This window comes from Hemitrygon akajei, unplaced genomic scaffold (assembly GCF_048418815.1).
Source record: "Hemitrygon akajei unplaced genomic scaffold, sHemAka1.3 Scf000060, whole genome shotgun sequence".
Classification (NCBI taxonomy): domain Eukaryota; kingdom Metazoa; phylum Chordata; class Chondrichthyes; order Myliobatiformes; family Dasyatidae; genus Hemitrygon; species Hemitrygon akajei.
Window position 1 is genome coordinate 3870459 of NW_027331946.1, and position 72089 is coordinate 3942547.

The window sequence follows — 72089 nt, forward strand, 5'->3', positions numbered from 1 at the left end:
GTGTAGCGCTTAGGCTTATGCAGGGATAAGTATCTGGAAGAAGATTAATGAGGAGGGATGAATGAACAAGGGAATTGTGGAGGGAGTGATCGCTGTTGAACCCTGTGTGTGACATCCTAAACAGATTTGCATGAATGCAATCCGTACATTCATTAGTTATCTCTTTACTGCGATAGAAACGTTATATATTCCATACAGTGAATGCTCAAGGCATCCGGGCCTCCACACCGGCTCCTGAGGCCACTGAGGGGCGGTGACCAGAGAGTGATAAATATGTTCAGCACTCTGTCGCTTTGGTGGGCTGTTACCCTGGTGATGAAGGAACTGGCTGAGCAGAACTAACTGAAAATAGGAAATAAAGAATTCAACTTCACATGCTCTGTTTCATGAATTTATGAACATTTGGAGAGGCATAAAATTATTACGAATAGACAGCTTGGCTTTGACAAAGGCAGGTCGTCCCTTACCGGCCTGATTGAATTTTCTGACGATGTGACTATACACATTTATGGAGGTAGAGCAGTAGATGTAGATGTAGTGGATTTCAGCAAGGCACTTGATGAGGTACCCATGCAAGGCTTATTGAGAAAGTAAGGATGCATGGGATCCAAGCAGACATTGCTTTGTGGATCCAGAAATGGCTTGCCCACAGAACGCAAAATTGTTTGTAGATGGGTCATGTTCTGCCTGGACGTCGTTGACTAGTGCTGTTCCTCAGGGATCTGTTCTGGCACCATTTCTCTTCGTCAGTTTTATAAAGGACCTGGATGTGGAAGTGGAGGGATAGGTCAGTACATTTACTGATGACACAAAGGTTAGAGGTATTGTGGATAGTGTGGAGGGCTGTCGAGGTTATAGCGGGACCCCGACTGGAAGCAAAACTGGGCTGAGAAGTGGAAGATGGAGTTCGCCCCAGATAAGTGTGTGGTGGTTCACTTTAGAATATGATGGCAGAATATAGTATGAATGGTAAGAGTCTTGGCAGTGTGGAGGATCAGAGGGATCTTGGGGTCTGAGTCCATAGGACGCTCAAAAATGCTGCGCAGCCTGACTATGTGGTTCAGAAGGCATACGGTGATGAAGGCCTTCATCAACCTTGTGATTGAGTTCAAGTGCCAAGAGGTAATGATACTGTTATATAGGACCCTGGTTAGACCCCACTTGGAGTACTGTGCTTGGAGTGCAGTTCTGGTCGCCTCACTACAGGAAGGGTGTGGAAGCGATAGAAAGGGTGCAGACGAGATTTACAAGGATTTCTCTGGATTGGGGAGCATGCCTTATGAGAATAGGGTGAGTGAACTTGGCCTTTTCTTCTTGGACAGATGGAGGATGAGAGGTGACCTAATAGAGGTGTACAAGATGATCAGGGGCATAGATCGTGTGGATAGTCAGAGGCTTTTTCTCAGGGCTGAAATGGCTAACACGAGAGCGCACAGTTTTAAGATGCTTGGGAGAAGGTACAGAGGTGATGTCAGGGGTAAGTTCTTTTACGCAGAGAGTGGTGAGTGCGTGGAATGGGCTGCCGGCGACGGTGGTGGAGGCGGATACAACAGGGCCTATTGAGAGACTTTTGGATAGGTACATGGAGATAAAAAGAAGAGGCCTGATGGTTAACCCTAGGAAATCTCTAACGTATGATCATGTTTGGGAGAGCACTGTTGGACGAAGGGCCAGTGTATTATGCTGTAGGTTCTCTATGTTTCTCTACTTCTATGTTCTCAGTTCATTCTATACAGTCAATGCTCACAGCATCCTCTCCTCCCACTATCATGCTGTTGCATTTGCTCCTGAGGCCACTGTCTCTACCCTGAGAGGCGGTGAACACAGAGCGATAAAAAAATGTGCAATTCTTCTTGCAGCTCTAGTGGGCCGTTACCCTGGAAACAGAGGAAGTGGTTCACCAAAAATAACCGAAAAGGGAAATAACAAACTCAACATCGTATGCTGTGAGTTTAATTATGATAAAGTTTAACACTGCAGCCACTTTGAATCGAAGAATCTAAAATTGTAAAGTCTGCTTTTAACGTGCTGTTTTCAATAATACTCTGATAGTTCTGGTTAACAAAAAATGATAATAGTTAGCAATCAATAATATATTAACCTCTGCCGGAAATATACCCAGTGACAGCCCCAATCACCATCTGTTGCAACAAACTCCACAGATCGACCACTCTTTGGCTGAAGAAGTTTCTCTCAGTTTTAAAGGGAAGCTTGATTATTCCGAGACTGTGCTCTCAGACCCCAGACTCTCCGTCTGATGGAAACATCCTCCACGTGTCCACTGTCTCCAGGCTGTTCAGTATTCCGTAGGTTTAAATAAGATCCCGTCCACCTCTATACTTCTGAACTCAATAGGTTACAAGCACAGAGTCATCAAATGCTTGTCATACAAGCGGTGGTTGATAAGTTCGTGGCCCAAGGTAGAAGGAGTCAAGTTTAGAAAACCCAGCACATTTATTTTTCAACATAGTCCCCGCCTACATTTACATGCTTAGTTCAGCGGTCGTGGAGCAAACGGATCCCTTCTTTGCAGAATTCGACATCTTGGACCTCCAGAGTTGGTCGACAGTAAGAGTGATTGATAAGTTCATGGCCTATGGCAGAAGGAGACGAGTTATACAGCTCTCGTTACATGCACATTCAGATCAACTCTTTGAGTGATTATCCATAAAGTTTGAAGTTAATAACTCATCTCCCACCTCAGGCCACAGACTTATCAATCACCCCTCGTACAGAAACCCTCTCATTCCTGAGATTACTCTTGTGAACCACGTGCGCTGTTCAGTATTCAGTTGTACTGAACACATGTGCTTCATGTCCAACGATTGACAGACAGAAGACAATGAAGGGCGATTTCCAAACACAGTTTGAAAACCAAACTCACGGGTCTATTTCTACTGTTGCAAACACGGTACAGCCCAGTTACTCACAACCTCTCACTGTGAGGGATGGGATGGTAACTCATCCTCTCCTCGGTATGGCAGTCATTTCTTCCAAAGAAACTCCCGAAACAAACATCTGAGCCCAGAACAGAAATACGGGTTCAACATCTCATAAACCTGGGCAGCTTGAACCCTGGGTCCATTGTACTTGGATCTAAAACTGTGATATCCCAGGACCCAACCTCACAGTGTCACACTGCTGAATCTGCCACTCACCGACCCCCGAATCCTCACACAAATTCCACACACCTCACAGCGAGTGGTATAATCAGAAATTTCCCCAGAGCCAATGCCCAGCACCCCAAGGCTTTTGATTCACTGTGAAAGGAGGAACATCCAGCCCCCATCTGTGGTAGTACTGACCTGTGCCAAATCCCCGATACCGACAGCTCCATAGGACCAGTATTACCCAGGATTGCAGCTCAATCAGTAACTCGCCCAGGAGTCCTTGTCGCCAGTAATGTGCTGCAGTGTCTCGGCCATTCAGAGTTCAAAATCTAACACTCCGATATCAACCTGTGGCAGAACGGGAACCTGACTGGGTCAGAGAGCGGGCTGGAAAACCTGTGTGCGGGGCACCAGCAGGCAGGGATACGTTTCACATTGTCTCCACCAGCTAAACTGAACATATTTTATCATTATCCTACTGTTAAATGAGATCTTGCCCAGCACAATTGGACATCACATTTCCTGCAGGCTAACAGGAATAAAACACGTTTAATTTAAAATTGAAAGTAAAGTGCTGGAAACTCGGTACATCAGATTGGATGTGTGTAAAGAGAAACTGTTGAAAACCCAGCATCAGACCCGATCTGCTGAACGGTTCCAGCATTTTCTATTTTTTACTTTAAATGATGCACAACTGTTGACTGATGACAAGATGTTTGTGACGGCCTGAACAAAGTTGCACAAATGAATGTCCCACATTCATTAGTTCTCTTTTCATTCCAACACAGGGTTAGTACAGTCGACACAGTCAATGCTCACAACATCCTCCCCACCTCACTATCAATCTGTTACATCGGATCCCGAGGCCACTGACTCTCCCTGAGGGATATTGACCAGAGCGATAAAGATGTACGCCAATTCCTGCAGGTCATAAGGGCTGTTACCCTGACAACGGAGAATGTGACTCTTCAAAAATGACTGACAATGATGCAGCAAGTTTCCTCATGACAAATGTTGAATGTTGAAAATAAAATTGTAATGGCTGTCTTTTCTCCCGCTCATGCTACATTCAATAAATCCTCTGGTAGTTCAGATAACAAAAAAGCGATTTCAGAAATAACCCAGTGAGGCAAAATACTTCACAATGAAAACAATGTAGGAGAAAGATTGTTGATATATCATCATTGGTGAGATACAGACAGGACAGAGATTGAACAAGATGGTTGATATATATCTTTGAGGCGGCGGGGTACAGACTGGACAGAGGTTGAATAAGATGGCTGATATATATCATTGAGGTGGTGGGATACAGACTGGACAGAGGTTGAGCATGATGGTTGATATATAATAGTGAGGTCGTGGGATACAGACTGGACAGAGGTTGAACAAGATGGTTGATATCTATCATTGAGGTGGTAGGATACAGACTGGACAGAGGTTGAACAAGATGGTTGATATATATCATTGAGGTGTTGGGATACAGACTGGACAGAGGTTGAACCAGATGGTTGATATATATCAATGGGGTGGTGGGATACAGACTGGACAGAGGTTGAACAAGATGGTTGATATATATCATTTGGTGGGTAACAGGTTGGACAGAGGTTGAACAAGATGGTTGATATATATCTTTGAGGCGGCGGGTTACAGACTAAACAGAGGTTGAATAAGATGGTTGATATATATCATTGAGGTGGTGGGATACAGACTGGACAGAGGTTGAGCAAGATGGTTGATATATAATAGTGAGGTGGTGGGATACAGACTGGACAGAGGTTGAACAAGATGGTTGATATATATCATTGAGGTGGTGGGATACAGTCTGGTCAGAGGTTGAACCAGATGGTTGATATATATCATTGGGGTGGTGGGATACAGACTGGACAGATGTTGAACAAGATGGTTGATATATATCATTGAGGTGGTGGGATACAGGTTGGACAGAGGTTGAACAAGATGGTTGATATTTATCATTGAGGTGGCGGGATACACTGTGGACTAAGATTGAACTAGATGGTTGATATAAATCTTTCAGGTGGTGAGATACAGGCTGGGCAGAAGTTGACCTAGATGGGCAGGAAATTGGATTGAATTAAATTGACTTTGTACATGAGGAGTAAAAATATTTACGTTTCGTCTCCGTCTAAATGTGCAATGTGCAATTTATAGTAATTTATAATAAATTGTTTATACTATTTACTATAACTAATTTATACTATTTACAACCGGACAGTCAATATAAAATAGAAATATAATTTTATCAGCTTGAATTAATCGTTCTGATGGCCTGGTGGAAGAAACTATCCCGGAGCCTGTTGGTTCTAGCTTTTATGCTGTGATACCATTTCCCAGATGGCAGCAGCTGGAACAGTTTGTGGTTGGTGTGACTCGGCCCTTTTTACACATCAGTCTCCGCAAAAGTCCAAATAGTGGGAGGTTTATATGTACTGATGCGCTGGGCTGTCCGCACCACTTTCTGCAGAGTACTGGGGTAGAGGGAATTACAGTTCTCATACCAGTGATGCAGCCAGTCAGGATGTTGTCAATTGTGCAACTGTAGAAATTTCTGAGAATTTGAGGTGCCCTACCAATTTCTTCAGCCATCTGAGGTGAAAGAGGGGCTGCTGTGCTCTTTTTACAACACAGCCGGTACGTACAGACAATGTGAGATCATCGGTGATATTTATGCCTTGGAACTTAAAGCTGTTCACCCTCTCAACCCCAGATCCATTGATGTCAATACGGGTAAGCCTGTCTCCATTCCTTCTGTAGTACAGAACCAGTTCCCTTGTTTTTGTGACAATGAGGGGGAGGTTGTTTTCTTGACACCACTGAGTCATGGTGATGACTTCTTGTCAATATGCTTCTTCTTCTTATTTGAGATTGGGCCAATCAGTGTAGTATCATCGGCAAATTTAATTAGCAGATTGGAGCTGCGGGTGGTGACACAAGTTATGGGTGCACAGAGAGTAAAGGAGGGGGCTAAAAAGGCAACACTGAGAGACACCTGTGTTGAGTGTCAGAGGGGCAGAGGTGCGGAAACCCACACGTACTACTTGTCGGCGATCAACAGGAAGTCCAGGATCCAGCTACACAAGGCAGGGTGAAGGCCGAGTTTCTTGTCGATACTTCACGCCTTCATATGCCTACTGCTCTCCCCATGACTGCAAGGAACTGCAGAGAACTTTGGTCTACGCTGAGAAAATCAGAGAAACAAGCGTTCCCTGCATGGATTCCTGCTACTCATCTCCCAGCGTCGGAAAAGCACGCCGTGTACACAAAGATTCTCACAAGCTGGACATTCTTGCTGCAAATCCAGCGACCATTAGGGAAGAGATACAAAAGCCTTAAAGTGCGCACAACCGGGCTCCTGGACGGCTTCCTGTCTGCGATAATAAGCCCAATGAATGGTCTCCAGTACGATAAAATGTGCTCTACCTCACAATGTAACTCGACGTGACCCTGCGTCATATGTCTATCTGCACTGCACCTATACTGCGGCCATAATCCTTTGTTACACTTATTGTTTTGTCATAAATCAGCTCAATGTACTGTTGTAATGTATTGACCTGTGGTATGTTAGAAAAGTTTTAACTACAGCTCAGTTCGTGATGACTACAGTGGCATGCAAACGGGTGGGTACCCCTGGTCAAAATTTATTTTACTGTGTATAGCTAAGAGATTAAAAGATTACCTGATTCCCAAAAGGCATGAAGTTAAAGGTGACACATTTCTTTAATATTTTAAGCAAGATTACTGTTTTATTTCAATCTTTTACAGTTTCAGAATAATAAAAAAGGTAAAGGGCCCGAAGCAACAGTTTGGGCACCCTGCATGGCAGTACATAGTAACACCCCCTTATCAAGTATCATAGCCTGTAAATGCTTTTTGTAGCCAGTTAAGTGTCTTTCAATTCTTGTTGGGGGATTTTCGCCCATTCTTCCATGCAAAAAGCTTCTAGTTCTGTGAGATTCTTGAGCCGTCTGTCATGTACTGTTCTATTGAGCTCTCTACACAGATTTCCGATGATGTTTAGGTCGGGGGATTTTGAGGGTCATGGCAAAACCTTCAGCTTATGCCTCTTAAGTCCTCTATTGACTGTTGGGGTTCAGGTGAATAGTAGCTCAGCCGTTAAACCGACCAAACGAGCACAGTAGTGCGTGGGTGACGTAAGGCACCGCGTACGTGAGGGCAGATCCGCATGTGGGGAACCCATTTGTGACGTCAGGCGCGTGGGGGCGCCAGTGTTACGTCACATGTGGGGTGCGCTCGCATTTAAAAACAACTCTATTGATGTTTCTTAAGATTTCAGTGGGACAACAGCATTAAGCCTGGGTTTCATCACTGAATCCACTGGCAAGTGTGTTTACAGACATTTTTCAACTCTACTGCTCCCAGTGTAGAGTGGCATCCTGCTTCAAAACATTCTCCAAGGTAACATGTCTGAACGACTGGCGTCCTGTCGCACTCACCTCAATGATAAGCAAATGCTTTGAGAGGTTGGTCATGACTACATCCGCAGCATGCTACCACCCACACAAGACTCCTCAACCATTTCCCTACCGACACAACCGACTGTTCTTGCACTGCAGCATTTAACACCATAATTCCCTCCAGGCTCGACAGGAAGCTCAGAGACCTCGGCCTTGACCTGCCTTGCGTAGCTGGATCCTGGACTTACTGTCAGATCGCCGGCAGGTGGTAACAGTGGGCTCCCCTCAACACCGGTGCTCCTCAGGGCTGTGTTCTAATCCTCCTCCATTACCCCCTGTATACCCATGACTGTGTTGCCACCCATAGTTCTAATCTGCTAATTAAATTTGCTGACGACACTACATTGATTGGCCTAATCTCAAACAATAACGAAGTGGCCTACAGGGAAGAAGTTATCACCCTGAAACAGTGGTGCAAGAAAACAAGCTCTCCCTCAGTGTCACAAAAACAAAGGAGCTGGTTGTGGATTACAGGAGAAATGGATACAGGCTAACTCCTATTGATATCATTGGATCTGGGGTTGAGAGGGTAAGAGCCTCATGTACCTCGGTATAAACATCACTGAGGATCTCAAATGGTCTGTACATACTGGCTGTGTGGTGACAAAAGCACAACAGTGGCTCTTCCAGTTCAGACCATTGAAAAGTTTGAAATGGGGACATATATTCTAAGGATTTTCTACAGGGCTACAACTGAGAGCATCCTGACTGGCTGCCTCACTGCCTGGTATGGGAACTGTACCTCCCTCAATTCGCAGGAGTCTGCAGACAGTGGTGCGGACAGCCAAGTGAATCTGTAGTTGTGAACTTCCCACTGTTTAGGACATTTACAAAAACAGGTGTGTTAAAAAGGGCCCCAAGGATCATTGGGGACCCGGTTCACCATGACCACAAACCTTTCCATCTGCTACCATCTTGAAATGGTACTGCAGCATAAAATCCGGGACCAAAATGCTCCGGAACAGCTTCTTCCACGAGGCCATCAGACTGCTTAATTTATGCTGACTCAAATGTATTTTTATGTTGTGTTGTATATACCATTTATTATAAATTACTTTAAATTGCAGATTGCTCATTTTGACGGAAACGTAACGTAAAGATTTTTAGTCCTCATATCCATGTAAGTAATATGTAAGTAATAAAGCCAATTCATTTCAATTCTCCCGGATACGCTGAAAATCATCTAGGTGCTGCTCCAGATCCCTCACACAGTCTTCAAGGAGCTGCAGCTGCATCCCAGGACTCCAACAACCGGCATGAAGAACACACAATCAGCATTTACTACACTAGGTACAGTGAGAGAGAAAACGTACCAGAGCCAATGACTTGTTTGAGCTGAAGGCTCTTTAGAGCCATTAATACCCCTCATAATTTTGTTTACCTCTATCAATCTCCCCTCATTCTTCTATGTTCTGAAGAATATAGTCCTCACTTGTTCATCCAGCCCCTGCAACATCCTTGTCCATTTTCCCTATCCTCTTTAAACCTTATTTGCATCTATCTTGAAGGTAGATGAAAAAAAAACTGCAGATAATATTATTACCAAGGCCTTACCAATGTCTTACAACTTCAGCATAACATCCGTCTACTGTACTTAGTAAATTGATTTATGAAGGCCAATATGACTAAAGCTTTCTGTACGACCCTATCTGCTTCTGCCGCCACTTTCCATGAATTAACCATATAAAACCATATAACAATTACAGCACGGAAATATGCCATCTCAGCACTTCTAGTCCGTGCCGAACGCTTACTCTCACCTAGTCACCCATAACCACCACCAACCCCCCCCCCCCCCCCATTCATTTCCTGTCCATATACCTGTCCAATTTTACTTTAAATGACAATACCGAACCTGCCTGTACCACGTCTACTGGAAGCTCATTCCACACAGGTACCACTCTCTGAGTAAAGAAATCCCTCTCCTGTTACCCTTAAACTTTTGCCCCCTAACTGTCCAATCATGTCCTCTTGTTTGAATGTCGCCTACTCTAAATGGAAAAAGCCTATCAACGTCAACTCGATCTATCACCTCATAATTTTAAATACCTCTATCAAGTCCCCCCTCAACCTTCTACGCTCCAAAGAATAAAGACCTAACTTGTTCAACATTTCCCTGTAACTTAGGTGCTGAAACCCAAGTAACATTCTAGTAAATCTGTAAAGTAGTAATTATGGAGCATTGCTGCTCCCATATCCCATTATAGTGCTATATTCCTCAGTGCCCTGCCATTCACTGTGGAAGAACTACAATGCGCATTTTCTGCATTAAATTCCATTGGCCATTTTGTTAGCTTTTTTTGCAGCAGAAGCAGATCCGTCTGCAAGCCATGATAGCCTTCTTCACAGTCCACTGCACCACAAACTCGGTTACATTCACGGATTTGCTGATCCAGTTAACCACATTATCATCCAAACCACCGAGATACATGGAAAACAACAAAAGACCCAGCATCGATCTCTGTGGCCGACTACTAGTTACAGGCCAACACGTACAAACAAGCAGGATGAACTCAGCAGGTCGGGCAGCGTCCGTTGTAATGTAGTCAACGTTTTGGGCCGAGACCCTTCGTCAGGATTGAAGAAGGAGGGGGCAGGCGCCCCATAAAGAAGGTGGGGACAGGCTGGAAAACCAATCAGAGGAAAGATCAAGGGGTGGGGGAGGGGAAGCAGGAGGGGATAGGCAGGAGAGGTGAAGCAGGAATGTAAGGGGAAAGCACTATGGGTAGTAGCAGAAGGCAGAATCATGAGAGAGGTGATAGGCAGCTAGAAGAGGAGACAGAGTGAAAGTGGGATGGTGGAAGGGAGAGGGAGGGAATTACCGGAAGTTGGAGAATTCGATGTTCATACCAATGGGAGAGGTTCCTCCCTCCTCCGATCACCTCTCTCCCCCAACTTTCTTTATGGGGCCCCTGCCCCCTCCTTCTTCAGTCCCGACGAAGTGTCTTGGCCCAAAACGTTGACTGCTCATTTCAACGGATGCTGCCCGACCTGTTGAGTTCATCCAGCTTGTTTGTACGTGTTGATTTGACCACAGCATCTGAAGTGTACTTTCTGTTTACTAGTTACAGACCTCCAGTCAGTGAGGCAACCCTCTACTACCACTCTCTGGCTTCTCCCACAAAGCCAATGTCTAATCCAATTTAATACCTCAACCTGAATGCGAGTTATTCACCCTACTTGATCAGTCTCCCATGCGCGACCTTTCCAAATCCCTTAGTAAAACCCATGTAAACAATATTCATTGCCTTGCCTTCATCCACTTTCCTGTTGTTTTGGATAGCAGTAACAGGATCAGTCCGAGTCAGCATGGATGTACGAAGGGGAAATCATGCTTGACTAATCTTCTGTAATTTTTTGAGGATGTAACTATGAAAATGAACAAGCGAGAGCCAGTGGATGTACTGTACCTGGACATTCAGAAAACCATTGATAAGGTCCCACATTTGAGATTAGTGGGCAAAATTAGAGCACATGGTATTGGGGGTAGGGTACTAACATGGATAGAAAATTGGTTGGCAGACAGGAAACAAAGAGTAGGGATTAAAGGGTCCTTTTCAGAATGGCAGGCAGTGACTAGTGGGGTCCTGCAAGGCTCAGTGCTGGGACTGCAGCTATTTACAATATACATTAATGATTTAGATGAAGGAATTAAAAGTAACATTAGCAAATTTGCAGATGACACAAAATTGGGTTACAATGTGAAATATGAGCAGGATGTTGGGAGAATGCAGGGTGACTTGGACAGGTTTGGTGAGTGGGCAGATGTATGGCAGATGCAGGTTAATGTGGATAAATGTGAGGCTACCCATTTTGGTGGCAAGAACAGGAAGGCAGATTGCTATCTGAATGGTGTCAAGTTAGGAAAAGGGGAAGTACAACAAGATCTAGGCGTCCTTCTTCATCAGAATGCCAATGAAAGTAAGCATGCAGGTACAGCAGGCAGTCAAGAAAGCTAATGGCATGTTAGCCTTCATAACAAGGAGAGTTGAGTACAGGAGCAAAGAGGTCATTATGCAGTTGTATAGGGCCCTGGTGAGACCACACCTGGAGTATTCTGTTAATTTTTGGTCTCCAAATTTGAGGAAGGGCATTCTTGCTATTGAGGTAGTGCAGCGTAGGTTCACGAGGTTGATTCCCGGGATGGCGGGACTGTCATATGTTTGAAGATTGGAGCAACTGGACTTGAAAACACTGGAATTTAGAAGGATGAGAGGGGATCTGATTGAAACATATAAGATTATTAAGGGATTGGACATGCTAGAGGCAGGAAACATGTTTCCGATGTTGGGGGAGTCCAGAACCAGAGGCCACAGTTTAAGAATAAGGGGTAGGCCCTTAAGAACAGAGTTGAGGAAAAACTTTTTCGCCCAGAGAGTTGTGGATCTATGGAATGCTCTGCCTCAGAAGGCAGAGGAGGCCAATTCTCTGGATGCTTTCAAGAAAGAGTTAGATAGAGCTCTTAAAGTTAGCGGAGTCAAGGGATATGGGGAGAAGGCAGGAACGGGGTACTGATTATGGATGATCAGCCATGATCACATTGAATGGAGGTGCCCGCTCGAAGGGTCAAATAGCCTACTCCTGCACTTATTTTCGATTGTCTATAGCTTCAGCAAAATCTCTGTAGTTAGACATGACCTACCACTCACAAAGCCATAATCAGTGCATGTCTATCAAAATAATTATATATTCAGTCCTTTAGAATACCTTCCAATAACTTTCTGAATACTAATGACAGGCTCATCAGGTTATAATTTCGTGGTTTATGTTTAAACAGAAGACCAAGTTTGCCTATCCTTCAATCCTCTGGTAATACTCCTGTCTCTATCGATGTTTTAAATATGTGCCGGGGCGCTGGCAATATATCCACTTGCCTCCTGAAGGGTTCAATAGAGCGCGTTGTCAGGCTGTGGGGATTGATCCACCCTGATTTTCCACAGGGTGGCAAGCATCTCCTCCTTTGTAATCTGCCCTGTTGATGGCTCTGGAGACGGTGCATGAGAGGTTCACTAAGATATTGCTTGGGTTAGATCTATAACTAGTGGCTGGACAAACTTTGCTTGTTTTCAATGGAGCGGTGCAGGCTGGGCTGACGGTTGCAGGAGGTTTATAAGATTATGTGAGGCACATGGGTCGCTGGACTGTGCTACCTGGGCCATTGTTAGAGGCAGATACATCGGGGTCTTTTAAGAGACGTTTCGGTCTGAGGAAAAAGGAAGGATATGGACATTGTTCAGGCAGAAGGGATTAGTTTGGCTATTTGATTGGTAACTTAATGGTGGAGCAAAACATTGTGGGCTGAAAGGCCTGTTCCTGTGCTGTACAATTCTATTTACTGTGTCTCTTGTCACGAAGTTTCGGGGTAACGGAGGCAAATGGGGTGCGTGCGAACAACACACCAGCTGGAGCCCAATATGCGAAATGTGAGATCATCCGCTTCTGTAGAGGAAACAGAAATACTAGGTGTGTCTACTTGGTGGAGGACTGGGGTGCGGTGGGTAGAGAGGAAAGTCAAATGTACATTGTCTTTATTGTAAGAGTTATTGGCTATACGACTGAAATTACTGTAAGAATTATTTTTGCTTCAGTGGAGTCATAAAAAAGTGCAGCTCAGAACAAGGCGTTCGACCCATCTAGTCTGTGCCCAAACGTTTGACCTGCCTACTTCCATCAACCTGCGCCAGGTCCATAGCCCTACTTACCCCTACCGTCCATTTACTAACCCAAACTTCTCGTGAAAGTGGAAATTGCGCTCGCGTGCGTAAGTTGCACTGGCAGCTCTTTGCACACTCTCGCGACGCTGGGAGTGAAGGAGATTCCCTCATGTTCCCCTTAAACTTTTCAATCTTATCACATAACCTCTAGTTGTTGTCCCACCAAACCTCAATGGAAAAAGCTTGCTTGCATTTACCCAAGTAATACCCCGCATCATTTTGAATACCTCTATCAAATCTCCTCTCAATCTTCCACGTTCCAAGGAATAAAGTCGTAACGAATTCAGTCTTTCCTTATAACTCAGGTCGTCTAGTCCCGGCAGCATTCTTGTGAATCGTCTCTGTACTCTTTTATAGAAGAGATGTCAATGAAAGCTGCATATTTACTGATGGGCTGTGAATTGTCTGTTCGACTGGGATGGGGATCGAATCCGTAACTCTGTGACCCGAGAGCGGGGAATGGGGAGAATTGTAGGCAATAAAAGTATGAAAGAATGGGAAAATACGGAAAGAAGGGTCGGAGGCCTGTGAGCGGCGAGGAGCAGAGTCACCGGTTTACGTGGGAGACCCTCCACCTGTCACGTGATTCAGTTACGAACTCCCAATTTACCGCAGATCTGCAGCATCTGCGGGACAATGCTCCACGTACAAGTGCTAGTTCATCATTCGTCCGCTCAGACAAGACTGTGAGATCCAGATCTCACGTTCTCTCGATATGGGTGGGAGTTTCTTTTTACCCAATTCACCTGTTATGACCTGCCAAAGTGTAGCCAATGTGTCCCGATATGTAACCGCAATTAATGGAGAATTAAGCCTTTTCCATTTATCTGGTCTTCTCAAAAACGATTGCACTTCGGTTAAGCCTGCCTAGTTTGTTTTTTATTGTTTAGTTTTATTTTGCACTACAGTGAATGAACCTACATAATGTATATAGTTATTGTAATTCATTGTGTTTTTTTCTGTTTATTATTGTACCGCAGCCGTGAAGGCAACAAATTTTATTACTCCTGTCGGTGATGTTAAACCTGACTGAAATTGACCAACCCATCGATCACGTGATCATATTTTACCGCAGATCTGCAGCATCCGCCGGTTTATTCCCGCGGCCCCGCCCCCGCTGTATCGACGAGGCAATTGTACTGCGCATGCTCAGCCTCCGGATGGGCGGTATTTTCTTTCCGTTCTGTGCAGAAGCGGATCGTCGGCGGGAGCCGGGAGACGGATATCTGCCTGCGCGCAAAGATATCAAGTTCCCTCCGGTGAGTATTGAATCCGGTCCCGAATGCGGGGTTCTGATGTCGGGCAGAGAGTCTCGCTGACTTACCCGAACAGGCTGCCTCGCCTCGCTGCCTTCGCACCGAACCGCCTGAGATAGCCGCCTCTCAGCTCCTGGTGTTCTGGTCCGAGGAGCGGGAGGAGCTGCTGATGCCGCGAATACACCCACCCGTTCAGTTGTACCCAGGGGATTTTTACTCCATCACCTGGTCCTTAAGATTTGAAATTATTGGCTTAAAATCTTCATTTGGATCGATGCCTGGGGTCGATAATTGTTTTACATAATTCCAGTACACCGGAAGCGGCAATTCGGCCTGTTGTTTTCTTGCAGACTCGAGGGTTAAACAGAGTAATCGCACCCTCGGGAGACTCCTCCACGTGTATAGGTAGTTTCACCATTCCTCCGTTCAGACAGGACAGTGAGATCCAGATCTCTCACGTCCTCACGGTGTGGATGGACAATTGTTCTCTTGACTCCATTACACTGTTACGACTTGTCGAAGTGCAGGCAATGTTTCCGAGTTAATGCGAGAATTAAGCCTTTTCCATTTATCACGAATCCTCGCTTATTTGTGCAACTCAGCGACGTCTCCCTCCAGAAGTTTCAAAGCAGAAGTTCAGTCTGCCTAATAATTCCAACACAATTAAAGAGGGGTATCGTTTATTATCGCCATAAACCGAGGTTTAGTGAAAATCCTGTCTTCAGTACCATCCATGAATATCAGTACATTACAACAGTACGTTGAGGTGAAAATGTGGTGCAGGTAGACATATGATGCAATGTACATTGTGAGGTCAGAGGTCCATCTCAGCACACTGGAGAGCATGCAAGTTGGTTCATTCTGCTCATTCCGTGTTATTTTCATCAACCTCTGTCCAGTCTGTATCCCATCTCCTCAATGCTATCTATCAGCAATGCTTCTTCTAACATTTCTCTTTTTTGTGTGATATTGTCTTGCACCTTTCAGCTCATTGAGTTATCGAGGAATCGTTTTAGTGAGCTGGAACTACCAGAGATTTAATTGAATACAACACAAGGCAGATTAAATCCAGCCATTACAATTTTAGTTTCACTGTTACAAAATGGTTGCAGTGTTAATCTTTGTTCTGATGAAACTCATAGCATGTGATGTTGAACCTGTTATTTCCGTTGTTCGGTTATGTTCAGTGAGCCACTTCCTCCGTTTCCAGGGTAACTGGAAGTTAGCTCTGGAAGTCAGAGCTGCAGCAAGTGTTGCACATTGTATCGCTCTGTGGTCACCGCCTCTCGGAGTAGAGACAGTGGCCTCGGGAACAAATGTAACAGAATGATAGTGGGAGGAAAGGATGCTGTGAGCATTGACTGTGTGGGATGTTCCACCAGGGTCAGAATGAACTCTGAACTAACAAATTGATGGAGGTGGGAATGGCATTTACAAATTTTCGGATGTTCCAGACATTCTGCAATCATTTACTGTCTGTGCATTAACATGAAAAAGGGGAAAACTGCTGTTGCAGGATATTTAAAGTAAAAAGAGAAAATTCTGGAATCATCAGCAGATCGGTAACATCTTGGACAGTCTCAGTTCTGGAACTGGGTCTTCCACCATTTCTCCTTTCAGAGATGTAGTCTGATGTACTGAGATCCCAGCATTTTCTACTTTATAATTTTACACTGTGGGAAACATGGCAGCCAGTGATCCCACAACAGTGATCAAATATGATCAGTTTAGCTGCTGAAGACTAGCTGAACTGTATCCGCATCCTCTCACAATATACAGACTGATGAGTCCCGGCCAAGGCAGAGGGTCATTAGGTTTGCCTTAGTTTGTGAATCGGAAATGGCAGGAATTCCACAACCCACGACTAATACGTCCCAGGGGACTCAGTGTGTGTGTGTTATAATATTGCGATGGAGTCTCTGAGAATATAGAACTGGCAGGAAACGGGCTACAGTGCAGATTGGTAATCCTACAAACACCAAAGCGTCCCAGGGGAGTCTGTGTGTGAGTTATAATATTAGGAAGACGTCTCTAAGAATATGGAACTGGTAGTATATGAGCTTCAGTCCAGGTTGGTAATTCTGCAGTGAGGCGTCGGGTTGTGGAGAAACACTGTCCACACCGCGTAATTCTACTTGCAGTATTTCACGGTTATTGAGATTGTACCTCAAAGTAGAACAGAACTGCACACAATTCTAAAAATTTGGATTCTCTGTGTCTTTTACAACTGTAGCATTCACTCCCAAATCCGCTTCTCAATACCTTAATTTATTAAGGCCAATAGGCCCAAACCGCACGTTACAACCCTTTCTAACTCTGGTGCCACCTTCACGGGAATATGGATCTGTGTTCCTATGTCAGTTTGTTTTGACACACATCGCAGACCCTTACCAATCATTACCAATATTTTTTTTTACTGCGAAATTGCTTCACGTCACTCTGGTCTGCATTAAATTCGCTCTTCAAGTTGTCAAGACAATTTCTCAGCTATTTGTAATTTTCGTAGATTTTCACACGTTCTACTGCACCCGCAAATTTTCAAATTTAGTATAATATGCAAAGATGGTGTTCCAGTTTCACCACCTTTTCATGTATAATCTAAATTGTTAATATCATAAACAATAAAACACTAAACCCTTTTCTCCGCAGCGCACCGCGAGTCACAAACACCCAGTCAGAGAGACAAACATCTACAACCACTCACTGCCTTCGCCCATTGATTCATCCTGAAAGTTAAGCACCAGCTGAAGATAAACAAAAATCCAACATGTGTGTAACGAATAAAATACTCCTGCACTGAGCTTGCACTGCTTCATTTTCAATTCTATATTAAAACATTTTTTTTTTGCTTTCGCACTACGGGAAATATGGCAGCTAATTGCGCTGCTCCAGATCCCACTCAATAGTAAGATAATGATCACGTGTTCTCAATTTAACTGCTGGAGACGCGTTGAAATATATTCCCACCCTCTGGTGACCCACAGCCCGGCATCCCACCCAGTCAAATAATTATCAGTTTCCAGGTCTGTCCTGGGTATACGGGATTCTCAGATTTAGAACTGGGAATAGCCGAGACACTGCGGCACATTACCGATTGTAAGGAGTCCTGGGAGATTTGGAGCTCGGTTTATAGTTCTGAAAAGTTCCCGCATGGGAGGCTCATCTAGAAAATTGGGCACAAGGATTCCGAGTTGGCTTGTCCTTAGAAGACAGGGAGTACTGGTCCAAGGTGTATATTTTAGCTGGAGGTCTGTAATTAGTCGGGCTCCGTAGGCTGCAAGCCCCAGAAGAGTCCATTGGTCACGAATGACGGGAAAGCAGTAGATTATGTTTTCATTTTGTTCAATTGCAAGATGCAAAAGCGTTTTCATTGCGATACATTCATCTTTTCTATTACCATCTCTGCCACACAAAAAATAGGTTATTTTTGGAATTCACAAGTTGAAAGTGAGGCTACACCTGATTCAGAACTTGCCTGTGTCAGAGATCAGGTGTAGGGATGATATTGGGCAGAGTGTAAGTGCATTTTATCGCAAATTGAACTAATCTATACCAGCAAACACGAGGAAATCTGCAGATGCTGGAAATTCAAACAACACATACAAAATGTAAAATGCTGGAAATTCAAACAACACACATCAGATCCTGACGAAGGGTCCCGGCCCGAAACGTCGACAGTGCTTCTCCCTCTAGATGCTACCTGGCCTGCTGTGTTCCACCAGCATTTTGTGTGTGCTGTTTGATCTATACCAGGGTGTGTTTTCTCACGGTCAAAATCGATACTGACCGACTTGATCTGTTGGGACAGGAATTGTCTCCGCAGCCCAAATAAAGGATACAAACAAGGGAGAATTTGCGGATGTTGGAAATACAAGCTACACACGTAAAATGCTGGAGGAATTCAGCAGGCGAGGATTCATCTATGAGAAAAAATACAGTCGACTTTTCGGGCCGCGAACATTCGGCAGGATGAGAGAGAAAAAGGGGATGAGAATTAGATTTAAAAGATGTCGGAGGGAAGAGAGAACCACAGCGTGACAGGTGACAGGCGATGGGGTGGTGAGTAAATAGTTCGGAAGCTTATTGTCCGGTTTTATGGTGTTTCCTTCAGTCAAGTTATTCACTTTGTACTTTCGATTGCAAGCACATAAATTCTAATTTTACCAGCATTAGCATTTGGAATTCCTGACAATACCCTATAAAATCTGATTAGTATGATGCCATAAACAAAAATTCAGTATTAGGAGTCACCGTGGCATTGTCTAAAATTGTAAATGAAGTTAGGACAGTGGATGTTGAACTTCGAGCTTTAGCAAAGCCTTTGGCGAGGTGCCAGGCGGCAGCTTGGTGTGAAAGAGTGGGTCCGATTCAGTCCAGGGAGACAGACTTACTTGGATTCAAAATTAACTTGAAGGTGGGAAGCAAAGAGTGGTAAGTTTTTGGAACTTCGACATTCGCTGCTTTATAACATTGATTTTGATACGACTGCACAACGAATGGCCAGTAGGCTTGCAGTTTACAATTAATTCAGAGTTACTGCGCGGAATGAAGATAATCGTACATTATAACGGATCTTGAACAGTTCGGGAAATGGGCAGTGGAGCAGTATATAGATTGCAATACAAATACCTACTGGATGTTTTGGAAATAAAGCTATCATCGGAGATGATATGTGTGGTGGGGCATTAGGTAATGGAACAGAGGTCGCAGCAGTACAGGGTGGGGAGTTCACTGGCCTTCATCGGTCAGGATATTGAGTACAGAGGGCAGGACATCCTTTGCCGTTGCATTTGGTGAGGCGGTGCTTGGAGTACCTCCTGTAGATGACATCGTTCTGTTATAGAAAAGGAGTGGCTGAACTGGGAAGAGTGTAGAAAAAAAATTATATTGATGTTGCCAAAACTAAATGCCTGAGTTACAATGAAAGGATGTTCAGGCTACATTCTTTACTCTTTGGAATGAAGGAGAATGAGCAGCGTCTTTATAGAAATATTTAAAATTATGAGAGTCTGAGATAAGGTCACTGTTTATTATTTATTGTAATGTTGTTCTGTGCACTTTATGCAGTCCAGTGCAGGTCTGTAATCTAGTATAGCTTTCTCTGTGTTTTTTGTTTTGATTACGTAGTTCAATCTAGTTTTTTGGACTGTGTCATGTAAACCACGGTCCTGTAAAACGTTATCTCATTTTTACTATGCACTGTACCAGCAGTTATGGTCGAAATGACAATAAAAGTTGACTTGACTTCACCTGACTTGTTAACAGTCTTTTCCCGACGTCACTGGTGATGGAAACTAGGGAAGCAGTTTGGATGTGAGGGAAAAATTTCAAACGGAGATCAGCAGCGTTTTCATGCAGAGGTTGGTGATTATGTGGACTGAACTGCCAGAGTGGATGAGGCAGGTACAATAGTATCATGAAAAGAGAAGATGGGATGGATAGATGATGTGAAGGAGTCTGGAGAGATATGGGCCCATCGCAGGATATTGGACCATCTTGGTGTTCACAGTAGTTTGCATGATCTCGTTGCACTGAACGGTCTCTATCCCTGGTCTATTACTGTGTGACTCCATCAGGAGGATCGCCGGATATCATGTGCAAACATACAGATATGATGTGAAAGTTAATGTTAACTGGGGATGCTTGGTCGTTTGGTCCACTGCTGCTCTGATATAAGAGATGGAGATACTGTCATATTTGCAAATGAATCATACTCTGTCGAACTCACTGTTTGTATCTTTGTAATACAGATCATCTCCAGCAGGTGGAAGTTCCGTGCACCGGGGCCTAAGTGTTCAAGAAGACGACAATCAACAACCATCAGTCACAGTCAGAATGGACAGAGGTATGGTCACTGGGATATTTATTATTAAAATCCTTCTATGTTGGTGCCTAATAGTTCAGATGGAGAAAAACACATTGGGCAGAGAAAAAAATGCCACCAAACAGGATAACTGACCCCACGGGTAAAGAGGCCTTGATTAACGGATCGATCCAACAATTACAGCGCAGGGACCTGACGCCGGTAATGGTGGAATCACTCCGCTCACCATGCAAAGCTTCACTTGAATGAAAGGAACAGGAGGTTCAAATTCACGTGGTTGTGAAACACAGACATGAATGTGACGGCGGTCTTATGAGTGATGTAACAGTTCAGGGAAAAGTCAGGGTCTGTTTCACCTCTGTACAGTTCCTGAGGTGGAAGTGACCTCAAGCGTTCATTGATAAAAGTTGCTGAACATTATTATATTTCGTAGATTGCGTGATTTTCATGTTTTGGAAGGGCAACTTCGTAAAAGTAAACCAGGACAGGACATGCATATAATTAGTAGAGCCCGGAAAAGTGTTGTCGAACAGGGGGAACCAGGGTTACAGACGCACGGTGCCCTGAAACTGTTTGCACACGGTACATATGACACGGGAGGGGGTCCATTAAGTTGGGAAGCGTACAGAAAACATTCATGAGGATATCGCCAAAAGTGGAGAGCTTGATCTCTAAGGAGAGGACGGGAAGGCTGGGATTTTTCTCCCAGCAGCAGAGTCAAACGACCACCTTCCCTGTGCTGAAGCCTCGATCTGTCTGTTACTATCTTGGGAAAGGAACAGTAAAGTTTAGTTCACCTGCGAAATTCCCATCACCGGCGATAGCGGGAATTGGTAGTGTTTGCTGTCTTGGTGGTTGAAACAAGCGTATGAGCAAGTGAAGGCATAATGTGTGCCCGTGGTGACAAACTTCTAAAGCGGCACAGCAGAGAGTATCCTGACAGGTGACATCAGGTCTGGTATGGGAACACCAGTGCCCATGAATTGAAAAGCAGACAAGAAGTGTTGGATACAGCTCTGTCCATGAAAGGAAAAGCTTTCTCCACCATTCGGTCCATAAGTTCTCCTCAATGCTGCCATCTGAAAGGAGGTATAGGAACCTTTGGTCTCACACTGTCAGGATCAGGAACAGCTCTAACCATTTATCCAACTGGATCCTGAAACAGTGTGGATAACTTCACTCACCTCAACACTAAACTGAACATTGAACACAACTGACCAGGCATCAACGACCGTTGTTCTCACTTCCGTTATTTATTGATTTATCTGCCTATTCTTCTGTTTGATTAGTTGCTCTATTTGCAAAGTTGTCATTTGAGTACTGATTGCCTGTCAGTCTTTTCCCATAATCTTTCATGGATTTGATTGTGTATCTTTGTTCTATTGTGAATAAGCACATATTGCACGACCATTCGTAATAAGTCTACTTTTAACCCTGACGATGGTAGTGGAGAAATGATTGCAGCTGTCTGCCCTCAATAGTAATGCACGGTGGACTTTAAAACAGAAACGCAGTGGAGGAAAGCAGAGTAAATTTTACAAATCCCTATTATGTTGCAGTGTGAGTGTTTGCACCTGACGATGTAAAAATGAGTAGGATTTGTAATTTGTTGACAAGATGAGAGTGCCTCCTTGAGGAGGATGAAGTAGGTTTTGAGAGTATGGTGCCATAATTCTGGACACTGCAGGTATCAAAATTTTCCCAAGATTTCGCTATTGAGCTGATCTGCTACATGACTTTAAATTCCAAGGAGCTCTGATGAGAAACCTGGTATAATCAGTGACCATCTGTCTCTGCCTCTTGTCGGCATTGTGATTGTGTTCAGCTCCGTGTTTCCCGCTGGAATAAAACAGAAATGATAGCATGGAAACGGGCGCTTCGGCCCACCAAATTCATACTGACCTGCTTATCTTTGAGCTTGCTCCATTTCTCTGTTGCTTTGTCCAACTTCCCCTTGTAGCCTACTGCCATCTTCTTCCCAGCACACAGCTTCTCAACATTGAAACTTTATTTGTGTTGCACGGAAATTATACCCATCACCTTCCACGTGAAGAAATGTACTGTCTGTCGCTCGAGTTTTTAGACTCCCTCACCCTGCAAAGTATCTAACCTATATACCTTCCTGTTTATTTTATGTACATGTGTACGGTCACACATCAAGCTGCAATGGTCTATGGCAAACGATCCAAGCCTATCTATATAACACAAAACCCAACATGCCCCGTCCAGTGACAGTCATCATTATCCACTGGACTCTTTCGACCTAAATACATCCTTCGAATAGTTTAGTAACTGGAACTTCACGAAGTTCTCGAAAGTTCTCTAAAACTCTCTAAGCACGATTTGCCAATGACTCTTATAGCAGTTACATGACGATCATCATTCAGGGGACGGAACGGGACCCAGGTGACTGGGCACCATCGATCTCAAGGTAATGGACTGATTGTGACCCAGGGGACTCGACAGTGTGCGCCTCAACGCAGTGGTCAGTGTGTGACCGAGAGATAGTTTATGCCACAGCTGGCGGAGAAAGTGTGACCTAGGGAATGGAATAGGGTATAATACAATATCTGATCTATGTGACGCAGTGGAATGGGGAATTTGTGTCACAGGTGATTTTTGCTTGTGGGAGATAATCCCAGTGATATCTCCCGGTATCACCCGACACTGTTCCATTAAGATACCCTGGTCATCAGTGTTCAACTACTGTGTAGCCAGTGATCAGTATTACGGTGTTTATTTTCTGTTCTTTTTCTGGGAGTGGATGCGCCCAACCACCGGCTTATCGGGATGGTCACCCAGCAGGAAATGTGGTTCATATTCACTAGCACAGTCCCACTTCAAATCTCTTCAGACGCAGTCTCGACTCCTTTATAATCACCCATTGTGAATCCTTGTTCTGATCAGCTGTAAATCATTCTGTTATAATCTGCAATTCATCTTTTTTTTCAGGAAAGTTCTTTAAGTGGGTGCCAAATGCACTCAAGAGACTTTTTCCAGGCAGGGTTTCGAGGGAAGGTGATCGGGTTACGGGAAGCAAGGTACCAAGGCAGGCACCAATAGAAAGCGGTCCGGCCGCAGTGAAGGAGGAGCAAAGTCAGCCCAGAGACAGTGACGTCAGAGACACCGATCAGGACCCTGGAACCGGCACAAGTGAGGCGACTGTCTGTCAGCTCGGAAACTCATCAAACATGGAATGGTCAAGTCCCCAAGAAAGAGCGGGTGGGTAAAATATGAGGGTGATTTGTTCGCAGAATCCGGTAGCGAGGAGGGAAAATACAAGGCCTTGTTGTGGGGTTTGGTCAGAGGACAGGAGTGAATTGTGTATTTGTGTTACATGTGTTGTAATCGGGCACTTGTTACCCAGTACAGGAAATGTATTACCTGCTCCGATGACTTCCAGTGTGTGCATTAAAAGGAAATGCAGCTGTATGGGTGAAGAGAGCATTTCCAGAGGAGAGTTAAAGGAAATGTATTTACCTGGGAGAGAGTCTCTGGGAAGAGCGTATCATTGACAGCCCCAGCATTAGCTGTCCATCCTAAATTGAAGTGGGTGGAGCGCTGGGGTGGGGTGAGCTCGTTTTAGATAATGTAATGATGAGAGCACTGTTGGGTAGGTTTTTAAGGCTCCTGCTGGAGCTTGGGACGAAATATGTGTTTGCAGCTGAATGCAGGTGAACTCTGAGACTGGAGACATGATGAGACATAACGGCTTGAGAGCACTGAGACGAGGGATGCTTGAGTTGTTGTCTACCTTCTCCTTTTTATATTCGTAGAGCCAGAGACTACAATCTCTGACCGCCTGGCGCAGGGGGACGAATATCAACTGTACCAACTGACAAAGTTCTACAGGGACAGACTGGAACAAGCGATTGAAGAAAGGGTTGAAAGACTCAGCAGGATGTTGGAAATGGAGGGACATTTCAGAGCACAAGAAAATGAGGTGAGTGTATCTAGTGTATTGTCACAGAACTGCAGCTTTCTTAGGGAATTGTGAACAAAATTAATCTCCTACATATTTTAGGAGCTCAATTTGGTAATGGAGACACTCATATCTGAATTGTCTCCAGGATATCGGGCTACTGCTGTAAAAGATTGTTCAGGTGGGAAGCACTGGGAAATATAGGCTGAACGTCGGCTTTCCTATTTACACCTGCTGTATTTGTGTGATATAAGAGCAGTGACTGCATGTCTGGGCTGTTGAACAGGGATAAAATCTAAAATGAATTTTTCATCTTATCGGAACAGTCGGTCAAACTCATCTGATGAATATCTCAGATTGTAAACTGGGCCAATTGGCAACACTGCAATTACTGAGGGAGCGAAACTTGTTAAACACACCTGCTCTGGTTTCCAAATGAGATCCTAAACAAATGCCTGGCTGAATGTTCTCGTGTTATAGGAAAGTACAGCATAGAAATAAGCTCTTTGGCCCATCTAGTTCACGCTGGACAATTTAAACAGCCTGCTTTCTTCGGACTGTACAAGGACTGTAGCCCTCTGATTCCCTGCCTTTCATGTATCTATCGAAACCTTTCTCAACAATTGTAATCGAACTTGCTTGCCGTACTTGCACTGTAGGCTTTTTCCACATACTTACAAATCCCACAATAAAGAACATACCCTTCATGTTCTCCTTAAGCTTTTCACCTTTCATTTTAAACGATGACTTCTTGTTGTAGTGCCCCCAATCTAAGTGAAGAAAAACTGCAAGTGTTTACCCGATCTCTCCCCTTCATGATTTTGCGTGCCTCTATCAAATCTCCAATCAATCTTCTACGTACCAAGGAATAAAGTCGTAATCTATTCAATCTTTCCTTATAACTCAGATCACGGTGCCACCAAGCAAAGTCCTTGTAAATTGTTTCTGTACTCTTTCAACCATACTTACACCTTTCCTGTCGGTAAGTCATCACAACTGCACACAAAATCCCATACTAGGCGTCACCAACTTCTTACACAACTTCAAGTTGACATCCCAGCTACTGCACACAATATTTTCATTTATGGAGGCTAATGTGCCAAAAACATTCTTATCGATTCTTTATGAGCTGCCACTTTCAATGAATTATGGAGATGTATTCATAATTTCCTTTGTACCATTACACTCTTCGTAGTCCAACCAGTCACTGTGCAAGACCTAGCACAGATGGTTCTCCCGAAGTGCAACACATCGCAATTTTGCCATTAATTTGCATCTGCCCATTTTCAGAACATATCCCGCTGCAAGCAATGATAGAATTCCTCGCAGTCCACTGCACCCACCCACAATCAATGTGTCATCCTCAAAGTCGCTCATTCAGGTAACCACATTATTATCCAGTTCGTTGATACAGATGAGAAACAACAGACCAAGCACCGATCCCTGCGGCACACCACTAGTCAGAGGCCGCCAGTCGGAGATGTAACCATATGCTGCCACTCGCTGGCTTCTAAAATGCCGTGCTAAGGTCCATGAAGACAAGATCCACTGTCTCGTCTTCAGCAGCCTTCCTGATAACTGCCTCGAAATACTGTATGGCGTTGGTTAGACACGAGCTACCACGCAGAAAGATGAAATTTCATGACCGCAGGAATCACGATTCTTTCTTTCCTAAAAGGGCAGAAAACGGAAAAAAGGGGAAATAGAAATCTGCTGACAAGCTGAATATCTAATTACAGAGAGACTGGCGCACACCATTTCAGGTCCCTCTCCATGGACCTCACAAGTAGTGATGGTAAAGTCCTAGATCTGACCTATACAGCCAAAAGTCGCATGAGATAATTATATGTGTTACGCACGCCAGTCACACGGCTCTCAATGAGATTCATTGGCGCTGTCTGTAATATCTCACACTGGCATTATCCAGCGGCCTTTGCTCCGGCAAGAGAAGTAATACGTAAATATAAATAAGACCGAAAGATATATGGGCAGAATTAGGCCAATTGGCCCATCAAGACTGCTACTCCTTTTCATCATGGCTGATCTAATTTTACTCCACCCCAGTCTCCAGCCATCTTTATCATTATTAGCTAGATTATTTACTTATTCCATCTTTACCGACCGAGACGTATCTTACAACCGGTTCTCTCCAGGGTCTTCTGTCTTCCTCTCACGCCGAAGAAAGGACCCAGATCACATTCCAAAGCATCTTTCATCTCTCTCCATAACCATAACTCTGCTTCTACCGAAAGGCCAGTACGTTAGCAGTGAATCCTTTCCCAGGGTGTTACATATTTCTGAAGAAACTTTCTGTTAAGCTCCTTTACATTATTAGTTAGCTTACCTTCATATTTCATATTCCTGTCCTTACAGCTTTGTAGTTGTCTTCTGATGGTTTGTAAAAGCTTCGCAGTTCTCTAGTTTTCCTCTGGTTCTCCTTTGCTTTAGAGTTTGCTTTGGCTTCCACGTCAGCTTATCCTCCGTTTAAATTAATTCTTCATCTTTGGGATAATCTATCCTGTGCTTCTGAGGCGATCTCAGAAACTCCAGCCATTCCACCTCTGGTGCCATCCCTTCTGGTTTCCTCTTCCAATTTAACTTTTGTCAGATCCTCTCTCATGCCTTTGTATTTCCATTCATTCCACTGTAAAACCGATGCATCTATCTCTACCGTCTCCCCCTCAATCTGCACGATGAGATCTATCATATTATGATCAATGACACTTCAGGGTTCCTTTAACTTAAACTCCAAAGTCAAATCTGTCCCAATACACAACTTATTTCTGATACAGGGCTCAACCGCATGCTGCTGTCAAAAGCCACCTCGTAGGCATTCTACAAATTTTCTCTATTGGGATACAGCACCAACCTGATTTTCAAAACTACCTGCATAATGAAATACTTCATAATTATTTTAAAACTGATTTTTTATTTGCATGTCATTTCTATCTCCCATTGTAATTTGTAGCTCACATCTTATCTACTGTTCGGACCACAGTACATAATTTCCATCAGGATCGTTTTACCTTTCCCGTTTCATAACTCTACTCACAGGGTTCTACATCATCCTATTCAATGTCACCTCTTTCTAGGATTTGTTTACCAACGGAGTCCAACTTATCGCTCCGCCTAACTAGCTGTTCTTTTGATACAATATTCATCCTTGGATGTATGCACCCAAATATGATCTTCTTTCAGTGATGCCCGCCGTCCAGATTTTTCTCTCTCGGTCTACCCAACCTTCTGTCCTGGTTCTCACATCTTGTTGATGTATTATTGCACATTGACAGTCGAGGAAATTAATCAAGTTGCATCTACTGCTGGGTGTCATTTAATCCTAATTCATGCACAATATTGATTTAGAATTTCCTTCAGTTTCTGTTTCCCTGTTAATGACAATCCAGAGATTTACTGAGAGGATGCGGCGTCAGCCCAGTAACTGCGGCTGTTCTAAAGCCACCGGGGCAATGACCACATATTTTGCTCCACATTCCCCATGTTTTTTCTGTCTGCCACGCAATAAAGCCATTGTTTCTATATTATAGAATGTCACTGAACTGACAGAGAAGGGAAAGCGGGCGGAGAGTTCTGCACTCTTCCTCAGTTTGGTGATGGGCAAAGGATGCCGAATCCAGAGGGCGATGTGGGACTCCTTTGTGAAAATGAGGACCGAGTTACCGAAGTTGGACAAAATACTAAAGGAAATACAAAAGTTCGGTATGTTAAATTCACGCACTGAGCACAAAGTCTCATTGAAAGAAAGAGTTTTTCTTATGTTAGCATAGTTCTCATTTTTCTTTTGATTTAACCAGGGCTTGATCCGCAGAAATACATGGACATCACCCAAGGGTTACCTGAGTTACCTCCTCAACTGAGAGGTGAGTGATAAATGCACAGTTCAAACCACATCTCAAAAGTTTGACTGTGCCTTGACAGAAATTACAACCGTAGAACCATAGAACACTACAGCACAGTACAGGCCCTTCAGCCCTCCATGTTGTGCCGACCCACATAATCCTGAAAAAAGTACTAAATCCACACTACCCGATAACTCTCCATTTTCTTTCATCCATGTGCTGTCCAAGAGACTATTAAATATCCCTAATATTTTAGACTCCGCCACCATCCCTGGCAAGTCATTCCAGGCACTCACAACCCTTCGTGTAAAAAACTTACCCCTGATGTCTCCCCTAAACTTCCCTCCCTTAATTTTGTTCATATGTCCTCTGCTGTTTGCTATTGGTGCCCTAGGAAACAGTACTGACTATCCACCCTATCTATGCTTGTCATAATCTTGTAGACCTCTACCAAGTCCCCTCTCATTCTTCTACGCTCCAAATAGAAAAGTCCCAGCTCTGCTAACCTTGCGTCATAAGACTTGTTCTCCAAACCAGGCATCATCCTGGTAAATCTCCTCTGCACCCTCTCCATAGCTTCCTAAAACGAGGTGACCAGAATTAAACACAATATTCTAAGATGGTTTCACCAGTGATTTGTAGAGTTGTAACATGACCCCACTACTCTTGAACTCAGTCCCCCTGTTAATGAAGCCTAGCATCGCATAGGTCTTCTTAACTACCCTAGCAACCTGTGCAACGACCTTGAGGGATGTATGGATTTGAACCCCAAGGTCCCTTTGGTCATCCACACTCTTAAGTAACTGACCATTAATCCTGTACTCAGTCTTCTGGTTTGTTCTTCCAAAATGCATCACCTCACACTTGTCCGGATTGAACTCCATCTGGCAATCCATCTGGAACTCCAATTTGGTAATCAAAATTCGGCATAAATTATTTGCGGGTCTCTGCATACAGTTACAATTCGGAGAATCTCTCGTTGGAGCCAAAATGTTGCAATCTATTTTTCCACTAATCCAGTTGTTGGAGTTCGTGAAGCCATTCCTCCTGATCCAACGCACTGGGAATCCCCACACTCCCAAGGCGGCTCTTGGTAGATTGGATCATCCAATGCAGGTGTCTTACCTGACGGTAGACCTTTTAGATTCGAAAACACCATGTCTTCATAATAGCACTCAATTCTGCACCTGATATGCTTGATAATTAGGCATACTGCTGGACTCTTCCATGTTAACACCGACAGAAATTATCTGTTCAGTTTGCCCACATTTTCGTTCGTTCCTGTTACTACATCTCCTTTATCACTTTCCAGGAGACTGATATCCATCGTCTCCTTATTTTACTATTCATATAACTTTTGGTGGTTTCTTTGATATTACTGAACATATCCTTCTATTTCCTGCGCATTTATGTGTACATCTTGGAGCATAGTTAATAGGCCTATCACAGTAGCCTCCAGACAGTATATTCGAGGCACGAGTCTGTGGTTTGAAAAATAACCCCACCCACATTTTCTATGAATTTACCCCTTCTCAACTTATCTAAGTGACCTCTGGTATTAGATATTTCAGTCCTGGGTAAAAACATACTGACTGTCTACTCTAAGTTGGCCGCCATAAACTTTATACTCCTCCATTGTATCTCTCCTCAACGTCCAGAGTAAACAGGATACTTGAATACAGCAGCATCCTGATGAATCAATCCTGCGCCCTCTCCAACCCTTTCAAAGGTCCGATTAAAGGACTGAATGCAAGACTCCAGATGCGGGCTAAGAACTTAAGACCCAGTAGCGGGATCAGCCCAAGCGGCTCATCAAAATTGTTCCGCAAATCTTCTAATACCCACTGTCCTGCCCTCTCCCAGTACATTTTGAAGCCTTCACCAGTTAGGAACTATCAAACTGCATTTTAAATATAACCAAACGACTTGTTCTTCAGAGGCGCTCTATGAGAATAATTTCACACAAATTCACCTCCTCTTCTCTCATAAAAAGGGACAAGGAGGTGGATCTGTGAAATTCTGCGGCTTTCTCCTTTGGCCCCAGACTCATCCAGTATAGGACACACCCTCTGCATACCCACTCTATATGGGCCTTTAAGATTCGATCGGTTTCAATGAGAACCACTTCATTCCAAACCCCACCATTTCCCAACTCCCACCCTACCTTAGTCTGCTAAACTCCAGCAAAAAAACGCTCTTCATACGATAAGACTTTCATTCCCTGGATAATTTTTGTGAACCTCCGCTCCAATAGCAGTACAGCATTCTTTAAAAAATCTGAACTTGATCCCAGTTTTTTAAATAGTTTACACCTCATTCCTTTTACCAAATTGCATGACTGTACACCTTCCTATGCTGTATTTCACCTGCCACTTCCTTGTCCATTCTCTGAATCGGTCTAATTCCTCCTACAGTCTGAACTACAAACTGGACCGCAAGGGCCTGACATTGAAAGGTGGATTCTCTGCTTGACATGAGTTTTGTACAGCTGCAAAACAACTTCCCAACTGAGATCCTGAACTAATGCAGACAAGCACGTGACTTGTCTTCATATCCACTCTATCTGTCTATCCATATCGATACAGGTGCGTGTATGCGTGTGCGCATGCGTACATGCATCAGATCCCACAGTGGATCGCCGTGGAACATCACTGGTCAAGGAACAAGGAATCCTGCCAGAATAAATTAAAATTAACATTAGTATCTGTCTTCCACAGAGAAGACAATAATGAATCCAATAAGCCTATTCTACACAGTTCCCAAGCGTGTTATTTTCTGAATGAGACTCCCAGGCTTGACATTCTCAAACGCACTAACAAAATCGCAATAGACAATACCGACTTTGTCGCCTCATAGAAGAACTCGAACAAGTTACCAAGACCCTGCATTCACCCCGCCTGAAACAGTGCTATTTAATCCAAACGCAGATCAAACATTCGCTTTCCACGTACTCTCATGAGTCTAAAAATAGAAAAGTCTGAAAATATGTACACCAGTCTCAAGAGCAGGTTTTATTCTGCATTCCTTACACTAATGAATAGCCACATATTATTTTATAATGGGCTTTTCAATATAATAAATTTATGTTATATATAAAATTATAATATCATGCATCTCGGCAATAAATAACACTCACTAGATAACTGCAATATACCTACAGATTGAGCAGTAAGGATGCTGAAAGGGTATGAAAGGATTTAAAGAACATCTGACAATAGATGCTATAACTGTAAATTAATCTCAGAGGAGAAGCACAAAAATTCATGTTGTTATATTGACTACGAAAAAAATTGGTTCTATCTCACATTTAAGCTTAATGGAATATGTGTAAGGTAGAGATAATACGTGTGAAATTTCGATCCTATCGGCTGAGGCATTGGCGTACTGTAATCACGTTATCAATTAAGACAGAACAAACACCGGCGTCAAAATACACCAAAATATGTTCCAAGGCGACCAACTAAGCCCACAATAGTTTTGTCTAACTTTAATCCCATTCTCTTTACTGAGCAGGACAAATATAGGGTCTCAAGTTAAAAAATAAATAGATAAGTTACCCCTTGGCAAACGTGCCAGGCATGGCTGATTTGAAATTATACGCTCCTTCTTCAGTAAAGCTGAAAGAATTAATTCCAATAATAGCAGCACCCACAAAATGTTGCAGGAACCCAATAGGCCAGACATCATCTATGGAAGCGAGTAAACAGTTGGCTTTTCGGCCGAGACCCTTCATCAGGACTAGAAAAGAAGTGAGAAAAGTAGGATACGAAGTTGGGAGAACCGGAGGAAGAAGTTGAAGTTGGCAGATGGTAGATGAAAATGGGAAAGGAAGAGCTGATGAAGTGAGAAGCTAGGAACTTGTGTTTGTGGACTGGAAAAGGGAAAACCTAATGGGAGAGGGCAGAAGAAAGGGAATAGGGAGGAGCACCAGAGGGATATGATGGACGGGTCATGAGATACGGTGAGATAGGGAAACAGGACTGGGGAATAGTGAAGGAGAGGAGGGAGGCAATTACCGGAAGTTTGAGAAATAAGTATTCATGCCTTCAGGACGAACGCCAGCCGACGTAAACTAAGGTTTTGCTCTTCCACCATAAGGCATGGCTTCAGCGTAGCAGTAGTGGAGGACGGGAATGGGAAGCGGAACTGAAATGGTTGGCTACAGGGAGATCCCGCTTTTTCTAGTGGACGGACTTAGGTGCTTGGGGAAACGGTGCATAAAAGGCCACACCAGGAGCATTGGATACCCCAAAAGACTCGCGGCAAAGGGGCGCCTCACCTGGAAGATCAAGTTGGGACCCAGAATGTTAATGAGAGAGGAGATGCGGCAGTAGGTGTGTCACTTGTTCCATTGTAAGGTTAATTACCGGGAGTTTAATCAGTGAGGAAGGACGAGTGGAACACGAAGTCGCATAGGGCGCAATCTCTGCAGAAAGTGGAAACTGGGGGCGGGGCCTGGTGTAGGGAAAAAACGTGCTTAGTGGTGGTAACACGTTCGAGACAGCGGATCTTACAGAGAATTATGTAATGGATGTGAAGACTGCTGAGGTGGTAGGTGAGGACAAGAAGACGTCTATCCCTGATGTGGCAGTGTCAGGATGGAGTGAGGCCTGTTGAGCGCGACTTGGTAGAGATGCGGGTTAGGGCCCCGTTAAATGGGAGGAAGGAAAGCCCCTTTCTTTAATGAAGGATCCTCGTGTTCGGCACTGTAAATAGTAGAATTATTTTCCGAAGATACAAACATAAACTTCGGACTAGATAGGTGGAGAATATTAAACATAAGGGAAGGTGCAACTGAGCTGTTAGAACATAATACCGAGCTTCAGGATGCAACAAAACCGATTGGTGAATATGAAAGATGTAAATATTTGGGATATCAACAAGCAGAGATTGTCGTGTGGCAAAGGGAAATCTTGCGACATAATTTACTTCAACGCTGAAGAAAATCTGTCAAAGAGAGTTCAATGGTGAAAATATAACGAATCCAGTAAACACTTCAGCTGTACCCTTATTAACGCATTGTGTTAATAGTGCGGGTCTGTGGTGGCCAGTACTGTCATGTTTGCTGTTGTGTGCTGGGATAGCAGACTGAGGGTAGCAGACATCAACAGAATCAACAAACTCATTCGTAAGGCCAGTGATGTTGTGGGGGTGGAACTGGACTCTCTGACGGTGGTGTCTGAAAAGAGGATTCTGTTTTAGGCACAGGAGTACATTCAGACAGAGACTCATACCACCAAGATGTAACACTGAGCGTCATAGGAAGTCATTGCTTCCTGTGGCCATCAAGCTTTACAACTCCTCCCTCGGAGTGTCAGACACCCTGAGCCAATAGCTGGTCCTGGACTTATTTTTTCCACTTGGCATAATTTAGCTATTATTATTTAATTATTTATGGTTTTATATTGCTATAATTCTACACTATTCTTGGTTGCTGCGACTGTAACGAAACCCAATTTCCCTCGGGATCAATAAAGTATGTCTGTCTATGTAGACAGAATATCCATGTCCAAAATCGATCTGGAACATTTCCGAAGTAAGATAAGAACAGAAGTAACACAATTTAGAAACCACCATGCGCACACGTACTAACGTAGATTAACACGGGCTAGGACAGTATGAGGCAGAAGAGGAACCGACAGAAAAACACAGTTAGATAAAAAAAAAATTGAGAATCAGAATCCGGTTCAATATCATCAGCATATTTTGTGAAGCACTCCATACAAGTGCGTGCAATTCTGTTAAGAAGTACACATCACTGATCGTAAATGAAAGCACACCCATAAAAGTGAATAAATTACCTCTATCGAAGTGAGAGTTAATCAATGAATCTCCATGGAAACATTCCCACAATCTGGATATACGAGTTATCGACAAGGAAGCACTGAAGGCCCATCTCAGAGTTGGAGGCATTTTCTGAGAAACAGAGGGGATCGCTGTTGGCAATACAGAACCAGGTGGTTAACACAAATAAGTTTCATAAGTAATTGATAAAAGACCATCAAGTTCAAAATGATAAATGTCGGAAATTCCAGAAAAAAAAACAGATACAATCCAACAGATTACACTATGCTGCAGCAGTATTTTTAACAACAACAACAACAACAACAACAACAACAACAACAACAACAACAACAACAACAACAACAAATTATAGTGATAATAATAATGACAATAATAACAAAACAGAAACGGAAATCAATGAGTGAGAAACACCATAAATGTGCTGAGTTAAAAGGAGAAATTGAAAGACTATGGAACATGAACAGTGTATACATAGTCCAGATGCCAATAACTTTATCTAGTATCGTCCAAAGTCACGACAACATAGTTTTAAACAATCAGGCATGCATAGCAATAACTATGTATATCTCCAGAAAGCGCCAATAGTAAACATCACTAAAATAGTCCAAAGGTTCTTTGCGATTGATAAGTGAGCCTAATTGGCTATGCCCACACCCCAGATTTTACTAGGGTGAGCCACGAAAATAAAAATTATATTAAGAGCAATGATAACAATAATGACATAAATAATAATAATGTTATTATTATAATCATTATTGTTAATTATAAGCACTTTCCATACACACTTTGTAGTTGAAACTGAATTACAATGGAATAAACTACAAACAAGAAAATAAAAGGAAAAATTTTGTTAGTGTGAAAAATAAACGTTTGGAGCTGGTGTTTAAAAGTGACAGCTGAGTCAGCATCCCTCACACATCAAGTGCAAATGTTTTAGGTGCTCGAGTTGTATTCATGCTTTGAAGTGTTTTCCACAATACTACTTTTAAGTGTTGAATTCTACAGCTCAGGAGCTTAGTTCAAAAAAATGAAAACTGTCCTGTCGATTATTCTTCTGCTTTCTGCCTTATTGTCTGCCTGCACTGCATTGTATTGCCAACTGCAACACTGTTTCCCTGAACTTTTCCGTTTCGTTCTTCCTTGTACAGCCTCAATACACAGCTGTGATGAACTGATCGCTATGGATGACAGACAAAAATCTTTAACATTATATCTTGGTGCATGTGCCAATAATAAACCGATTTAGAGTTTGATAGTTGTCAATATAGATGCCTGTTGCCAGACCGATCAGTAGCAGTTGCCAAGACTTCACCGCAAACATGACGTACATCACTGAGATACTTGTTGACATTCCCATTTCCGCAGATTCTCTTCCATATTTCTTCTCTTCCTCCGTCTCTGCAAGTGAAAACGGCTGATTTTCTGACTTGTAATTCAGATGGATTTTCGATTCAAAACTTCCCTGTGATTCTCTCCACAGATGCTGCCCTAAGAGTATTTCACGCATATTTTGCTCCTGTTTTAATGTAAGAGCGGTGAACACCTGTGACTCCCCACTGTGCAACTTTGCTAAATACAGACTGTCCATACGACATCAACATTAACATCAGCTGTCAACATTGAATACAATGTTTTGCATTTTGTGAGATCTTACTGTAATGGTAAACGTGCTTGGAAGCTCAGTCAGGATTGCAAGAGCAAAATCAGGGGAATGTACACCTTCAGCAGTAATTGGTGCCAGAATATGAGCATTGGGTGTTCTCTGGGACATACAGTACTATCAGTTCCAGTGCCTGTGAACAGAATTCTACTTTCTGTCCTAAGAGCCATGGAAACGTTGAATTACTTCATGTAATCTCAAACAATGAATTATGAAATGCAGTTATAAAGTTCTTTGTTGGTTAGGAAATTTAACATTTTGACGATGTTCTCTATTCCTATTAAAGATGTTCAACAGAAACACAAGGAGACCCTGCGAGAACAAACTGAAACACTGCGAGTGAACACGATCTTGATGACAGAGAAAGTGAAGATTTTCCAGCTGGTTGATCGATACGCTGAGCTCACGGTCATTTCTACCGTTCGAGGTCGGAGACTGGTGGAACATGAGCTGCTGGCAAGAGGCAGAGACCATGAACAATTGAGAGATAAACATCTCCGCGGAGAGCTGGAAAAAATCCGGACTGATCAATTATTCCAGAGCAGCTTTTCCCGGAGTAACTCCAAATCTGGGAGCTCGGCAGCGGTGGCCGGAGTACCAGGGATCGGGAAAACAACAATGGTACAAAAGATTGTTTATGACTGGGCCATGGGGAAAATATACCAACAATTTCAATTTGTTTTCAGTTTCAAATTCCGGGATTTTAACTCCATTAACTGTAGAATAAACCTGAGGAAACTGATTCTGGATCAATATCCTTACTTTGGGAATTTGCTGAGAGAGGTCTGGAAGAACCCACAGGGATTGCTTTTTATATTTGATGGCTTGGATGAATTTAAACACAAAATTGATTTTACCGATAGTCGGGGATGTGCAGAATCTCAGGACTCATGCATAGATCCTAAATTCAAGTGCAAGGTGTCTGACATTGTGTGCAGTTTAATCCAGGGCAAGCTGCTCCCAGGGTGTTCAGTGCTGGTGACAACTCGACCCACTGCGTTACATTTATTGGAAAAAGCAGACATCAGTGTCGCTGCTGAAATCCTGGGATTTGATGGTGAGGAACGGAAGGAATATTTCTTCAGGCATTTTGAAGATCAAACGGTGGCAGCAGCTGTTTTCAAACACGTGAAGGAGAACGAGATCCTGTACACCATGAGCTACAACCCCTCCTACTGCTGGATCCTCGCTCTGGCACTGGGCCCCTTCTTCACACAAAGAGTCAGGGACCCGCAGCGAGTTCCCAAGACAATTACCCAACTGTATTCCTACTATATTTACAACATCCTGAAAAACCACGGCCGTGAGGTTGAGAACCCCCGTGATGTGTTACTCAGGGTTGGTCAGATGGCCTTCAGAGGAGTGTTTGAGAAGAAGATTGTGTTTACAGATGGAGATTTGACCAACTACAATCTGCAGCCTTCCCAGTTCCTGACTGGGTTTCTGATGGAGCTTTTGGAGAGACAAGATTCTGCCCGGAGCGTGGTATACACATTCCCACACCTCACCATCCAAGAGTTTGTAGCTGCACTTGCAAAATTCCTGAATCCACATCCCGGGGATATCCTGAAATTTCTCACTGAAGCCCACAACACGACAGATGGACGATTTGAGGTATTTCTCCGTTTTGTTGCTGGTCTCTCCTCCCCAATGACAGCTCGGTGCCTGCAGGATTTTCTGGGTCCATTTCCTCATGAAACAACCTGCCAGGTGATTGACTGGGTGAAGGAGGAGGTTAAACGCCAGAGTGGAAACACGTGGAGTGAAGCTGGTAAAAGGAGGCTCCTGAACACATTGCACTACCTGTTCGAGTCAAATAATCCTGGACTGGCTCAGACCCCACTGGAATCTTTGGAAACACTTTCACTCCGTGGAGTGACACTGACCCCGGTTGACTGCGCGGTCCTGTCTCATGTCATCGGATTTTGTGATACAATAAAACACCTCGACCTGGTTCGCTGCCACATTCAGTGTGAAGGAATCCAACGGCTGGGACCCTGTCTGCACAAATGCCAGAACTTGGAGTAACTTGATTTATCTCTCATTCCCAACTGGGAAACTGATCTATTGTGTTGTTTGAATGTGAAAGTATTTGTGGTTATATTTACAGATGGGGTTTTGGTCAACTGCGATCTGAAGCCTTCCCAGATCCTCTCCGGGTTCCTGTTGGACAGATTAGGAGAATGGGCAAGAAAGTGGCAAATGGAATACAATATAGGAAAATGTATGGCCGTGCATTTCGGAAGTAGAAATAAATATGCGCACTATTTTCTAAACGGGGAGAACATCCAGGAACCTGAGAGGCAGAGGGACTTGGGAGTTCTAGTGCAAAACACCCTGAAGTGTAACTTGCAGGTTAAGTCGGTGGTCAGAAAGGCAAATGCCATGTTTGCATTAATTTCAAGATGTCTAGAATACAATAACAAAGATGTGATGCTGAGGCTTTAAGGCACTGGCGAGGTCTCACTTTGAGTATAGTGAACAGGTTTCGTCCCCTCATCTGAGAAAAGGAGAAGGTCCAGAAGAGGTTCACAACGATGATTCCAGGAATGAAAGGGTTATACTGAGAACGTTTAATCGCTCTGGGTTTGTACTCTCTGGAACTGAGAAGGATGAGCAGGAATCTCATTGAAACCTTTTGAATGTTGAGAGGCCTAGACGGACTAGATGTTTCTCATGGCTGGAGAGTCTAGAAAAGAGGGCGCCATTTCAGAACAGAGATGCGGCGAAATTTCTGTGGCCGAAGGGTGGTGAATTTGTGCAATTTGTTGCCACAGGCAGCTTTGAAGAGCAGGTTGTTGGGGGTATTTAAGGCAAAGGTTGATAGGTTCTTGATTGGGCATGGCATCAAAGGTTGCGGGGAGAAGGCCGGGAACTGGGGTTGAGGAGGTTATGAGCCAGAGGGCCTAATTCTGCTCCCATGTTCTTATAGTCTTATAGTGTTAAACTGTAGTGAATCCGATTGTGGAGAATTGTCGCAAATAACCAGGACATCGGCCAGTAATTTCCCAAGGACATGAGGGTTCCCTAGTTCCTTGTAAATCGATGTTGGAGACTTCATCAGATCCATTAACAACAGCTATTGGTTTGATTGTAGTAAATCACTGTCTGTTTCTCGCTGTCATTTTCCATTGACAGTATTCTTTCTCATTGTTACTGACACCCAGACCGAGACTGACTGCAGCTGGTGGATCAGAGCCTCACACCTCCTTCCCAGTGAGGGTCAAGAGACCTTCAGCAGAATGACAGCTATAGAGATACCTCTGAGACTGTCCTTCACCTGCCCTATCCCGCGTGTGACTGTGCCCACTGCCATTTATGCAGCCCCCATGTGGGTATGTTTTCTCCTGACAGCGGGACTCAGTTCAGATTAACTCTTCCCACCCGATCGACCTCTTCAACCCCTTGCACCTATGGGGATCTTTTTCCCTATCCCTATTTCCACTGTGAGATCTTTCTTCCCCAAACTTCTTCCACCCTTCGGGATCATTCTTCCCCATCCCGCTTCCCTCAATAGGGCCTCTCTTACACATTCCCTCTTCATCCTTTGGGATCTCTCTCCCCCAGCCCCATTCCTCATGTCGGATCACCACTCTCCATCTCCCTTCCTCATAGAAATATATAAAACCTGCGGCACAATACAGGCCCCTCCGCCCTTCAAAGTTTTGCCGAACACGTCCCCGCCTTAGAAATTGTTAGGCTTACCTATAGCCCTCTATTTTCATATGCTCCACGTAGCTATCCAAAAGCCTCTCAAAAGCCCCTATCGTATCTGCCTCCACCACCGTTGCCGGCGGCCCATTTCACGCACTTGCCACTCCGAGTAAAAAAAAAACTTACACCGATATCTCCTCTCGTGGCAACAATTTCAGCACGGAGGAAAAAACTGACTATTCTCACGATCAATGTCTCTTACCATCTGTATACCTCTATCAGGTCACCTCGCATCCTCCTTCGCTTTAAGGAGAAAAGGCCGAGTTCACTCAAACTATTCTCATACGGCATTCTCCCAATCCAGGCAACAACCTTGTCAATCGCCTCTGCACCCTTTCTATGGTTTCCACGTACTTCCTGTATTGAGGTATCCAGAACTGACCGCAGTAATCCCAGTGGGATCTGACAAGCATCCTATATAAAAGCAACATTACCTCTCGGCTCCTAAATTCAATTCCATGATTGATGAAGGCCAATACACCATACGCCTTCTTTACTGCAGAGTCAACCTGCGCAGCTGCTTTGAGCGTCCTATGGACTCGGACCCCAAGATCTCTCCGATTTTCCACACTACCAAGAGTCTTACCATGAATACTATATTCTGTCATCTTATTTGACCTACCAAAATGAACAACTTCACACTTATCGGGGTTGAACTCCATCTGCCTCTTCTCAGCCCAGTTCTGCATCCTATCAATGTCCCGCTGTAACCTCTGACAGCGCTCCATACTGTCCACAACACCTCCAACCTTTGTGTCATCAGCAAACTTACTAACGCATCCCTCCACTTCCTCCTCTAGGTCATTTATAAAAATCACGAAGAGTAAGGGTCCTAGAACTGATTCCTAAGGCACTCCACTGGTGACTGACCTCCATGCAGAATATGACCCGTCAACAACCAATCTTTTCCTTCTGTGCGCAAGCCAGTTCTGGATCCACAAAGCAATGTCCCCTTGGATCCCATGTCTCCTTACTTTCTAAATAAGCCTTGCATGGAGTACCTTATCAAATGTCTTACTGAAATCCATATACACCATATCTACTGCTCTACCTTCTTCAAAGTGTTCAGTCACATCCTCAAAAAATTCAGTCAGGCTCGTAAGGCACGACCTGCCCTTTACAAAGCCATGCTGACTATTCCTAATCATGTTATACATCTCCAATTGTTCATAAATCCTCAGGTGGGATCGTTTTCCTGTCTCGCTTTTCCTCTGTTCCGCAATCTCCCGTGGTCATTTTCCCATCCACAACTCCTCCACACTTGTCTATCTTTCACCCCTGTCCTTCCGACGCTGTTTCTTCAGGAACTCAATTTCTCACCGTCAGTGAATGAGAGAATTTGGGATGTTTACAAGATCACACCGATAATTTCAATTACCGACAGGAATCTTACCCTGGAGCTGGGCAGTGAGGGACATTGTCAGTGATGGGAATTCCGATCTGTGATTTACTGAAGGATTTAATGTTTCCTGAAATATCCGAGTGAGAGAAACTCCCACAGACCCACGGTTTGAATCATTTGGTTCGTCAATTTTATTCATAAATTTTTCTGTTTGTGTTTAGACTTGGAACGAATGAACTGGGCGATTCAGGAATGAAACTGGTTTCTGCGGCTCTGAGGAACCCGAAATGTAAAATACAGAAACTGTGGTAAGTACCAGACTGTGGGAGATTGTTTATAGTCACGCGCTCTCTGTTACTGAACAATAATGTGATCAGTAATTGTGTCACTGATAAACACTGGGGATTTGTACCGTCTCCTGTCTCTCTGTGTCCTTCACCGTCACTCTCTCTCATCTCCAGGCTGTGGGATGTCGGTCTTACAGATTCTGGTGCCAAGGATTTTGCCTCCGCACTCGGTATAAACCGGTCAGTGACGGTGCTGAACCTGAATGATAATAAACTGGGAGATTCAGGAGTGAAACTGGTGTCTGCGGCTCTGAGGAAACGGGCGTGTAAAATACAGAAACTGTGGTAAGTACCAGACTGTGGGAGATTGTGCTTCCAGTCACTGGGTGTCTGACACTGAACATTAATGTGATCAGTAATTGTGTTACTGATAAACACTGGGGATTTGTTCTGTGTCCTGTCTCTCTGTGTCCTTCACCCTCACGCTCTCTCATCTCCAGGTTGGACAATGCAGGTCTCACAGATTCTGGTGCCGAGGATGTCGCCTCCGCTCTCAGTACAATCCCATCACTGACGGAGCTGTATCTGGCATTAAATTCGCTCACAGACGGTTCTGTACCCGCTCTCCGCCGCCTCATACTGAGCCTCCCGAGTCTGAAGCGATTCCGGTGAGTATTTGTGTTAATATCCAATGTGATAAAATATCACCCGTTTCGGGGGTTTTCTGGTGATAGCTGTCTGTGAGTGTTGTTGAAACATTAACCCCGGTCCCCTGTTACTGACACTGTTGTGTAATCTGTTTAATTCATCTTTATTCTTCCATCTCTTTCAGGCTGTGGAGTAATGATTTCAGTCCTACCGGGGAGAAAGAACTGAGATCTCTGCAGGAACCCAGACCCGAACTGAGAGTGTTCCTGACTGAGAGCGATCAGTGAACATCTGAAAGCGTCAGCATTTCCACCCGCGGGATGGGGACAATTTGACTGATTTCCCGCCCTCCCACTTAACGGCCTCCGTCCCCAGTAATGGCCAGGCGCGAGGTTTAATTCTGACGGACCGGGTAGCGGCCGTGAGCTGTGTAACGTCAGAGGCGATCCCGCAGCCTCTTGTCCAGCAGCGCTGCTTCCGCTGAATGTCCGGGTCCAAGTGTCTCCAGAGGGACCCTGGGGGATTGCACAGACAGGAAGAGCCCAGTGTCGGGACTTGTCTGAGACACTAGATTCCAGCGGTGATTATCCAGGGAGGGAATCCTTCTGCTGACTTTGCAGAGGACGGTGCATACTGCCGGCTAGCCGAGGTCAAATTGATAAATACCTCTGCAGTGACCCTGGATCTGCAACGATCTCGGACACGGCTCTGAAGTGTGATTTAAAAACGATTGGTTTTTCGATTCAGGTGACGGTGAGAACGGGACCGATTACTGAATGTGATAATCGTGGTCAGTTAATTGTGTGTGGCTGTGGGTGAATCGGGAGCAGCTCATTTATTCCAGCACGTGGGTGGTCACATGCTATTTAAATTATATTTGTCATGATGTAACCAATAAACGGCTGCAAGTTCTGTCTGGTTGTCAGAGTTGATTCTTATATGAGGTTAATATGGCCCCCCGCACCCTGTGCACTGCAACTGTGGGTCTAAGATCCTCACACTGACACAGCAGCTTCTCACCACCAGGCAGAGGGATGTCAGTTTCACACAGGCTGGTGCCCACGATCTCGCCCCCCACCCAGGACCAACACCGACACAGCGCTATTCTTGCTCCCCACACATGGGAATTTCCACCAGGTACGGTTTTCTCCTGCCTCGTCCACATGCGCACTTTTTTGACCCAGCAGAACTGAGTTAAAAGAAGACAAAAGAGATTAGAAGTGTGTCGACTAATGTCCCGAGTACGAGAGGAATGCGGGATAGAACACCGGCATTAAACAAGGGGTGACTCTCCCTCTGCACCGCCTTATCGGTGACTCCCGGGGTCAGACACAAGGTGAAGCTCCTTCGAACCTTTCCGTCAAACAATCCCTGGATCAAACACAAAGTGAAACTTTTTACCACACTATCTCATCAAACATTCCTGGGGCAGACAAAGATCGAAGCTCCCTTCATACCTCTCATCTCTACCATTGGGACCCCATTCTTGCCCCCTCGCGTAGTCTTTGCACTGTCCCGCGCGCTCTCCTTGCCCCGCCCCACTCCCCCCACCCGGCGCTCTTCTTAGTATTCGAGCAGAAACCTATTAGAAAAGAGACTCTCATTGCATTCGGCAATTCAGCTTGAAACTAATGCTCAGGGATACGCCCCCCACCCCCACGCACACAGACGGAATGAATCTCTGTAGGAGAAGTCACAGCGACGGGGAGAGAATTAGAGAGCGAAGCTACTGCACAGACGACGTGGGAGGAATGGCGGGATCGGAATGTCGTAGGAGAGAGGGTGGGCACGGAGAATGTGAGGGTCGCAGGTGACCCAAAACGAGGGAGAGAGTGAGGAGAGGGGCAGGGGTGAAAAGGGGCGCTCAGGTAGAAATGAAAACCATAGCTACTAACTATCACTTTTAATTTCTAGGATCGACAAGTGGCCCAAAATGAAATCAAAGATGGGGATACTGTTGCAATATAGGCCCGCATCCCTTCCAGTCCTCCACCACTCTTCCCCATTCGTTTATAAAATCCGCACTGAAAACAACACCACATCCTTACCATTCGCCCCCGTTGTCCGAAATACAATTGGGACAGGACCCGTTCCCAATTAATTCCGCCGTCTGCTGGGTAGTGACGCTTGGTAGAAGTGGGCACAGGAGAGGGTGTATATATATCTTTATGTATAGTTTATCTATACAGACACACACATAATGCATATAAAAATTATTCACCACCCTTGGAATTTTTCATGTTTTATTAATTTACAACAATGATTCACAGTGGATTTTTGGGCACTGTTCAACAGAAAAGACCCTTTAGTATCAAATTGGAAAATATGTACACATTTATCTAGGCTTATTACAATTAATAAACGCAAAATAGTAGGTTGCATAATTATTAATTTCCCTAAACACACTGGGAAAACTGCGAAAAGAAAGTTCGAGTCATTTTACGGTCTGTAGATTTCAGGGAGGAGATATGTTGGGAATTATGAACAATCTAACATTGCTTCCAACTTATTTCTGGAACCCGTGCATGCTAGGGGAAAGGATACGGTACTCGGCAGTAAAAGCAAGGGCGTGTTTGGGAACGAAGCTTGTAAACTCATCATTAATATAAATCGCCCACCATCAAGCCTGGAACTCTTCTCAGCGATGGTGATTGTCGTATTCACGTCACCTATTTTCTGGCACTCTCTCCATACAGCGAAGCTCTGCTCACTCGGCCTTTGTCCATTTAAGCGCATGCATTTGTTTCCTTCTCGACTTCCCGGTTGTCACCCACCCACAGGGAACTCGCTTGCCTCACACCTTTTAAATTCTACGTCTACTCTTGGCCAGGTTGCTTCACACTATATCAAAGTATCGGATTAAAAGTTGCAATTATCCCTTTAAATATTTTGACTGACCCGCTGAACAATTTATGTATTTTGCACATTAGTGTAAAGGGCAGACAATATAGGTATTTCAAAACTTCTGTATCTCCAAATGACCGCAGCATTATTCTAAATGCTACTGTGGCGATTGTTCCAGAGCGGAGTATGGTAGGAACCTTACCCCGTCTGACCTCCAACTGACACCGCTGGGTTTTCTATTAAATCCCGCTTCATTTCATGGATAATAGGACGTAGAAATAAACCCTGGTGCACCTAAACGCACGGAACAACCCTTATTTGAATTGTCCAAACGCCCGATGGTTCGGAGTTCAACTACCGTCCTGCCCTCAGTCTCGCTTTCAGCGTTCCACTAAAACTTGCAGCAATTTCTTTTTTTTTTTAAAAAGGCGCGATATCTTTAAATCGGAATGCAATACATGTTACGCTATTGATGCGGAATAACACCAAGTATCCCGTAAAGATACCGAGCACTGGAATATGGGAGTTTACTTTGACAACAGGTTTCTATGGATAAATCAAACTGCCTGTCATGAATTCACAAAATGAATCCATCTCCCGGATCCTGCACTGTTTCGGACTGCAGCTGATAAGTTGGACCGACAGAAGCTGTGGCCGCTGGTGTAGGCTGCTAGAAGAGTTGGGAAGCGTGCTGATAGCGGGGTCAAGGGATATGGGGAGAAGGCAGGAACGGGGTACTGATTGTGTATGATCAGCCATGATCACAGTGAATGGCGGTGCTGGCTAGAAGGGCCGAATGGCCTACTCCTGCACCTACTGTCTATTGTCTATTGTCTTTGCTGGGATTCGAGCTTTCATTGATGGGAAAAAAAGATACGAGCAGAACGGCAACATGTTGGTGTGGCAACTGGTCTAATACCTCTACTAATATTCGTGTCTGGCCTTTGTTTATGTAGGACTGGGGTAGATTTTTTTAACTTTTATTATTAAGAGATTAAGAATTATTTTTCTGTATACATATAGTCTCTCATAAGGCTGTCTTTTCACTTCTTTTCTTTTAATGCCTGGGGTCTTAGACACATGTTAAACGAAAGGCTTTATTCTTGTTTTTAAAGCAGCATAAACATGTGGATTTCTTTTTAATCCAAGAGTCACACTCTGTGACTGAAGACATTAAACTATGGAAATCCCAGTGGGGGAACAATGTTTGGTTTTCACATGGTTCTGAACATTCTTCAGGTGTTCTTAGTCTCATGTTTAACTTTAAAGGAGATGTTTTGCACTCTGAGGCGGATACGAATGAACATTTTTGGTTCATATTGTTTAATATTGTTGTAAAATGTTTCTTATTGCTAATATTTATGGTTATAATATTAGAAATGATAATGATAGATGACTTGAGATTTTGGAAAAACGTTTTCATTATTGACTCACTAAATTTCCTGATCTATTTATTGTTATGTGAGGAGGCTTTAATATGTTATTAGATGAAAATATTGATCGATGTCCAACAAGGCAACACTCTACTTATAATAACGTTACTAGCTTTATTCAGAAAATTAATATCACAGATATTTGGAGAGAGCACTTTCCTGGAGTTAGAAATTATACTTGGACTAATAAATCTATTATATGCATGTCTAGGCTAGATTACTGGTTACTATCCAATACCTTAAGAAATAATAATGTTACTTTTATTTTTTTCCCTCACCTTTAACATATCATAAAGCTTTCCATATACAAATTGCAGTACCTTCAGATGAATCCAGTTTTAAATATTATTGGAAATTAAATAATTCCAGTTTGGGGCATGATGTTGTCTCTTTTCACATTGAAAAGCTGGCAACCTACTTTTTGCATAAAGCGATGGGAGAGAATAATTTCTCTACAAATTGGGAACGTTTAAAATTTGAATCTGCCAATTTCTTTTAGAAATACAGTAGTGATGTAGTAAAAACGACTGGAAGAACAATCATTGATACCAAAGATTGCAAATTTATGTGAATTGTATCATAATTACCTTTCAGTGAAAGATAAAGAGGAGCTGGCTTTGATAAAGGATAAGTTAAACCATCTTTATCTTATAAAGGCAGAAGGTGCATATGTGAGATCTAGAAAACAGTGGTTGGAAGAGGATGAAGAGAGTACAGCTTATTTATTTTGTTTAGAAAAGCAGCGTGCCAAATTCAATTCCATTCATCAGCTTAATATTGATGGTGTGATTACAGAGAACTCTAAAAACAGCAAAATATTGTTCTGCTTTTTATAGTAAACTGTATAAGTCAAAACATTGTGAAGCATCTACACTACATTTCATGAATGATATTAATATTGTTAGGAACCTGTCCAATGATCAGAAAAACCTGTGTGATGCTCTTATTACCTTGGGAGAGGTTAAGGCTGGAATTTCAAATTTTGAAAAATAATAAGAACGCCGGGTGTCGACGGCCTGACTGCAGAATTCCGTAAGATGTTTTCTGACACCCGAGCTGCTTTTTTACTAAAATTGTTTTTAGAATGTATTGATAAAGAATTTCTTCCCACTTCTTTAACACAGGGCCTTAATACTTTAATTCCGAAACCATGAAAAGAAAAAATATTTATCGACAATGGCGTCCTATTTGCCTTCTCAATAGTGATTATAAAATTCTGGCCCAAATCTTTGCTAACAGAGTGAAAGGAGTTTTACCATTTATTATTGATGAAACAGTCTGATTTCATGGTCTTCATATTTCTAATAATGTCAGATTAGCTTTAGATCTTATTGATTATTCTCATCCTGTCAAAATGATAGTTTCATACTGCTTTTATATTTCTTCAAAGCTTTTGATAATACTGATCATCAGTTTATCTTCTCTGCTGTTGGTAAATTTGGATTTGTTCCATTATCTTGTAAGGCTGTTAAGGCTTTGTACACAAACGCGAATAGTTCTGTAAAGTTGAAGTTGGGGACTTCACGGAAGTTTGATATGAAAGGGGGGGGGGGCGGTGATACAAGGTTGTCCTATCTCACCTTCTTTATTCCTTTTATGTGCTCGGCTGCTAACCTATTCCATCAAGTCTAGTCCTCTAAAAGGGATTTCCTGTGCAGATTACAATACTCAGATTAGTCAGGTTGCAGATGATACGATTCTTTTCTTAAATGATGTTTCGGAAATCTCATTGGCTTTAAACTGTATTCCAGTTTTTTTTTCCAAAGCCTCGGGCCTCCGTCTGAATATTCACAAATGTGAATTGTTTCCTCTTAAAGGTTGCACTCAATCTATAATTAATAATATTCCAGTAAAAGACAAAATTACATATTTGGGGATAGCTGTTGCTAAAAACGAACACTTAAAGTTTGTGAATAATTTTCAAACTCTTATAGACAAAACCAAAAAAAGAAAAAAATTAAACAAGTGGCTTCAAAGGGACATAATTGAAAGGCTGGGTTTTGCTTTGTAAAGTAGAAGGTCTTTCTAGGAGTATATATGTAGCTCTCCCCTTATACATTAATAAAAAATCTATAAATTGATAGACGCTATGTTGTTTAACTTTTTATGGAAAAACAAATTTCATTATATAAAAATATCTGCTGTCATGAATAGTTATGACAAGGGGGTCTAAATATTATTGATTTTGACAGTCTTAATAATACTTCAAAAATCAATTGGATTAAACAATGTTTACGTAATCCTACTTCTATATGGAATTGCATTCCTTCTTTCGTCTTCTCCAACCAATGTTTATTTGAGAAGGTGTAATTCTGGTATTGAAACTGAGGAAGAAAGGCTCTTTCATCAAGTAAACCGACATTAAAGCAGACTTCCTGCGGATGATATTTGGACATTGTGGAGACAGTCAATTGCAGGTAAAGATATCACAGACCAAAACACTGGACACGGGTGCACTCAGATCTATGTACACGCGGGAGTTGTCCGCTCAACGCCTGTTGATTGCGATCAGCAAAATCTTTTACTTGCGTTGCCTGATCTCTCAGTGCATGGACCATACCCGATCTGATCCCCGGGCTGCTCAGTGTGAATTCCTGATCACTCAGACCATGGACCATACCCGATCTGATCCCGGGCTGCTCAGTGTGAATTCCTGATCTCTCAGTCAATGGACCATACCCGATCTGACCCCCGGGTGCTCAGTGTGAATTCCTGATCACTCAGAGCATGGACCATACCCGATCTGATCCCCGGGGTGCTCAGTGTGAATTCCTGATCACTCAGACCATGGACCATACCCGATCTGACCCCGGGGTGCTCAGTGTGAATTCCTGATCTCTCAGTGCATGGACCATACCCGATCTGACCCCCGGGTGCTCAGTGTGAATTCCTGATCACTCAGAGCATGGACCATACCCGATCTGATCCCCGGGGTGCTCAGTGTGAATTCCTGATCACTCAGACCATGGACCATACCCGATCTGACCCCGGGGTGCTCAGTGTGAATTCCTGATCTCTCAGTGCATGGACCATACCCGATCTGACCCCCGGGTGCTCAGTGTGAATTCCTGATCACTCAGAGCATGGACCATACCCGATCTGATCCCCGGGGTGCTCAGTGTGAATTCCTGATCACTCAGACCATGGACCATACCCGATCTGATCTCGGGGGTGCTCAGTGTGAATTCCTGATCTCTTGGAGCATGGACCATACCCGATCTGATCCCGGGGTGCTCAATGTGAATTCCTGATCACTCAGACCATGGACCATACCCGATCGGATCCCCGGGGTGCTCAGTGTGAATTCCTGATCACTCAGTGCATGGACCATACCCGATCTGATCCTGGGGGTGATCAGTGTGAATTCCTGATCACTCAGAGCATGGACCATTCCCGATCTGATCCCGGGATGCTCAGTGTGAATTCCTGATCACTCAGACCATGGACCATACCCGATCTGATCCCGGGGTTGCTCAGTGTGAATTCCTGATCACTCAGACCATGGACCATACCAGATCGGATCCCCAGGGTGCTCAGTGTGAATTCCTGATCTCTCAGAGCATGGACCATACCCGATCTGACCCCGGGGTGCTGAGTGTGAATTCCTGATCTCTCAGTCCATGGACCATACCCGATCTGATCGCCGGGGTGATCAGTGTGAATTCCTGATCACTCAGAGCATGGACCACACCCGATCTGATCCACGGGATGCTGAGTGTGAATTCCTGATCTCTCAGTCCATGGACCATACCCGATCTGATCGCCGGGGTGCTCAGTGTGAATTCCTGATCACTCAGAGCATGGACCATACCCGATCTGATCCCCGGGGTGCTCAGTGTGAATTTCTGATCTCTCAGAGCATGGACCATACCCGATCTGATCCCGGGGGTGCTCAGTGTGAATTCCTGATCACTCAGACCATGGACAATACCCGATCTGACCCCGGGGTGCTCAGTGTGAATTCCTGACCACTCAGAGCATGGACCATACCCGATCTGATCCCGGGCTGCTCAGTGTGAATTCCTGATCTCTCAGTGCATGGACCATACCCGATCTGATCCCCGGGGTGCTCAGTGTGAATTCCTGATCACTCAGACCATGGACCAGACCCGATCTGATCCCGGGCTGCTCAGTGTGAATTCCTTATTTCTCAGTGCATGGACCATTCCCGATCTGACCCCGGGGTGCTCAGTGTGAGTTCCTGATCACTCTGAGCATGGACCATACCCGATCTGATCCCGGGCTGCTCAGTATGAATTCCTGATCTCTCAGTGCATGGACCATACCCGATCTGACCCCGGGGTGCTCAGTGTGAATTCCTGATCGCTCTGAGCATGGACCATACCCGATCTGATCCCGGGCTGCTCAGTGTGAATTCCTGATCTCTCAGTGCATGGACCATACCCGATCTGACCCCGGGGTGCTGAGTGTGAATTCCTGATCTCTCAGTGCATGGACCATACCCGTTCTGACCCCGGGGTGCTCAGTGTGAATTCCACTCGTTCTGCTAGTGACGACATTATTTCCGCTCGGTGCACCAATTTTTTCTCCGTCAACGAGAGGGAACGGAATTTTAGGTCACTTAAATGGTTGGGATTTACGCTGGAGTGCGAGATTTATGACCGAAAAGGGTGCGGCTGTGACGAGAGTTGCAATATGGTGAAAGATATTAAGTATGAAAGGTAAGGTGAGTTTAATAATTGGTCGGTGGTGGTTGTCGCGAGCTTCCGCTGCCGAGCTGTTCCGGAGCGGTGCCTCTCTCGGACACTAAACCGAGTTTATTCTACCCGCTGCCACGTTCAACGATGACCGCAGTTCTGTAATGTCAAAATAAAAAGCACTGCGACCGCCTCCGAGCAGAGCTTAAATATTTTGTTTATTAGTTATATATTTTTAAAAACTGTCCCGAAAGGAAACTTCGCTGCGCTGATGAACTGCTCCCTGAACTTGGACTGAGTCACCCCATAAATAAACGTGTTTGTGCAGCAGCTTAATATCACCAGCATGTCTGCAGTGTGCCCAAATATGTATTCCGAATAGTTGTAATTATTTTGGTTCAATCCGGCAATGGTGTAATAAACAAATTTAGCAACATTCACCGACCACAGGATGATGAAGCCTCCGGAGATGGAGAGAAGTAAGATCACAGACCTCCTTCTGCTCTCCATCTCCGGGTCACTGCGGTTCTCCGCCTTGTTCTGTCCTCTCAGCCCCTTACGGACGCGACTGGTCATTAAAATGTGTCTGACTGTCAGAGCGTTGAAGAATAATATTAGCACGAACGGGAGTAATGGCGTTAGGATCGTGGAAAACCATCTGTATCCCACCCACCCGGGATCCGTGTAGTAGCTTGGGTTTCGAATACAGTCCCAGGGTATATTGTCGATCACTTTAGCAGGATGATATATGAAAAAGCAGGGCACATTTTTAAAACAGAGCAGAACGCCAGTTGTAGTCAGAACTACAACTGCAGTTTTTCCGGTACAATAACTTGTTTTCAGTTTGTGACAACAGATGGCAACGGACCGATCAAATGTAAAAGTGACAGTGAACCAGACAAAACAGTCTGTAGCTGCCAGTCCCAGTGCAGAGATCACACTACACACGGGGGTGATGTCTATGAAAGTCCCGGGGAAGTAGTAATAACTGAGCCGCCACAATATGACTTGAAAGATGATGGTTAGTAGATCCGCCGTTGCCATGGCCACCAGGTAGCGAGTCGTGCAGGTGGAGAGGCCGCACTTTCCCCGGGATAGGATCGCAATCGCCGCTAAATTCACTGGGGAGAAAGCAAAAAGAATGAGGGAATTAGTCTCTCGCCGCTCCCTGGATCTCAGGGAAGAGATAAGCTGGAAATTGAGAACAATTAAGCTTGGCAAACAAATTATTTCTGGAATTGCAAACGGTGTAAAACGGCACGGTGCTCGGCACTGGAAGAGGAGCAGGATTTGGGAAGGAGGCATTGTCAGCTGATCACTGAGAGTACCTTGGAGAAGTCTTCCACAATCAGGTCTTCGTCTCAAGTGTAATCCTTGGTAGCGTCAGCGATGCTCGCAGCCAACATGATTGCTGCGTTCACCTATTATCCGCATACCTCTAATGCCGATCTCCCTTTCACCGCCTATTTACAAATTTCAAGCAAATCTATTTCTCCCGTTAGGTTATCTTCGTCTCCTCCTCGGCTCCCATTTGTAACTCGCCAACAGGGGCCTTGACTGTCTCGTTTCTTTTGAATTCTGCAACTACTCTTCGTCGGGGACCTTTCACACTACGTTAATTTACCGGATCAGAAAGGTCCTATTCTTCCATTAACATATTCTCACTGACTCGATGAACGTTGCAGATATTTTGCACGACAGTGCTGAAAAAATCTGATTTTCAAAAGCTGTACTTCAGAACATCTGCCGCTTTGAGAGATTGTGCAAATTACTGTAGCGTTACTCTAAATGCTCCTTGTTCTAGAGCGGGAAATCAAATGTACTTTACCTCTTCTCAACTCCAACGGAAACCGCTGTGATATATCTTAACTCCAGCTTCACTTATCTGATAACGGAACGTGGAAACAAACCCTGGATCACTGAAACGCACACAAACACACACTTGAATTTTCGGAACTCCCGATGGTGTGAAGTCCAACTTATAATGATGTCCACAGCTCTCACTGGAATCTCACCGGCTATTCCCTTGACGACTTCCCTTCAAACTTGCAACAACGTCTTTAAACACATTGAAATACCTTTAAATTTAACTTTGAAGCATATTACGCTATTGATGCGGAATAACATCAACCAGCCCACAGAGCTCTATATTATCGGATTCACTTTAACAGCGGTTTTGCATTGATAAATCAAAACTGCTTGCCATTAATCAGGGAAATTAATCCTTGTCTCCGATCTGCCACTCTACCCGTGTTGGAACTGCCAATTTATGTTCAGACGAGGTCACGGATTAAACTGCAAGGGAACTTCTGAACGAACACACAGTATTGACACCACGTCTGCACCGCACTCACTGATACACCGGCATCACAATGCTGTCGGTAACATAATGAGTCCAAAGACCGCGCACATAAAACTGCAAACGTTAGTTCGCCGATGTTCTTACCGGGAACACCGATAACGGCAATGATCAAGTAACATATCTTTCTCACACGGTAAAACGTTTCAAGCATGCTGTATGATATCCAACCTGTCTTCCAGCTGCCCGCGATCTCACTGAAGAAACTCTGAGCTGATGAATCTCCACGGTCATTCATTTATACTCGCACCAGCACGCTGAATATTCAATACTACGCAAGGCTGACGTGTCTTCCAACAGCTGGAGTAAAAATAAACAAGATGTCATTCAGGTTAAATCCCAGTTGTGATGTGGTATGGTTAATTTGACAAGAAATTGCAAAATCTCAAAGACAAAGAACTGACGTTGCGAGAATTCAGTGAGTGTTGTTGCGAAATATTTTCAGGTTCATCTCTGAGTTTCGTGATCGGTATTGATGAAACATCCGCCATGAAGTTTCAAACAAGTTTGAAACAATGTAATTCAATTACCGTACACATGACCATCAAATTGGTGCAAATGCTTAAACCGACAGAGCATCAGCATTCATTATATTTGTACCGACAATAGCAATTGTTTTGCAGATGCACTGGATTGGTAGCGTTGTTGTCACTGAGGCAGAGAGTCGTATTTACTTGTGTGAGAATCTGAACAGCACTTCCGTTGTAAATATAACACAACGTTGTATATCCTGATTACTCTGTTTCCTGACGTGCTACCTCGATGTAATGGTGTATTGAATGAACTGAAATGAATGGCTCATAAGAAGAACCTTTCGCTGTGTCTAGATACTCGGTTGTCAGTTTTGAGATGAAATTGGTCAGTTTGTGAGATGGACGGCGAAGGGCAGGTCGGAGTGAATATTGATGTACGTGCTGGTTACCTTACATGGACGAGTAGGGCTTGGATATTCAGAAAGAGTGACGGGGTTCTCGAGGGTGCTGATGCAGAGACGGAGAAGGAAATAGAAGTTCAAATATCAGTGGAGTTCTGAATGTGGATTGATAATGTGGTGTTGAATACATTCCGAATACCTGCCTCCATTGACGGGAAAGATCATGATGCAATAATATATAATATCGGTCAGATCAGAGTATCGTAACCTTTCTGATTCCCTTCAGTAAACGATGTGATGGTTGTGGAGCTCCTGCAGAAGGAATACACCAGGACTTGCTGAAAATTCAACATTTCAGATATCAACGGAAAATGTGTCATTCTCGCCTTAAAGCAGAGGTGGAGGTGTTTCACAAAGAAGTTTAGGCGCTATTGCAGTCAAATATGTGTTTCGTCATGCAGCAAGTGGCGTTCATTCACCAAAATCCAACATTACAGTATAGAGCCCTATGATTATATTATAACCAGTCTGTTGTTACAGATAGGACAATCTATAATAAACGTCCGTATATAATATTATAGGATAAACAAGCAAGAACAGCTCGCTTAATAGATACAGCAATTCCAAACACACATAACATACAGAAATCAGTAAATGAAAAACATCAGAAATAGGCCGAATTAAAAGAGGAAATTCAACGACGATGGAACATAAACCTGGTATACATTGTTCCAATAGTAATATCTACAACTGGTATCGTCCCAGAGGCGCCACACAATAGCATTAATCAATTGGAACCGCACAGCCATATGAATGCAAATCATTAGAAAACCACAATACTAAACACTACTAGAAAAGTCCGAAAGCTCCCGGCAGTTGACAAATGAGTGTGTTTCGTTATGCCCGTGCTTCATTGATAAATGAGCACACTCACAACAATAGAAGTCCTTCGGTTCATGCTGCGGTTGGCTGTATCAAAATTGGTGATGAATCGACAAACAGGAGGGAGATTGAAAATCTGGCTGAGTTGTGTTGGATCGACAAGCTCTCTCTCAAGAGTGCTGAGTTCCTCCAAAATTTTGTGCGTGTTGCTTGGATTTCCAGCATCTGCATGTTTTCTCTTCTTCGTGATGGGATCTCTCAGTCAATGCCAGTAAATCCAAGTAGCTATGAGCCTGTTCTCATTGGAGGATCAGACGTAGAGTGTATTAGCAAATATAAATTCATGGGTGTTACGATTTCAGAGAAGCTGACATGGACACGTCACGTAAATGCAATTGCGAGGAGAGCACGACAGCGTCTTCATTTCCTAAGGCGTCCGCAGAGATTTTGGAAGGCAAGAAAACCTTTGACAAATTTCTGCAGATGTACACTAGATAGTGTATTGACTGGTTGCATCACGGCGTGCTAGGTAAACACCAATGCACTCGAACGTGTTGTGGTTTCGGCCCAGTGTATCATAGGTAATGCCCTCCCAAACATTGAGTACATCGACATGAAACGCTGTCGCCTGAAAACAGCATTCATCATCAGGCATTTCCACCACACAGGTCACGCTCCTTTCTAACTGCTGCCATCCTAGACTTCCTGACTGGGAGACCTCATGCAGTCCGGATATGGAGCAGCTTCTCAAACACCATCACACAGAGCACCCCCGCCCCCAGTCCACTGCTGTTCACTCTGCTGACCCACGACTGTGCTGACAGCTCGAACCGCATCATCAAGTTCGCCGATGACACCACCGTGGTGGGTCTCATCATCAAGAACAACGAGTCAGGAGGTGCAGCGGCTAACGGACTGGTGCAGAACCAAAAACCTGTCTCCGAATGTGAACAAAACAAAAAAAGATGACTGTTGACTTCAGGAGAGCACTTAGCGACCACTCTCCGCTGAACATTGACGGCTCCTCCGTTGAGATCGTTAAGAGCACCAAATTTCTTGTGGTTCATCGGGACGAGAATCTCACTCGCACCAGAGGACTCGCACCACCAAGTTCATGAACAATTGTTACCCATCAAACATCAGACTCTTGCAAATAAAGGGATAACCACACTCACCTGCTCATCGATTGAGATGTAACCACTACCTACCTTCTCACTTTAAAGATGTTTTTGTTAGTTATTGCTATTTATTTACATTTGCACCTGCACAGTTTGTGGTACTCTAGCTGATCCTGCTATAAGTTACTGCTCTTTATATTGGCTGAGTATGTTCTCAGAACAATGGATCTCAGGGTTGTGTGTGGTGGCATATATGTACTCTGGTAATAAAATTTACTTTAAACTTAGAAATTCTGTACTGGGTGCTGGTAAAACCAAAGGTTCAGACGCACCTGTGCATCCGGTTTATAAATTTCCGGGAGCTTTTGGACTATTCTAGTGGTTTAGTATCGTGGCGTTCTGCAGATTTACATAATTATTGCTGTGCAAGCGGAATAGTTTAATGCTGTTGCATAATGACTTTAGGATGACACCATTTGTAGATATCACTATTGGAAATAGTAATTTCTGGTCACCTCACTGCAAGAAGGATGTGGATACTATAGAGAGAGAGAGTGCAGAGGAGATTTACAAGAATGTTGCCTGGATTTGAGGTTGTACCTTATGAGGATAGGTTTAGTGTACTTGGCCTTTTCTCCTTGGAAAGACAGAGAATGAGACGCGATCAGATAAAGGTTTATAAGATGATTCAGGGCTTTGATCGTTTGGATAGCCAGAGGCTATTTTTTCCCAGGGTTGAAAAGTCTAACAGAGGGGTCATAGTCTTAAGGTGCTTAGTCATAGGTACAGGGTAGATGTTAGGGGTAAGTTTTTCACCCAGAGAATGGTGGGTTCATGGAATGCTCTGACGGCGGCGGTGGTGGAAGCGGATGCAATAGTCTTTTAAGAGCCTCAGAGATTGGCTTAGAAAAATGGAGAGCTATGCAGCAGAGTAATTCTAGGCAGTTTCTAGAGTGTGTTACATGGTCGGTACAACATTGTGGGTCGAAGAGCTTATAATGGGCTAAATTTCTACGTTATGTTCTATGTTCTATGAAATATGTATATCCTGTTCATGCTCTATATTTTTTCTATGTCCTTTTTAAATTTCTGATAATTTTCAATTATTGAGTTCCGTATATTCTCAGGTTTTAGAATGGCTATATCTGTTAAATAAATTGTTCTCGCTTGTTTATCCTGTAATATTAAAGGTTTAAAAAGGAGAGGAATTTTTCAACGGTCTTTCAAATCGAAACAAGAGGCGGAGAGGGAAGAGGTAAAGGCAGCTCGGAGAGAAGCCTTTTTTTTAACTGATCGGGGCAAAGAGGTTAGACTGCGCAGGTGCGTGACGTAGCGCTCAAAAGTTTTTTAAAAAGACCACCATATACAGCGGCTATCGTTGGAATGGACTGAGGCAGAGTGGGACGGCTTTGGCTCAATCAGGATGCGACGAGAACAGGCAGAGGCGTGGTCTGAACGGGGCACGTCTGTGCAAGCGCGTGAAAGTCGGCCTCTGAGATCAGCGGAAGAATTAAAAAAGCGAGCAGAGGCTGAGGACGAGCTTCACTCCAGGTGAGGTCAGGCCAGGTAAGCTCCTTTAATTAATCTAATTAGTTTTAGAGTAGGTAATGGGGGCTGCAGTTAGGGCAGTTGAGTGCTCCGTTTGCAGTATGTGGGAAGTCAGGGCGAGCACAATTATCCCTGATGACTACACCTGTAAAAGGTGCATCCAGGTGCAGCTCCTGACAAACCATGTTAGGGAACTGGAGCTGGAGCTGGAGCTGGATGAACTTCGGATGGTTTCCACGGATGCTGCAAGACCTGATGAGTTCCTCCAGCGTGTTGTACGTATTGCTTTGACCCCAGCATCTGCAGTGTATTTTGTGTAATAATAACAGGGTTGATGTGGCGGGAGGTTTTCATTTCCCACATATTCATTGGCATCTCCCCAGAATGAGGCGTTTAGATCAGGTGGAGTTTGCTAGGTGTGTTCAGGAAGGTTTCCTGACATAATATGTAGATAACCCTACAAGGGGAAAGGCTGTACTTCATCTGGTATTCGGAAATGAACCAGGTCAGGTGTCAGATCTCGCAGGGGGAGAACATTTTGGAGCTAGTGATCATAATTTTATCCCCTTTACAATGGCATTGGAGAGGGATAGGAACGGACAAGATAGGGAAATGTTTAATTAGAGTAAGGGGAAATATAAGGCTCTCAGGCAGGAACTTGGAACCATAAACTGGAAACAAATCTTCTTAGGGAAACGTACAGAAGAAATGTAGCAAGTGTTCAGGCGATATTTGTGTGGGGTTCTCCGTAGATATGTTCCAAAGAAACGTGGTAAGGATGGTAGGGTACAGGAACCATGGTGAAAAAAGGCTGTTGGAAATCTAGTCAAGAAGAAAAGAAGAGCTTTAACAAGGTGAATAACTAGATAATGATAGAAATCTAGAAAATTAAAAGGATAGCAGGAATAAACATAAGAATGAAATTAGGAAGGGGCGGGCAGGATTAAGGAAAACCTCGAGGCATTTCACAAGTATGTGAAGAGCAAGAGGATAACACGTAAGCGATTAGGATCAATGAAGTGTGACAGTGGAAAATTGTGTATAGCACCGCAGGAGACAGCAGACGTACTAATGAATACGTTGCTTCAGTATTCACTACGGAAAAGGATCTTGCCCATTTTACGAATGACTTGCAGCGGACTGAAAAGCTTCAGCATGCAGATATTAAGGAAGAAAATGTGCTGGAGCGTTTGGAAAGCGTCAAGTTGGATAAGTTGCCAGGACCGGGAGGGATGTACCACAGGCTACAGTGGGAAGTGAGCGAGGAAATTGCTGAGCCTCTGGCTATAAACTTTGATTCATCAATGAGGACGGCAGATGTTCCGGAAAATTGGAAGATTGCAGATGTTGTTCCATTATTCAAGAAAGGGATTAGGAATAGCCCAGGAAATTATAGTCCAGAGAGTCTTTTTCAGAGTTTGGTAAGTTGATGGGGAAGATCCCGAGAGGTAGGATTTATGAACATTTGGAGAGACATAATATGATTAGTAATGATCAGCATGGTTTTGTCAAAGACAGGTCGTGCCTTACGAGCCTGATTGATTTTTTTGAAGATGTGATTGAACAGATTGTTCAAGCTGGACCTGTAGATGTAGTTTATAAGAATTTTAGTAAAGTTAGGAGGCATGGGATTCAAATGGACATTAGAAACATAGAAACATAGAGAACCTACAGCACAATACTGGTCCTTCGGCCCCCAAAGTAAGAACATGTCCGTACCTTAGAAATTACTAGGCTTACCTGTAGCCCTCTATTTTATTAAGCTCCATGTACCTACCTAAAAGCCTCATAAAAGACCCTATCGTATCCGCCTCCACCACCGTTGTCGGCAGCCCATTCCACGCTTTCGCCACTCTCTGAGTAAAAACTTACCCCTGACATCTCCTCTCTACCTACTTCCCAGCACCTTAAATCTGTGTCCTCTTGCAGCAACCATTTCAGCCCTGGGAAAAAGCGTCTGACCATCCACACAATCAATGCCTCTCATCATCTTATACACCTCTATCAGGTCACCTCTCATACTTCTTCGCTCCAAGGAGAAAAGGCGAGTTCACTCATCCTATTCTCATAAGGCATGCTCCCAAATCCAGGCAGCATCTTGTAAATCCGTTCTGCACCATTTCTATGGCTTCCACGTCCATCCTGTAGTGAGGCGACCAGAACTGAGCACAATACTCAAAGTGGGGTCTGACCGGGGTCCTATATAGCTTGCAACATTACGTCTCGGTTCCTAAATTCAAATCTACGATTTATAAAGGCCATTACACAGTACACCTTGTTAACCTTAGAGTCAACCTGCGCAGCTGCTTCGAGCGTCCTATGGTCCAGGACCTCAAGATCCCTCTGATCTTCCACACTGCCAAGAGTCTTACCATTGATACTATATTCTGCCATCATATTTGACCTACCAAAATGAGCCACTTCACACTTATCTGGGTTGAACTCCATCTGCCACTTCTCAGTCCAGTTTTGCATCCTATCAATGTCCCGCTGTAAACTCTGTTAGCCCTCCATACTCTCCACAACACCTCCAACCTTTGTGTCATCAGCAAATTTACTAACGCATCCCTCCACTTCCTCATCCGGTCATTTATAAAAATCACGAAGAGTAAAGGTCCCAGAATAGATCCCTGAGGCACTCCACTGGTCACCGGCCTCCATGCAGAATATGACCCATCGACAAACTCTCTTTACTTTCTGTGTGCAAGGCAGTTCTGGATCCACAAAGCAAAGCCCCCTTGGATCCCATGCTTCCTTACTTTCCCAATAAGCCTTGCGTGGTGTACCTTTTTACTTTGTGCATTCAGAATTGATTTGCCCACAGAAGCAATGAGTGGTTGTAGGCGGGTCATATGATGCATGGAGGTCGGTGATCAGTGGTGTTGCTCACCGATCTGTTCTAAGAACCCTTCTCTTCGAGATGTTTATAAACGACCTGGATGAGGAAGTGGACGGATGGATTAGTTGACTTACTGATGACACAAAGATTGGGGGTGCTGTGGAGGCTGTCAGAGTTTACAGCGGGACATCGATAGGATGCAAAACAGGGCTGAGAAGTGGCAGATGGAGTTCAACCCAGATAAGTGTGAGGTGATTTATTTTGGTAGGTCAGATAGGATGGCATAATATAGCATTAATGGGAAGACTCTTGTCAGTGTTGAGAATGGAGGGATATTGGCGTTCCAGTCCATAGGACACTCAAGAGCTGCTACGCAGGTTGACTCTGCGGTTAAGAGGGCCATCATCAAGCGTGGGATTGGGTTTAAGATCCGAGAGGTAATGTTGCAGCTATATAGCATCCTGGTGAGGCCCCACTTGGAGAACTGTGCTCAATTATGTTCGTCTCACTGAAGTAAGGACGTGGAATCCATAGAAAGGGCGAAGAAGAGATTTACAAGGATGTTGCTTCGATTGGGGAGCACGCCTTAAGAGAATAGGTTGAGTGAATTCGGCCTTTTCTCCTTGGAGCGACGAAGGATGAGAGGTGACTTGGTAGAGGTGTACAAGATAATGAGAGTCATTGGTCGTGTGGATAGTCAGAGGCTTTTCCCCAGGTCTGAAATGTCTAGCACGAGAGGGCATAGTTTTAAGGTGCTTGGAAGTAGGTACAGAGGAGAAGTCAGCTGGAAGCTTTATTTTTTATGCAGAGAGTGGTGAGTGCGTGGAATGGGCTGCCGCTGGCGGTCGTGGAGATGGAAACGATATGGTCTTTTATGAGATGCCTAGATGGATACATGGAGCTTAGAAAAATAGAGGGCAATGGGTAAAGCTTAAGTAGTTCTAAGGTAGGGACATGTTCGGTACAGATTTGTGGGCCGAAGGGCCTGTACTGAGCTATAGGTTTTCAATGTTTCTACCATCAATCGCAGAGAGTAGTGCAGACAGCCCAGCGCATCTGTGGATGTGAACCTTCCTCTCTGCAGGATATGTACATCAGCAGATGCGCAAAATGGACCCGAAAGATCAACAAGGACTTCAGCCAGGCCAACCATGAAATGTTTCAGATACTTCCGTCTGGCAAACGGTACCGCAGCACGAAGGCCAGGATTAACAGGCTCCTGGAAATCCCTTTCACCAGGCCATCAGATTGATCAATACACGTTCATCTGATTGCATATCTGACCGTCCATTTTATGTGAACGTACATGCATGTACCCAAAACAATTCCGTATACAATCTTTGTGTTTGGGCAATATCGTATCACGGGCATGATAAAGAACAGCGGACCTAACAACAATCCCTGGAGCAGACTCGTCACAGTCAAAGAAGCAACCATCATCTCTCTGGTCTTTTACGCTAAAAACGTGTTGGATTCACGTCGTTTTAGTTTGATGTGTCTGACTGAAAACTGGAAGACAACATACGAAACAAAACCACAACTGACGAAACAAAAGAACGTGGTGACGTCAGTGTTTCATGGGGACGTAATCGGCACTTTGGATTTTCGGTTTCAGTGCCGATTTAATGCATTGTATTCTGTGGTGTTTAATTCAGTCTTCGTGACAAATAATAGACCAGCTTGGGAACGTGCTGACAGATCACATATTTTAGTTTCTACTTTTGGTCAAACCGAATATGGTACACAGAGGAGTGGGTGAGAGTGTACTGACCTTTTGCATCACAACCTGGTACTCCAGCTGCAGTGCTGTTGACCAAAAAAAGCCTTTCGGAGGGTGATTAGGGGAGCAGAGAAGGTTATCGGGGTCTCCCTACGTTCTGTCCAAGACCTCTTTCAGAGTCGATGCCTCCAGAAGGCACGGTACATCATTAAAGACCCCTCACACCCTTCCGTAAACTGTTTGTTCTGCCATCAAGCAAACGTTACAGGAGCATCAAAACTAAAACCACAACGTTACTAAACACCTTCCTCCCACAGGCAATCAGACTGCTAAATAGCTGCTCTACCTGACTCTGCTTTGGACACTTTTAACTTGCACTGGACACTTATAACTTGATTTTAACCGACATGTGGCTGTTGTGTTTAACTATTTATTGTTGTGTTTATTATTTATTGTTGCGTTTGTTATGTTATGATTACACTTGCCCCTGGAAAACGCTGTCTCATTCTGCCCTGCAGAGCTGATGTATGGTTGGAATGACAATAAAGTTTTTGAATCTTGAATCTTGAATCTTGTATCTTGAGAAATGGTGGTGGAATTGTGGCAGCTCTGGCTAATGTCTATAAAGTTAAATAGACTGCACCGCACGTCACGGCAATGGAGTAAAGTGATCAAGTCATTCACGAGTTGATGTTCTGTGCTTCATACGGAACGGCCGATTTCCCATTTCAGCAGCTGAAGCCTGGTGTCTCGGAAATTATACTGCTAACGTTCATATTACCTTTTGTTGTAAGGTGAATAACCTGTAACATCTCTTGGGAGACGAATTTATGGCACGGTTTCGGAGTGGAAAAAAAAACATTTTAATATCAGTGTTTTGTAGCTGGTTGTCCCTTATGTGACTGATGTCATAACCACACTAATTGTCTCGGCGGAATTACTCAGAATTGCATATAACTCTGTACAACCGATCTCCGGTCCATATGAACAGTTAGAACGTTCCGTACAACTGAACGCTGCTTCTGACGAAATATGGGATATCCGGCGATTTACTACATCGCGAGCATTTTCTATCCTGCAATTGTAGCGATCGGTGTCCCCGGTAAGATACTGGAGCTGGTCACTATATGTACGGTGCCGTCGTCTTGCTTTTGTTCCGCTGCGCTGTTCGGACTTTTACTCAGCACAAATGCTACCCTCGCTTTCAGTTTCCATATCTTCCCGACATGATGACTTTTTTTTCTCTTTTGTCAAATACGCTGTTGCCGATATTTCATAGCTTGATCCTGTTCGGTTTTCTTAAGCGGCAGCGGTTCTTCTTGCAAATCGGAATCTTTTCCAAATGACCGTCCAGTCAAATATCGACACGCAGGTCGGTTCTTCTATAATCACTAAAGTATAAGTTATGCTTTGAACCTCATTAATTTCACTACAAATAAACCCTTCTGCTTTTGCACCTCTAATAATTGAAATTTTGTTATTTATTGAGCGATCGACCGTTCAGCGGTACGTACACCGTGGAAATCAGATCCTCACTCTGAGCTGTCGGACGGTCGCCAGCCACTGCCACTCCAGTCCATCATTGTCCTCCAGCCGGAGTGCACCGACAGAGTCCGCACCGGTGGATTTCTGCTTTTGATTTCCAAAATAATACTATGCCCTGCATAGAATTGGAAGAGTGGTGAGCATTCAGACGGTTGCAGCTAACAATAATTCTGTGGTGTTTTTTTTTCTGCAAATGTCTTGTAGTTAATTTAACGGCGATTACTATCCTATCTCGGGGAAAGTGCGGACTCTCCAAATGTATCTCCCGTTACCTGGTTGGAATGGCAACAGCTGATATGATGGTGGTTATAGTTTACGCTTTAGTGGAGCAGACTAACAACATCTACATGTATTCGAGATCTCTGCTCATCACTCCTGTGTGCGCTCTGACACTTGTATTTAGGGTTGTAACGATGGACTGTTCTGTTTGGTTCACGGTCAGTTTTACCTTCGATCGCTTCATCGCAATATGTTGCCAAAAGCTGCGGGAGCGATACTGCACCGAGAGAACAGCAACGGTGGTTATCGTGACCGTGGTTATAGTGAGCTGCGGGAGAAGTGTCCCGTTTTACTTTATTTTTGAACCTTACGTCATCATTGACAACATACCGTGGCGTTGCGCCCTCACATATGAATACACTACTTCACCCGTGTGGAGAGGATACGAATTGCTGGATAGCATTTTAACACCATTGCTACCAATCGGCTTAATTCTAGTGTTCAATGGGTTAACAGTAAGACATATCATTGCCGCAAATAGAGTCCGCAGAGGACTTCGGAAAAGCAGTGAAAATCAGCAGGATACCGAGATAGAAACCCGCAGAAAATCAATGATTTTGTTGTTTGCTATATCAGCTAATTTCATTTTATTTTGGATGCCCTATGTAGCCCATTCCCTGAAATGGCAACCGGAAAACTATATGTATCAGGACAGGTATTTGAGTTCCCCGGTATATATACTACAAGAATTTGGGTTCATGTTTCAAATTCTGAGTATGTGCACCAATACTTGTGTCTATACACTGACACAGAGGAAATTCAGAAAAGAGCTGAAGAATGGAATGAAGAACGTGATTACATTAAATGGCCGTCTGTGTAAATAATCTATACGTCCAATTGCAATTCAACGGAGTTTTCTAATAAAACATTTTTACAAATGAGTAGGTCACGAATTCAAACAATAGTTTGCCTGGACATCCTGAAATGGCAAAATCACGGAAGGTTGTATACTTCGTGCAGATAAGGTAGGAAACTGGCCGAAAGTTCAATTGGCTGGCGTGATTGTTACATTGGTTGATTTACTCCACACTATCGCAGAAACTTGACAAACACAAGGGCAGGAAAGGCTTCCGATAATGCCCGGGTTCAGATGTTTCAAAACTGACAGAGTCGGGTAAAAGAGAGCAAAGTGAGTGCCATTGAAAGACACGAAGAGTATGATAGTAACACTGCTGAAGAAAGGGAAGAAACAGAGGAGAGACTGTCTGTTGCTAGACTGTGATTAGAACTCAGAAGTAGTTAGGGAGCATTCACTTGTTTGGGAGTATCCTGTAGAGACCACACACTGCGCACACTATCTCCAAAACTAAACAAAGAGAAAACTCACAGACAGCGAGACCTGATCGGGAGATAGATGTTGGACAGGTGCCATATTAACAAGGTTGTTGTCACAGCAACTTAAACCTCCCTCATAGTCATTGGCATTTCCTCAGGTTAAAAGGTTCAGACATGACAGAATTTCTCAATAAGCGGGCAGGTGGACTCGAGAACAGTACATTCAGGGTCTAGTTCCAGAAAATGACACAGATCTCCTCGCGGGATCAACTATTCGACATTTACCATAACCTTACATTAGAGTAGGGGCTGACAGTATGGAATTTATTTTATTGGTACTATTAGGTAAGCACTTGGAGTCGTATTTGGGAAGTGGTGTCTCCTTGAAATAAGCAACAAGTGATTGTTAGTGAAACAGTTGATTGGGGTTCAGAATAGACTTGTCTTATTGAGGCGAGCAACGGAATGTAGTGCATAGTAACCCTGGTTGACAAAAGATATGGAACACCTCGTCAAGAAGAAGAAAGAAAGATACTTCAGATACAGGAAAAAAAGATTAGGCAAGGCTATGGAAAGTCACAAAGTAGCCAGGAAGGAAATTAACTAAAGTTAGATTAGATAGGGACATGAGAATGCCAGGGAGAGTCGCATTAAGGTACATAAAGAACAGAAGGGTGACGTGCGAGAGGGTGGGACAAATCAGAGTTTTAAAAAAATGTAATCATGTGTCTGGCTTGCAAAGAGACAGTGAAGGTCTTCAATGACACTTTGCTTCGGTATTCACCAGTGAGCGCGACCTTGATGAATGTGGATCCAGCGTAAAAAGGCGCGTACATGCCTACGTTAAGAATTCTGCGTTGGGAACTTGTAGAACATTAAAAAATAAGCCATTCACCAGTGATATAAGGTATCCCTAGGCAATTAGAGACAGCGGGCGAAGACATTATTGCACTTTTGGACATGATACTTAAGTCTCTGCTTGCCACAGCAGTACTGCCAGGGAATTGGAGGATGGTAAATGTTAATTCATTGTTCAAGAAATGCAATAGGTATATTCCTGAGAATTACAGGACAGTGAGTCTTCCGTCAGTAGTGGGCAAGCAATTGGAGAGGATTATTAGAGAGGGGATTTATGAATATCTGGAGAAACGCATTCTGGATGGGAACAGACAGCATGGATTTGTGGGAGCAGGTCGTCTCTAATGAGACTGATTGAATTCCTTGAAAAAAAGAAAAAAATATACAGATGAAGACAGAACAGTTGATGCAGTGTGTATTAATTTTGTAAAGTGTTTGACCGGGTAATGCATGGTCGGCACATTCAGAAACTGAGACGGAATTGGATCGAGCGAAACCTGGTTGCGTACACTCAGAATTGGCTTATTAACAGAAGGCAGATTAGATAATAAAAGTAGAGAATTCTGCCTGGCCGACAGTGGTCAGTGATGTTCCGCAAGGAAGGTATACACTTCAATACACTTTACAACTATGTCTCCACTCCGCTATTACAGTTTTCTGAAAGACCGACTGTAATTTGACCATTCTGCAGCACATTGATATTTTATTGAATTACTGTTGACGAATTACTGCTGAATTTCAGAATGGAACTTCACGCTGTATAATCCGACCTCCCGTTTGCATGTTACAGGGCTGATGCTTGAATTATATTGGAGCAAATTTTTCCAAAGGAACCCTCACAGTTAACATTTCAAAGTCTTCAGCAGCATCTGTTTTGCTCTCCAAATCAACCAATCTCCAAAAATGCGAATTACAAATTCCAATTTCAAGTATACATGAAATTGTCTTTAAAATAACTCATCCTTGAACAGTGGGATTGTCGTACCCGGACTAGAAACATTCATATTGCGATCCCTTTAATCCTGATTCCACCTGGCCGGTGTGAAATCCGCGTCTCCCTCTTCAAATCAATAAAAAAACAGACAAATAATAGAATATAATCTAAATACGCGGGTAAAGAAAAAGAAAAATACAAAGTTTCACTTCTCTATCTTCAAAATAGTTGCAGTTAACTGGCGTATGGAGAATAAGCAGTTAATTGCCAAGGTGAAATTCCTTATCAAATGCTCTAAAGAGCACAGAGAAGGTAGATGAGGGTGACAGTGGCCCAGATACAGTAAGAGTTTCGGAAAGAAACCCACCCTCTGAAATTCACATCTGTTCCTGGAAATGTATTTCAGTCAACGAAACAGACATTTTCAGGTAGTCATATCGTACTGTGAAATAGAGGATTAATTCAAACATTCTGTCAATAGAAACCTAACAAACACACGACTGTCTTCCGTTCATTCGCGTGCGAATTACATCTCTTTATAACAAAAATGTCCAGTCCTTGCGCAATATTTCAGGTTCTCAATGCATTTACAATTTAAACTATCGCAGAACATGGCATAAATTTAAGTGTTGAACAATTCACAGATCATCTATGTTAGAATCACACATTTAAGAAATCTTTTAGCGTCTAAAGCAAATGGACGCTGGAAGTTATGTATTGTCCGCAGATTAATATTCAACCTCTTTAAATATAACGTCACTGCGTCATGAAATCCCCAGCGGCGTCCATCTTCTCTCACCTCCAATCTCTGACCAAGTATAGGATTCAGAGTAAATGAACATTTTGTTGCATAGTATCAGACTTAATAATCCCCACAACCATCGCTGAATGAATAGATTTTGGACACAGTACTGGGAACATTGCCCTAAAAAAATTCAGTCCGGAACTATCGCCTTTACCATCTTACTGATGGAGTGAAGGTATATTCCTTTAGTGCGTTCCCTCCCTTATAATCTCATACTTGCACTTTCTTATGCACACGCTAAAACTTTTTTTACTAAGTCTCAATGCCTCACTGTGTGTAAGGACAGAAGGATCAAACGATATCAAAGAGTTTCTAGATCCGTCGGTGCTGCGAGACACAAAAAGTCGTCACCAAATATATCTGACTATTGGCTCTAAATAGTTTATTTAATGTGGCCTTTGGAACACCATTCATAGATCTGACGTTATCGTAGTTGAGCGCTTGCCGCTCATCTGGTTACATGTGGGTAGCACGTCTAACGAGATACTGTGTTCATACCCAGAGATAACTTAAGGGATTCTTTAATTCTTCAGTTGCAGCCTTATTCATGTATTTTCCGCGAAGCCGAATGCAATTCTGCGACTTAAAAAGCCTGCTATGTGTTATGACCTACTGATATGTTTTTATAGAAACATATTCAAATCAATTTCGTTTCCTCTGCGGTACCGAGACCGTGTACTGTTCTCCGGTGATCAGCTGTCTGTAACAGCTCAGTATGATCATCCGCAGGCACTAATGACCCATTTTCCTGAGCAATATCTCTCAGATACTTAAACACAAAGGAAGTAGTGCATGTTATATTCTTGTTTCAGTTTCCTGGCTCGTTTCGTTACATTGCGATTTCTCTCTGGTCCCACATGTGGGAACCGCCAAAAGTCGTGTCGAGTTCTTCGGTTTGTATCGAGGCTGCCTATCATCGTCATAACCGTACGGAGCTGCGTCACTACGTCCCCTCCTATTTCAAAAACCCATATTATTTCTCTCTGAATGGGCAGGTTGGTCCTGCAGCTTTTCTATCTGTTTTGGAAATATCTTTTGATCTTTAGTGTTATGTTTCGTTTCTAATAATGATTTAGGAATTACATTCATAACGTGCTTAAATCAGTGCAATTTTTTCAAAATCCTTCCACTTTGGTACAAGATAAAATGCTTATCATTCACTCTTTTCTATAATAAGCTTTCTAAAACCGATTCAAATGCGTCATTATCCACGCTCCTCGCATCCACTCTCCTTGTAAATTATTCGGCTTCTCCTTAAGGTGAATATTTTCTCCTCAAGCCGCGCCACCACCTCATACAACGCATACCTGATTCTCCTGATCATTCCCGCTGTACTTTAGCTTCTCCCGACATTCTCCCCAATCCTCAATTAAACATCCTTCTGATCTTACTTCGTTTAAATACCACACGTCACATCCTCCCGTAGGGATCATCCATATTTTTATCACATTATTGATTGATTGATTGATTGATTGATTGATTGATTATTTTCATTCATACCTCCATGACCAGCGTAGTCTACACAATGAGGGCAATTCCTCGTTACATATTTCTCCATCCAAATATTTTTTTTAATAAAACATGCTGTGATGGTGCGTTGCAGTTATTGGTGACATTAATTTCAGAAATGCTGAGTGGGAAAACCCAGTGACTAATGGATTGCAAAAAGGTGAGTTCATTGAAACGTTAAATAATTGTTTTTTAACCCAATATGTTAAAGCACCAACAAGAGGAGAATCCTGTCTAGATTCTGTAACAATCAGGGCAGAATTTTGAGTACGGAAGTAGTTGAGCCTTTAGGAACAAGTGATCATAACATTGTTAGTCTCGCAGTTTTTTTTTGTGAGAGTTTATCAGTAAAAACCAAAACAAGTAAATTTAATTTGGGAAAGATAAAGTTTGTGAAGATGCGGCTAAAACTTTCGAAAGTGAACCGGAAGGGGCTGCTTGACATTGAGTCAGTTAAGCAGCAATGGGGCCGATTTTAACAGGTAATACTCGCAGTGCAGGAAAAGTTCATACCTAAGATCGGGAAAAAATAAAAACAATATATCAATGTTCAAAGTAAAATTTATTATCAGAGTACACATATGACACCGCACACAAACCTATGGTTATACATAGCAAATCTATCAAGCTAACATGGATGAATGAAGATATACATAAAACTTTGAAGAAAAGATCGCTAGATAAGGAATACAGAAATATATTGAAGATGTTAACCGTAGGACATATGGAAATATGAGAGCTTGTGAAGAGGGAAATTCATATTGCCAAAAGTCAGGCTGAGAAGCATTTTGCCGAAGATAAACCCAAAGACATTTTTTCAATAATTTAGGCATTCACCCGTGAAGATACCTGCGATATGCCAGCAGGTGTAGAGATAAAAATATTTTAAGTGACCTAGAGACCTTAGCAAGTGAGGTCATCGTCATCTGAAGAAACTGAAAGTTAATAAATCTCCAGGGCCAGACAACAGATATCCAAGGGTACTTATACAGGTCGTGACTCTATATAGAACCCGCAACTATGTATTTTTCAGAAGTTTTTGACGACTGGGCAAGACCCTACGTAGTGGAAATTGACGAAAGTTGTCCCTGTATATAAGAATGAGAAACAGAAGCAGATGATAAGATCCGGAATGTTCTTAGAATGTCAGCATTGGCTCAGAAAGCGGAAATCATGTTTTACTAAAATGCTGAAGTTCTATGATAAATAAAAGTTAAGAAAACATTAGAGCGTTTTACATCATTTACCAAGACTTTCAGATTATGGTAATTATCAAACCACAGGAGGTAGGAAGTCAGTGAAAGGTATGCGAATGGGTGGAGAATTGGCTCAAAAGCAGAAAACAGCGAGTTAATGGTGAGAGGATAATTTTCACACATAGAAGATGTTAAAAACGGGGTTCCGCAGGGATCGGTTTTGGGTCGTCTGCTGTTTTTACAAGATTACTATTTTGATTAAGAACATAACAAATAAACGAGCAGTGTTAACTGATCACACAAAATTAGGGCGACTGGCTGATAACATTCAGGCAGCAGAATCAATAAAAATATAAACAAAATCCAGATTTGAGTAGATAAACATTAGAACATTTAATAAAAGTCAATATAAAGTATTACATTTAGGAAGAGAAATATTTGACAAAAATATAAAATGGCGGGTCTTCAGTTATAGAGTTAATAGTATATGAAGGATTTGGCAGTCGTGTTCGGCAGCACTATCAACATCTAGATAATGGACAGAAGCGGTTAAGAAGGCTAACAGAATGTTGGGCTATACGATGTGCTCAGTGGAGTTCATTTACCTGAATCTGTATAATGCGCTTGTAAGGACACACCAAGAGTACAGTGTACAATCTTGATCTCCATATTGAGTGAGGGATGTGAAGGCACTGGAGACAGCTCAGAGAAAGGAGACTAGCATTATTCCATGTCTATAGTATATGAGTTAATAACGATTGAAATAACTAAATCTTTTAGACTAGGTAGATATCCTTGTACTTCTTCGAGTACAAGAACGGCGAGACTGCGCAGGCGCATGACGTAAACAGGACAGCACGGAGAGTTTAAAAAGAAGTCCACCCTATACAGCGGGCAGCGGTCGGAGCGGGCAGCGGAGTGTAGGGCTTTGGCTCAACGGGATTAGGCGGTAACGGGAATAGGCGAGAGCGAGAGACCAACTCTTCTTCCCCCTTGGCGAATCGGCCCTGACAGACGGAGGAACAACAGGGCTCACAGAGCTAACGGTACGAGCAAACGGTTTAAAACGTTCGTGTGTTTGGCGAGGTAAGTGGTTGAGTAGAATTATTTCATTGTTTCATTCCTGTAGAAGTAGGTCGCATGTCTGCAGGGTCAGTGCTTTATTCAGGGTGTCAGATGTGGAAATCCTGCGAGACCTCCAGCCTTCCTGATGGCTAAATCTGCGACCGGTGCACCGAGATGCAGCTCCTCAGAGACCGTGTGAGGGATATGGAGCTGCAGCGTGATGACCGACTGCTTATTAGGGAAAGTGAAGAGGTGATGGACAGGAGCTACAGGGAGGTAGTCATCCCTAGGCTACAGGGGTCAGGAAAATGGGTGACTGTCCGAAGAGGGAAGCGAAATGCCCTGATAGTGGAGAGCACCCCTGTGGCTGCCCCCATCAGAAACAAGTATATCGTCCTGGATGCTTTTGAGGGGGATGACCTGACAGTGGACGGCCGCGGTGATGGGGTCTCTGGCACTAAGCCTAGCGCTGTTGTGCAGGAGGAAAGGAGGGAGAAGAGGAATGCGGTAATAATAGGGGATTCCATAGTCAGGGGAACAGACATGCGATTCTGTGAGCCTGGTAGAGATACCCGCATGGTGTGATGCCTCCCAGGTGCCAGGGCACGGAATGTCTCGGATCGGGTCCAGAATATTGACCGTGTGTGTGTGTGTGTGTGTGTGTGTGTGTGTGTGTGTGTGTGTGTGTGTGTGTGTGTGTGTGTGTGTGTGTGTGT

General features: G+C 43.6%; 1 protein-coding gene across 1 annotated transcript; it reads left to right on the plus strand.

Annotated features, from left to right (window-relative positions):
- The first annotated feature begins 13811 nt into the window (after positions 1-13811).
- On the plus strand, positions 13812-42544 carry LOC140721713 (NACHT, LRR and PYD domains-containing protein 3-like). The gene is made up of 12 exons (XM_073036498.1): positions 13812-13962; positions 14393-14576; positions 20324-20418; positions 23350-23619; positions 24174-24340; positions 27865-28036; positions 28132-28197; positions 35928-37665; positions 40919-41005; positions 41159-41329; positions 41485-41652; positions 41817-42544. The coding sequence occupies exons 1-12, from the start codon at positions 13812-13814 to the stop codon at positions 41917-41919; spliced, it is 3372 nt and encodes a 1123-aa protein (XP_072892599.1). The 3' UTR covers positions 41920-42544.
- The last annotated feature ends 29545 nt before the right edge of the window (positions 42545-72089 follow it).

What these genes read in the sequence shown, in the direction of transcription:
- LOC140721713 (XM_073036498.1), top strand. Translation starts at nt 13,812, where the DNA reads ATGGGAAAATACGGAAAGAAGGGTCGGAGGCCTGTGAGCGGCGAGGAG. An exon ending in CACAAATGCCAGAACTTGGA is followed by an intron (nt 37,666 to 40,918) that starts GTAACTTGATTT and finishes GTTTGTGTTTAG; the next exon opens with ACTTGGAACGAATGAACTGG. An exon ending in TGTAAAATACAGAAACTGTG is followed by an intron (nt 41,330 to 41,484) that starts GTAAGTACCAGA and finishes TCTCATCTCCAG; the next exon opens with GTTGGACAATGCAGGTCTCA.